Below are 72,089 nucleotides of genomic sequence, written 5' to 3' on the forward strand. Positions count from 1 at the left end.
AAATTAATGTATTTCCAGGGGGCTAGTAAAGGTAGTGCCTCTTATAGGAAAACAGCACCGCACATAGGTGTAACTGAACATGACTAACAAGTCAATCTCATATAAACATTCTCCCTAATGACTATCATTACAAGTTATACTGGTGGATAAATCACACAAAGAAGACCCCTACATTATGTTCTTTACTAAAGGGATGCTTTGTGTATAATTAAAGATATAAAGTGGACACTATATGAATTTATTTATTATGGGAAAAGCAATAAATGGAACTAAAAGCAATAAATTGGATTAAATTATGCACAAATCCTATTATATATGGAAATAAAAAGAGAGAATAGCCTTTTAGTGGGAGGTTGTTCTACAGTTATTAGTCCAATACAGATGACTGCTAAATGAAAGAGCTTGAACTTTAGTTTTCCTAAATTTGATCCTAAATATATACAGTACATTAATCTATACCACTAATATAGCCGTTAGTCATCAATTTAAAATAATACTTCTTCATTTTCTGAATCTTGAAGATAGCTTATTCATTTCTTTCAAGTAGACTAGCACAACATAACATTCTGAAAGAACTTAATCCAAGTTAACAGCGGGTTAGAGCCTTGCCAGCAGCACTTGGTACAAGGTTGGAATCAGCCCTGGTTCTAAGGTGTTAGAAAGTAGTGTTGGTAAAGTTAAGCATTCAAGATCTGGGAGAATGTATAAAAGAAAATAAGATTGTTTCTGTTTTGATTTGGCCCTGCCATTCGTTTGCAGCTGCTAAGAATAGAAAAAGAAACAGAAATCTGCCTCCACCCAGCATTTTTATTCCCGAAAAGGACTTCATCCGCCTTAGAAAAGATCCCTTGTTGCAGTATGAGCCCAGTGTGCTGGACCTCTGAGGTAGCAGAACTAACCATTTCGCCAACCTGGTGCCCACAAACGCAATAAATTAATGCAATATTTTAATGCTGCTTAGGTAATATCAGTACTCCTTACTACTTTAGTTTCAGCACCGATTTTATAATACACATAACTTTTCACTGCAGTCCTATTTAATCGTGTTACATAAAATAAAGCTGTTTTTTGTGCGGTGCGTCGTTCATTAATTTTTCCCAATGAACAGGTGTTCTGCATAGAATCCACACCGTGCCAGTTTGAAAGCCATTTAGTATTTGACAAAGTGCAGATGAGCAGAGCATATGCTGTACACATTCCTGTATCGGTGCCTCAGTGGCTGACACAGTCCACTGCTTCAGAGGGCGCTCACGTTCCCGAAACAGTCCAGACACCGGTCCGCCATAGCAGTGGTCGCTTCTGCGGCGTAGATTATAGTGCAATGAGGCGATTGTATAATAATCCCTGAGCTAGGCGTATCACGTGAATGCTCTTTTACACACAAAGAATAAAAGGAGACACGAGCTCCGGCTTGCAATGCGTTGGACTGTAAGTCCGGAAGCTATAAAAAGGAGGGAGGCCACCTAGACTCCGCTAGTCAACCGGCCCGTACTGTATACGGGAGTATTGTGAGCAAGACAGTGCCGGAAAATGCATACTTTATTCCAAGGAAATAAGCGGGAAACAATAGAGCCCGTCAAAGCGGACGTTACAGGTAAGAAATCTGGTGCCCTTTACTCGTGAACCTTAAACAAAAATAAAATTAAATTCACAATGTAAGCTTCCCGGCTGCGCTACAGTAGAAGAAACGCAACAAAATTAGTATAAAGTGAAAGTACTCTTTCCCCTTTCCTTTCATCCCAATTCATTATTATTATGTATATGATGAATGGGTTTCATGCATGAGTATGTATATATATATATATATATATATATATATATATATATATATATATATATATATATATATATATATATATATATATATATATGCAGTTATGATTTTGACAGTCCACGCCCCCTTAAAGCCGAGATTCATCAGTACGAGCGATGGGAATATATCTAAACTTGCATATATTGTAATGAATGTTTTAGTGGTCATTTGAATGTATGCCTCAGTTTTCTCAAAATATATTTGTAAAATTCAGATCTGTGTTTTATGTTTTTCCTCAATCTACTGTGTTTTGGTTAGCTCGTTTAAAGTGTCTACTGTACACGTATACAACAACCACGGAGTAACTGAACAGAAGCCACCTGAACTAATGAGTTGAAGCGCAAAGATGACATCCACTGAAATGGGTCTCATACAGATTTTCGAAAGGCATCAGGAAATTGTGATAAAAGACTGTTCCGTCACGTTTTAAATATTTTTATATTGTTATTTACAAAGTGCATGTTGACAAAGCACAGCTGTTAGACTCAAAATTCAGTCCAATCTGGGACGTGCTGTGAGAAGCTGGCATGTTTTTTGTGCACTCATGCCTGTCAAGATTCTACATTTAGAGGTGAATGTAAATTACACTTTGCTGCACTCTCAACAAATACCTTAAGCCTGTTGCTGCTTGGTTATTGTCAGAGAATCCAAAACAGAAACAAATCCTTTTAAAAAGTTTAGAAATGCTTTTATAATTTGGTAATTTGGCTTGCCAAATGAACACACTTCAGAATATGACAGTTACATCATGTAAATATTTTCTTTACTTATGGAAATGTAGAAATGCCGTAAAAACCTACTTTCAACATACGTAAAACATTTTTTTGCAGCACCTGTAAAGAAATAAGAATTTATTTTTAGGTCCTTTATTTTTTTGGATTTGTCTTAAAGTGTTTTGCATTGTATTACATATTTTTAATGTTTGTGTTGTGCCAGGATTTTTTTTTTGTCATTACTTTGTGTCCTTTTATGGCCTTGAACAAGTCACTTAGCATGTTTGCAGAACACTTGTCAGTTTGTGTTCATATAAAATGTATTGATACATTTTGTACCTTGTAAGCCATCAGTTAAAAGCATTTGAAGACATTTCTACTGAGTAATTTTTTCCTTCTTTTTACAAAATTGTAAATTTTATCTTACATTGTTGAAAATCATAAAATGAGAGTAAATGATTTATTAACCTTGATGCATGTTACATTTTTATTACTATTATTTCTGACAGCCTGAAAGCTTTTTTTGTAAATAATGTCAACAAAGGAAAACTACATTTTTAATGCAGAAATCATTTGGTTACATTTACAAAGGTAATTGTGAGCAGGAATGGAACATAAAATGCATGTATCAAAAATATTGATACATTGATATTGATCTGAATTCTCATTAAGTCATTCAAAAATGCAGAGTTTGATGTATGCCTAAAATAGTCTGTGTAATAGTTCTTATGTTCATTTTGGCATTTCCTGCAATTAACGACTGTCTAATCCTGGTATTGACACAAATCTGATCAAAAAACGTGCAGTATGATGTTATATGTTTGATGGTGTGGTCAACTGCATTAAATTGTGTATTTTAGGAGTAAGATTAAAATATAATTTCTCAAGAGTAATAGATAAGACCTTGTCAGCCACAAATACTTAAGATGTTCATTTACAAAAGGGCAAAACACAAAATTGTATTCTACCAGAAGAGAATCCAGTTTCTGTCATGTTCTCCCCATATATGCATAGGTTTTCTTCAAGTGCCCTGGTTTCTTCCCAAGTCCAAAGACATGCAAGCAAAGTGGATTGGCATCGCTAAATTGTCCGGTGTGTATGTGTTTACCCTGTGATGGAGTAGTGCCCTTATCCAGGGATTGATTCTGCCACGTGCCCTATGCTTGCTGGGATAGGCAACAGTCCCCCATGACCCTGCTCAGTATTAGGCGGGCTTAGAAAATAGTAGGGTATATTCTGTAGAAATAAAAATGACTTTGATTGTTTTGCACAAATGTTTGCAGTTTTGTTTACTTTTCTGTTGTTGATTCCATTTCATTAATTTTCCCATGGTTAAATGGTGCTTGTTGTACACATGGGCACTGGTGGCCTTATCTAGGTCTAACTACAACCTATGCAAAAATCATTCACATCAACCAAAGTACAAGAACACTCGTTTTTTAAATGTTGCACTTCTCTGATACCAAAATATTTCACCAGCAGTAAATTTTAGAATGTTGTGTACAGGTATGCTCCTCCACATTCATTCATACACGTACATTTGTAACACAAACAAAGTGACATACATTGGTATGCCTACACAATCCAAATAATATATAATGCCATTTTTAGTTTTTCTCCCTCAAATTAAAAATCTCCAGCCATAAATTACTTGTTTTTCAGTTTAATAAATTGCACCCACATTGCTAATCCTTCATCTTTAGGGTCCTACAGCTCATTTAATAATTCAGTCTCTGTATAGCTTGTTTGTTGGACTGAAGGGATTGCCTGTAATTACACCAAAGCATTCTTTTGAACCTTGAAGTGCCACATTGTGTAAAACAGTAATATATATCTATTCATTTATTTATAATTATTAATAGGCTTGAAATGAAAATAGTACTGTAAGGTACAGGCACTTTAATTTGACAGTTTGAAACTGAGGGATTTGGCAAGCACTCCCTTATCTTTTTGTAATGTACTACAAACATCTATTCCAAACAGACAAATTACTTTTCATATAAAGTTGTGACTGCCGCATATTTAAGGAAAAAACATGTTTATAGCAGTGTGACATCACATGGTAAAGCATCTCAGATCCAGTACCCTCAGTGTAAATCCTATGCCAGGTCGGAAGTTTGCACGTTCTTCTCGAATATCACTGAAGTCCTGCAGGTTTCGTTAATTTGCGATTCCAAACTGACTGAGACTCGGGGTACCATATGTGTGTGAGTGGTCCCTGAGATTGAATAATCCTGGATTGAATTAAGCAGGCTGAAGACTGTTATGTGATGTTTGTAACAACAAGTATCCATATGTCTATTCTGTTTTTGTGTATTTAGCTTTATTATCTTTTCTCAAGATTTTTTTTGATTGGTTGTAGTCTGCTACTAATACAGTAAATACTATTAAACCATGAAAATAAATGCAAAAAATCAATTATTTGTCATTTAATTATTAAAAAAGCATAATTTGTAGCAGGGCTCCACAGATTCTAGTGATGACACTAAACAGGAACTGGTATTATTTTCCTCACCTATATATTTTTCTGCTTTTTTTCTTTGCAGTCCTGGGTTTTTGCCAATTTTGTTACTTTGGTTAGCCTATCTAAAGTTTATCAGTTTACCAAAATTAAATTGCATGCATTTGCAATATTTGTGGAAGTGTTTTGGTCATATTCCTGACTTCTGTTTACATTTTAAAACTAATATTAATTCCTAATTGGAAAATTAAATTGATATTTGGCAAGTAAACTTTCAGAGGTGAAAGAAAAATGTCGTTCTCATGTAATTTCTTTTTGATAATATTATAGTATCTTTGCTAGAATGTTTTGTGTCCTTGTTTCTAATTGGATTATTCCTTTCTATTTTCACATAAAGTCTAAGTTTAAAACTTCATATGTTATATTCACTACACATGAAATGTTTGACTTTAACACCACTGCTGTGCCATCTTGTTGCTTAAAATCATATTATGGTCTTCTTTATAAAGTGGCCAATAATTGATTGCAGTAGAGCAGGGGATCTCAAACTCGGTCCTGGGGGTCCACTGTGGCTGCAGGTTTTTGTTCCAACCAGATTCCTAATCAGTGACAACACCTGATAGCACTCATCTCATTTCATTAGCTGGTTTTATTTATCTTTTATTCTACAGTCAGAAAAGCACAGCAGCATGATTTTTACAATTATAAGAAACTTTTCTTATAAATATTTCTGTTTTTGCTATGGATTAAAATGCTTAACTCTCTTTTTATTATATTCCGCCTTTTCTCTGTGCAGTTTGCTCCCTTCATTGAATCTTAATAATGGCAATTAAAAACAAGCAGAGCAGAAACCCAAGCAAACAACACTCAATCGTGAAAGGCGTAACTACTTTAGCGTCAACCCCACAAAGTAGTAAATAACGGATTAATTAAACAATTAGAACACCTAGAAAAGTAGAATGACAATCAAGATGAAAAAACGGTTAAAAAGAAAAAAATACATATAACTGCTCAGTACATTTTACTACTTTTTTTTTTTTTTTTTTACCAAACTTAGTTTTCTAATTTGTATATTTTTCCCAAAACAAGGAATCTGGGAAACAACAGTTGACTTAATTAGCACAGGAGTCTCAGGCTGGTTGGAACAAAAACCTGCACCCACAGTGGACCCCCAGGACCGAGTTTGAGAACCCCTGGTCTATGCCATATGCGCACATTTAAGGGACCGAGATTCACATTAGATGACAAAATACTATGTAAGGAATAATATGCATGAATGCTGAGCATCAAAACAGCACCAGATGAAACTATGCTGCATATGTTGGGCTGAGATTTGAAACTGGAATGGATTACGTCAGGCTTACAGAATACCCAACCATCAATTGCACAACAAAGTTATGCAAATCAAAATTTAAAATGATTTACATTTACAAAAAGTAGGAAAAAACACTTGTCTGTCCTACCTAACAATACCCAATCATTTAAAGTTAATCTTATGCTGCTGTTTAATTCAAAACTATTCTGAATTCAACATATTAAAACAGGTTTTTTAAAATGGTAAATATTGGGTTATGTCAAACGTGCTATGTATCAGAAAAAACAATATGCTTTATCATATAAATACAGTAATTCTTATAAACAAATTCATTAAAGAGCCTTGCAATCCACAGGCATTTTATTCTGGGCTGTTTAATACCCGGTTTCCAGCGCTGCCGGGATAGGCTCGGGTCTCCTGTGACCCTGAATTAGATTAAGTAAGTTTTGAAATGTTATTTAATGATATTATTGACTGATGGCCAGTCACACACCATTTATAAAAAGAGAGTTGATGCACAAAAAAAAAGTTTGTGTCATCATTTGGAAAAGTTGATATGATTGCATCAGCACGCCAACAATTAACCTGTAAGGCTTATGGCTCTGCCCTCGCCTTTGTCTTGCATGAATTCAGCAGGATAGCCAATCATTTAATGGGTTGTACCAATCTGCTTTGGAATTACAACATTAAGGCTAAATGACATTGAACCCCCAAGCAGAAACAATAAGTGAATGCTCAGTGCTGTAAAAAAAAAAAAAAAAAACTATTAAAACAGAAGTCTACCAACATTTTATTTATATGTTTCATTTTGATTAAATGAAATTGAAATTACAAATTAAATCGTATCAGAACTCATGTATGTCCCACCCAGAAAAAATACTTATGTAAACATTGAAGCTGCAAACTATATTAAAAAATTATGTTGTGCCTTTTAATATCCTTGCTTTGGTTTAACAACACAGTGAAGTAACAAAGAAACAAAGCTGTGTGAAATTCTGTATTGATTAGGACAACTAATACAGCAACTTTATTAAAGATAATGCCAAACAATATAATTGGCAAAATTAACTGTGGAACAGTTAATAAAAGAAAAAAGCATTATAATTACAGAAGATATACACTAAATAATTAAAAAGAGTTGCTTAGCCTTTCAAAGTACTTTTCAGTGAGGATTTTTAAATTATATTATATATAACTGATGTGAGCGCTGCTGCCTCACAGTTAGGAGACCCGGGCTCACTTCCTGGGTCCTCCCTGCGTGGAGTTAGCATGTTCTCCCCGTGTCTGCTTGGGTTTCCTTCTGGTACTCCGGTTTCCTCCCACAGTCCAAAAACATGCAGGTTAGGTGCATTGGCAATCCTAAATTGTCCCTAGTGTGTGCTTGGTGTGTGTGTGTGTGTGTGTGTGCGCCCTGCAGTGGGCTGGCACCCTGCCCAGGGTTTGTTTCCTGCCTTGCTCTCTGTGTTGGCTGGGATTGGCTCCAGCAGACCCCCGTGACCCTGTAGTTAGGATATAGCAGGTTGGATAATGGATGGATGGATGGATAACTGATGTGTTTACAGAGACAGAATATGTTAAAGGTATTTTTGATAGAAATGGTTTCGAGTTTTGAGTTCTTTAATTATTTGGAGCTTTCTTGGGATTCAACATGTTAAAATATGTTTTCTAAATGATAAATATTGGGCTAGAATTAAAATTTAGATAAAATATAACACCATAGACTAGAAAACTGCTCACATTTTAAAATATAGTAATAAAGCTCTGAATATGTATTAGTGTTGTTTTTAATTAAAATTAATGTATTCCTTTTCAGTTACTATGTCAAGCATACTATGCATCACAAGCACATAATGCTTTGAACACATTCATTAAAGGGTCTTGGTTTCCGTTTTTGAGTACATGTATAAATTGCTTTGTTTAAGATGATATCTGGGCCTCAGATATATAATTATAGTTATCGTTTAACTATTATTGGATATCCTGTCATAATTGTGTTTACTTACTTTCAGGTACTGTTCCATCTTGGCTTCAAGGTACACTTTTACGCAATGGGCCGGGTATGTTTTCTGTGGGAGAAACGAGCTACAACCACTGGTTTGATGGGCTAGCCTTGTTGCACAGCTTCACCTTCAAAGATGGTGAGATTTTGTGCTTTACGCACCTTGTACTTAATGAAAACTGTAGCATGGTGTTTTCAAACTATAAAAAATAATTTGTTAAGAAATGGTCAGATCATCTTCTATTTATCTTCAAACAATATGTAAGGTTTTTCAAAGTGTTGGTAAGAGTTAGAACTTCTTTATGAAAGCATGAGTTAACAATGTTTAGTAATAATAGAATGTAATATGACCTAATTTCCTTGTCTGAAACTATTATAGTGTGATTTTGCGCTCTTTATGTGCAGTGGTTTCTTGGTAAATATTGGGGAGAACTAATCCTTACAGGTAATGGATTAGTCTTTTTCCACAAATGGTTGACATTTTCATTTCTATGTAAAATGTCTCTGTTATGGTTATTTTATGCTTTTGTCCTAAAAGGTATAACAAGAACATTTTTTTTGGGCTGCATAGTAGTTTGCTCTGCTGGTTCTTGGTTCCAGCATTCTCGGCATGTCTACATAGGTTTTTCTCTGGATAGCCTAGTTGTGTAAATTTTACTGGCAAATGTAAATGGTCTCTGTATGAGTTTTATACAAATGAAATGCATGGTATGTTCAGCACAGTGGTGAGTAAGTAAATCTTTTATCCTACACATTAAGGCCATTGTCTTTGTACATTTTGCCTCTTCTTTCTGTGTTTCTTTTAGTAGTCCAATTTCTTCCCACACCCAGGTTAACCGAAAGAGTTTGTCTGTATGACATGGACATGTGTACTGTTCAGGGTTTAGTCATGTCAAAAGCTCAATGCTGCTGGGATAGCCTTTATTATCACACTTTACTTTGGGCCTTGGAGTAAAACAAGTCCTCTGAATGCACACTTAGAACCCCTCAATCATTCCTCAGATAGTGGTCCAGCAATTGTGGATTCAGAAAGAAGACAGTATCATCTCACTAGCAAGAAGATGATTGCTAGACGCATTTGTAGGCAGAAGAAAAGTGGAGATTTATAGGAATATTTGTGTATTTACTCAGACCTAAGGCAGGCTTTATTTATTTTCCTTTGTTTTCCTGCCATGTACTTATGTGGGAAAGGCCACCACATATGAAAATGAATCAAAGTTCAATTGAAAAAAAAATTAAACATTACTTAAAGTAATTCACCTACAGTTAATGTACACGTAAAAGTTAAGAACAACAAAATGATCTATCTTTATCATCCTTATTTTCTTATATCTCACTTGGAAGTTTTATTTTTTACAATTTGTAGTTTCAGTTAGTAGTGATGCTTACAATTTAAAAGGGATTATCAGTGTTGTCCAGATACCAATACTTGATGAAAGTTTCACATTAGTGCAGTATTAAGGAAATGGACTACACATATATTGCTTTCCTTTGAAAAGTCTTGTTAGCCTCATTACACATCAATTGATTGAAACATCATTAATTTAAATGCTTTAAATCCAATACATGGTCATAATGGAGATGCAGATAGAAGGTATCCTGGCAGCACCAAATGAACCCAAGATAGGGCATCAGTACATTACTTGATGCACTCATGCACCAAAGTACATGAAGAAACTCCATGTGTAAGTGAGTGGATCATGCAGGTTGCATACACATACACATACACACACAGAAGGATCTGAACTTGGGTCTTGGAGCTGTAGGACTATACTGTACCCTTTTAAAAGGTCACAGAGGACATGTTGCATTGGATGCTGCATTTTCTAACAAATAAATGATGACAACATACTGTAGCTGTAGAAACCTCCTGAATTGTTTAAGTCAATAGAAGTGTACAAAATTGTATATTAAAAGACATGTTGTCATTCTCCAGAAGTTTTCATTTTTGAGGTTTTCAAATTAAATTCTGAAGGTTTTGAAAGTTGTCAAAAGTAAATAAATAAATAAATAAAAACTGTCAAAAGAGGTTAATTGGATTTTCGGGCCTACATTCTTCATAAAGTTGTTTCAAGAATAAAGCATCCCATTGCTTAAAATATATCTCTTAGTGGACAATAGCACAACAGAGATGCCTGTGGCTTAAATGTTTTAAAATTCGGGCATGTATATATAGTGTCAACCACAAGGTTGAAAATTTGACACTGCTGGATGGCACAACTATTGTAAAATGATGACCTTCTTTGTTGTGTGTCATTACCTACAGGAAGTAAAAGAATACCTTAACAGCTTCAACTGAGTAAATGCAATAAGAGTCCAGCTGCAGAAGAGACAGCCTGAAGCCTCAGACAGATTCAGTGACCTGAGACATTTTGAGGCCCTTAAGATGACGTCCCTGGCAGTGGCATCTCATTTGACTCCGCCCACTTTCCAGGAGTCTCTTTCCTGTTTTGCCGGGGTACTGATGCATATATAACATGCACCGCTTAGTTCCTGTTTTCAACCCAGTGGACTTGGTAGTTTTGCGGCCTGTGTATTTAGCATTTATTAAACTATCGTGGTTGCTCAGTTCTGCATCCAAAACAAAACCACAGACTGTATATGTCTTTTGTTATTAGTCATTATATATAGTATATATACTGTGTATATAGAGATAGAGATAGAGATAGAGGTGTGTGTGTGTGTGCTTTCAGAAGTCAGCTTTTTGTGTGAAAAGATAAAATGAATCCATTTTCTAGGTAAAGCAACACATAGCATTAAAAGTGTCCACTGAATCCAATCAGTGAATTATTAAATTGCACATTATTACATTTAATGAAAGAATGTTATACAAGAGGTAAAAATAAACACAGTGTTTCTAGCATGATTACAAAAGGGTCCCGGGCCTCATAGTGTCTGAAGTGTTTGGATCTGTCAGAGTCCTAGAACTGTCCTGACTGCAGCTGGATACTTCTCAGTAAATTAGGCAGGCCACTGGTCTAGAGAATATGATAACCAGGAAGAAGCAAGTGATTGATCATAAAAGCAGAGAGAGACAGACATTTAAAACCAAAACCATTTGACAAAGGCACATCCTAGAAGGCAAAGTGAAGCTTTTTGAGTAGCTGATCTACAATGGTAATCCTGTTAGACATAAAAATCATAAGACAGTGATGTAATCAGAGATGAAAAAATGTTGTTTTACAAACGTCTTTGGGAAGCTAATCCAAAAAAAATTGGAGAGACACTTTACTTATTTAAAGAGGGTTTCTCTGGCTGTTTTAAAACTGATGCTGTGCTTTATAAGTATAAAATCCACATATAGTATAAAAAGTATTTTTGCCTGACATTTTTTGCAAAATTTTGAAACCCATTTAATCAAAGTCAGGGTCATGGTGAGTTGGAGTTTTTCCCAGCAGGAATTGGTGCTAGGCAGGAACCATTTCAGAACTGGTCACAAGTCCATTGCAAGGCTCAATGATATAAACACCTGGTCCAATTCTGAATCAACAATCAACCCAATTTGTGTATATTTAGGTTTTTGGTGAAAAACAGGAATACCCCGAAAAAAAAAAACTTACGCTGGCAAAGGTAGAAGCTGACAAAATGCAAACTCCATAGACAACAACTTAATATGAGATTTGAAACCAGGATGCTAAGACATCAGCACAAGCAACTGTGTCAACATTTACTAAACATCCATTCATTTACTCTACCTACTTAATTCAGTTTTAGGGAGGCAAGACAAAGCCTGGCAACATATGATGCAAGACAGAAAGGCCATTACATTACACACACACACACACACTCACTCACTCACAGAGGCCAATTTAGAGTTACCAATTAACATTTTGAGATGTAGTAAAAAACCTGTGCAGACATGAGGAAAAACATTCCACCTCTATACCGATAGTGACCAGTGATTTGTACCAGTGAGCTATAGGTGTGACTGTGGCTAGCATTAACCACTTAGTCAGTGTGCTGCCCATTTTTTAAACACATTTCATAAAAGTGTACAATAATTCTACTTTATGAATAATGTAATGAAGTAATCACACATAACTAGTAGGATCCCAGTATCTTTTTAGTCATAGAATGAAAACTGTTAGCAAAAATAAACTACTATAAGAAAAGTCTTGTGAACAGTATACAATATATACTATATGGTCATTTATTACTGTAGTCTTTGACTTTTTTTGTTGGCGGACTATTAATAAAAGGAATAGAGTATTTATTGAGAATGAAGTATTCCAAACCAATAGCAGCTGATGTATAAGAATCACATTCTGTTTTACAGGTGAAGTTTATTACAGAAGCAAATTCCTCAGGAGTGAAACTTTTACAAAAAACATGCAGGCCAATAGAATAGTGGTATCTGAATTTGGAACCATGGCCTATCCAGATCCTTGCAAAAATATATTCTCAAAGTAAGAATATTTTTATCTCTCTCACTTTTTAGGTTTCATTTTATTCCCTACTTAGATAACTTTGATTTTTTCCCTTTTGCATCGATAGTTAAGCAGTTAATTCATTTTTTGTTTCTTTGCATGTTGACTAGGCTTATTTGGGATCTTAGATTTTTATGTTTAATTTGATTAAACTTTTAGAAGTACTTCATGCCTTAATGGATACTTTGATGAGAGGACTAGGGGCATGCAGGGTGACACAGGCAGTGCCTACTGAAGATGCATACTGTGATTCCAGTGCAAAAGAAAGACTCTGCCTGGAAGTAGTAAGCCCTGTAACTATATTAGATTCCCAGGCAATTCAAAACGCAAACCCTCATTTCCTTATTGCAAGGCAACAGCACTAACACTGCAACACTGTGCCGCCCATATAAAATATCTCATAATGAAATAAAGATCTATGTAATTTGCCAGATATTAATGGGGAAATGTTACTTCACTGTTAATTGTGACTGAAAGTAAAGGTAAAGTTTTGCTGGGTAGTTACATTGGATCTGTTCCCACCAAAATATCACCGCCATCCTCAGAATTTCAACTACCCCCTTGAAGACATTGTTCGCACTGGACCTGCAAAGTTTATTACAACTCAGTTGAACATAAAGCATTCAAGAAGCTGTTAAGAACACTGGATGCAAAATGTCTTGCTGCAAATACAATACATACTACAGTATGTTGGTGTTTATTATAAAATGAACGCAGCACCTGCACACATTATACAGATTGTTATAGATGAGAAAAGTATGAGTATGCAAATAAATAATTTGGAACCATCACAAATAATGTAAATCCTAAAAAAACATACAGTGTATATAATATACAGTACATATGCACATATTGTGATGGATGGCCGGAATCCTTACCCGGCCGGGACGCCTCTGTAGCAGAAGGACCAGAGGAGAGGCTGTGTTCTGGGCATTACCTTCCCTGGGACACTAGAGGGCAGCCGCCCTGGCTTGCTGTACAGCCATGGGTTTGGGGCTTGGAAGCTTCACCCTGCTGGGGCCCATGGCCACCGCCAAAGGGGCGCTTGTTTTGGTTGGAGCCCTGTGTGTAATGGAAGTGCTGCCGGAAGCTAGTCAACGAGCACCTGGAGCACTTCCGTGTGGCTTATAAAATGGATCAGTAGCCACTACTCCAGAGGCCAGAATCGGGTGGAAGAGGACGAAGCTTGTGGAGGAGGAGTAGCGGTGTGTAAAGGAGCAAGGGAGAAAAGCACTTGGGGTTCTGTAGTGAAGAGCTGTGCTGGAAGGGTGGGAAACAGGGGGAAACTGTTCCTACATCAAAAAGAAAATAAAAGTGTGTTGTGCCTGCACTTGTGTCCGTGCTTGTATGTGTCAGGTAGGGTGGCTGGTACGCCCCCTGGTGGGCCACAATATATTATGATCTGTGATTAACATGGTAATGAATCAAGAGCTTTGTCTTTCCATATATAAAACAGTTAAACAGAGAGATAGAGAGCAGTGTTTACAGACTAGCAGACACAGGTACCAGCAAGGCAGACATGTTGTTAAACACAGTATATACAATGGAAACTAAAATATAAGTAGAGGAGGATATAAAATAAAAATGGTTTGTTAAAATATTGTATTTGAGCAGTTTCTTTGAGGCATAGTTATTCATGAAATTGGTAAATTTTGAAAAGAAAAGCTTTGCTACTATTATTAATGTGATATACAATGTTTTGGAGTCTGTATAGAAAATGTGCATATACAGATCTAAAATCTTTAGGTGTTTTGAGAACAAATCTGAGTATATTGAATATCACACTTTGGGTCATACCAATCACAATATCAATTTAAGGCCATACTGTCCAGCTCTGCTTGAACCTTTAATTTCTTCAGGCTTCTTCATTCTTTGAATGTAAACATTTTTTGGTTTCCGAGTAATCTATATCAGTACTCCAGTTTTTTTTTTTTTAATTTTATTGATTTTATTGTAATCATTCCATACAAATAGATACATTTTTTACAAAAAATAGGATTGAAAACAAATCAACCCCCACCCTTGAGAAAGAGAGTAAAACTTAAAGCTAGTAAAAATAAATAAATTGATGAGTTTAATAAGCAAATAAAGATAAATGGAGAAGAAAAATAAATGGGAAGAGAATCTGCTTCCTCAGTGCTTTAAGAGCTTATTCTAAAATATTGTTGATTAGATCCTGCCAGGTTTTGAAAAAGTTCTGCACAGATCCTCTAAGTGAGAATTAGATTTTTTCCAGTTTCAAATAATATAAAACATCAGTTACCCACTGACAAAAGAGGAGAGTTAGGATACTTCCAGTTTAGCAAAATAAGTCTGCATGCCAATAGTGTAGTAAAGGCAATCACATAATCACCGTAATTTAATCCCAAATTTTTTCCAGATATTAAAAACTGCTACGTTTGCGAGGGTTGAAAAAGGTGCTTCTCATGTAGAGGTTCCACAGATCAAAGATTCTCCATCTTAATATGCTTCCTACATTGGTTCCATATTCTGAGTGAGTGAAGCACAATTGGGTTATTAGTATATTGGCGATAACTTGCATTTATAGGGGCAAAAAGCAGGGACTATAAAGAAGTACTGCAGGATTTTATTTCTATTGTCCACCAAGCATGTGTATTTTCATCTATTTGTGTCCAGGTTTTTATACCTTGTATGTTTGCTGCCCAGTAATAAAACTGAAAGTTAGGTAGAGCCATGCCACCTTCTGCCTTAGGTCTTTGTAGGGTTGCTCTTTGGATATGTGGATGTTTTAAGTTCCAAATAAATGAGGTTATGGTTGAATCTAATTGCTTAAAAAGTGATTTATTGATGTATATTGGAATGTTTTGAAATAAAAAGAAGCTTAGGAACAGGATATTCATCTTAACAATGTTAATTCTTCCAGCTAGAGTGAGGTGAAGGGTTGACCATCTATGCAAGTCTTGCTTCATTTTTTCCATACAGACGGTGAAATTTTGTTGATAAAGAGCTTTGTTTACTTGTGATATTTACCCCTAGGTATTTAAACTGATCTGCAATGATAAAATGGAAGGAGTCCAATCTAATATTGTATGCTTGAGAATTCACTGGAAAGAGCGCACTTTTAGTCAAATTAAGTCTGAGACCAGAAATCTTTTGAAATTCTGTAAGTGCTGTTAGGACTGCAGGCACAGTATTTTGTGGATCTGATATATACAGTACCATATCATCTGCATATAGAAAAAATTTTCTGATCAAGTCCAGGTAATCCCCTTTATCTGATAAGCATTTTGACAGTGAACTGCCAGTGGTTCAATGGCGATTGAAAAAAGCAGTGGTGACAAGGGGGCATCCTTGTCTGTTACCATGTTCTAGTTTAAAGTAGTCTGAATTAATGTTGTTAATACAAACTGAAGCTTCTGGATTGGTATGCAGTAGTTTGATCCATGCACAAATGTTCGGGCCAAACCCAAATTTCTCTAATGTAGTGAAAAGATAGTTCCATTCAATCATATCAAATGCTTTTCCTGCATCCAACAATAATAATATCTCTGGGGTGTTTGAATTTGCAGGTGAATATATTACATTAAACAGGCGTCGAAGATTGAAAGTTAAGTGTCGGCCTTTAATAAATCTAGTTTGATCTTGTGATATTCCTGAAGGCAGCACTTTCTCCATCCTTCTAGCTTGGACTTTGGAGAGTATCTTAACATCATTATTCAGAAGTGAAATTGGTCTGTATGATGCACATTGTAATAAGTCCTTATTTTGTTTAGGAAAGACGGTGATTAATGCTTGTCGAAAAGTTTGAGGTAGAATTTGATTGCCTCTACCTTCTGTAAATGTTGTTAATAAGAGGGGAGCTAGCTGAGTGGAGAATTTCTTATAAAATTTGACAGGGTAGCCATCAGGGCCTGCTGCTTTCCCACTCTGAAGTGACTTTATAGCATCTAGTAATTCTGATAGCATCAGAGGTTTATCCACTTCCTCTGCACTAAGAGTATATATTTTTGGTATCTGTAATGCATCCAGAAATGTATTAGATTGTGTGTTGTCTTCTTTAAACTCAGTAGAATATAAGGATTTATAGTAGCCCCTAAATGTGTGCATTATATTTTTATGGTCAATGATTTTATCTCCATTCGTGTTGGTAATTGCTGGGATTGCATTGCGAACTTTTTGCCTGTGGATTTGTTGAGCTAAGAGCTTATTAGCTTTCTCTCCATGTTCATAGTAATGATGTCTTGATTTAAAAATGAGTTGTTCAGTTTCTTTGGTTGTTAAGAGATTAAGCTCTGAATGCAGAGCCTGCCTTTTCCTATCAAGAGCCTCACTTGGACAACTGGCATGTTCTTGATCTATTATAGTAATTTCACTGGTTAGCTCTGATACCTTCTTGGTTTCTAATTTATTTCTTTGGGAAAGATATGAAATAATCTGTTTTCTTACAAAGGTCTTTAGAGTTTCCCAGAGTATTCCTGCTGAGGCCTCTGAGAATGTCTAGAAAGAAACTGATTTGTTTTGATATAAATTCTGTACAGTTCTCGTCTGCTAATAGAAGTGGGTTAAGACACCATCTGTGAGATGAGTATGTAGGGCATAATGATTTTAGCTCCAAGATCAGAGGGGCATGGTCGGAAATAACAATATGAATGTCTTCTTAAATGGGTGCCAGTCAGGGTTCATTAGCTTTAGATTCTGTATGAAGCAATAGGTACAGTAACACTTCATTTCAAGAATCAACATTCTGGGCACCCAACATGCACAGATTTTTAATCACGTCTAACTGTTCTTGAAGAATAATAATACCTGCTATCTCACTAACAATAACTTCTCTATTCTCCACTGTATTTGCTTTCCAGTGAAAAAAAGTTTGTTCTGTTGTCTGTATTTTAGGGCTTCCCAAGTCTTGGGTAATCTTTGAAATGTGTCCTGTCACAATTAATTTTGTGAGATACGTTTTTTAATAAATAAAAACAGTCTACTCAGACTCTGACCAGGTGCAGGTGCTCATGGAAGCATGCAAGAGCAGCTTCAGAGTGATGATAGGGAAGTTATAACGCCATGTAATTGTGTGCAGATGTCAATTTCCCTGTTAGTGTTTAAGGTTCCACAATTGCACCACCTGTGCTCAAATCATCTACAAAAGGAGCCTGGACCTGGATAGGGAAAAGAATATAGAAGAAAGACAGACAAAGAAAGATTGGAGGTTAAAGTAAAGGAAACAAAAGTGAAAGTAAAGGCAGAACTCCAAAGGAACCAATACTAATGGGAGAGGAAGCACATGGTCAGGAAAGTGAAGGGAGTGCGGGGCCCGTGCTCAAAGGAATGGATCGCACTCATCCTCCTCCCATTCTCATCTTCTATATAGTAATGATAAGAGGGGCAAGTGAAATAAAAAACCTTGTTTGTGGATTTTAATAATGACCTTTCAAGAAGAGTGAATAGCCCTTGTTGACCAGGAATAGTTCCAAGTGTCCAATGTGTAAACTATTGTTCGTTCAGTGCAAAAACTTGTTCTTTTCACTTGTGTGAAAATAAAATCAAGAACTTTTTTTAAACTTCATTACTGCATAAAAATGACGTGAACTGTTCATGCAGTTTTTAGATTCAAACATGAAACGCAGGACTACATTTTGAACAAATCGCTGGAAACACAAAATACATGAGCAATCAAAGAGACGGTAGAAATTTGAGTAAAAGGAGTCAATAGTACCAACCAAGCAAGATTAAATGATAACAAGTCAGTTATATAATTAATTACCATCCTGGATTTGCAGATGCACTATAAAAAGATGCAATTGAGGGAACTTTCCTGGGGACCTGCCAGTATTGAGAAAAAACAAAAGTATAACAGAATGTTAAACCTACTGCAAGGGTTGCTGTCTGGAGCTGTAAATTATTTAAAAGAATAGTTGCATCCTTCCAGTGTCACTTAGTGAGCACTCCCAGTGACAATTACAGTGTATGTGTTCTCAATCCAAACAAAGATACAGAAAGAGAAACAAAAGACAGCTGGCCACCCCATTTCCTGTTGCCCAGAACAACCTGGCCCACTTTCTCATGCTGATATTTTACAGTTAAGCAAACACACTGAAAGAATGTACATGTTATAAACTTGAAAATGTTAAAGAACATCTTTGTCACTAACTGTTATGTTATTACATGTGTTTATGTGTTTTATTTTTTTGTTTATAAGTTGTTTTTAGTTGTATTTTTATATATTTTCTGTCATGTTTATAATTATGTACTGTTTCTTTAAATTTACTTACGTTCCATATTCCATGTGGGTGGAACCTCAAGGGGCGGGGCCACCTTGAAATCACAAAATGTCCGAGCCCTCCCTCCAGCTATTTAGGTCAAAGCAAGAGGAAAGCTCAGACATGGTCCATTGAAGGTCTATAGGAGTTATTATGAGTATTGTGTTTCGTGTTTGGAATTTCTGGATTTTTTTTTTTTTTTTTGCTGCATTACTGATTTACTGTTAAAGATCATGTATTGGGACTTATGTGTTGTGGATTGTCTTTTTAAGTAACTATTTTTGCTTCTTTTTGAGCCTTTGTGGCATTTTTTTGCTTTTGTAATAAATATTTTTTTTATTTATAATCATTCATTCTTAATTTGGTTTCTTCAGCCAAAAGGTTTACAGTTTCATTTCTTTGAGTGGCACTTTTGATATTTGGGATATTTATGTTTATTTTTGAAGAGTCTATCCCTTTAGTCTTGTGTAGACCGAAGCGTGCCTGTGGGGTTAGGAGTCAAGCTCACTGAGTGAGGCCTAATCAAGGCAGGCATAGGAGGCCTGGTCTGTGAAGGCTATTGGAGTTCTCACATCCTTTTTTTGCTATGGATTTGACACCAACCCATGGCACTAATAAGAGGAATAAAACATTTCCCCCTCACAGCTTAAAGTTCCTTTCTCTGGGACTCAAAGCTAAGCAAGCAGAACATTCTATCCTGTTTCACTTTCCAGCTTTCTCAGCATGCACTGCACTCCTGTTCAGCTTGACAAGACTTTGGGGTAAACTCCTATCATGTGACAAGACTTTGGGGTAAACCCCTATCATGTGACATCTGTCATCTGAAACATTTAATGTTTCTCATGCACAGGAATCAACAAAATAACAGGTTTAAATCCTTTCGCAGACTAACTTTCAAGGCAAGCCCCAGTTCTATTTCAGGCATTAGGGGCAGCACTACTACACAATATGGACAACAGGCTAGAGTTAGGTCTACCAGCCCCTAGTTTCATAGCATCCCTGAGCCATAAGCCACACCAAGAAGACCATGTTTCCTGGGAAACCCTGCAGCTGCTTCATTACTCAAAAGGCCAGCTCAGTTCTTGTTCTCTCAGCAGGGAACATCTACAACCCTGTGTCAACCTTGAAGTCAATTAGCTGTTTCTGAGCCCACGATGGCCTCTCTCCTTCCCTATGAGAATAATTTGGTATTCCTAGGGGAAGCTAAGTGAGCCACCCTTTAATGTCCAGGGTGCCTCTGTCTTTAGATTTTCAGAGGCAAATCATACACATAAACAGTATACTTGCCCCTGTGTAAGCCCTGGCATAACATCCATCCATCCATCCATCCATCCTCTTCCGCTTATCCGAGGTCGGGTCGCGGGGGCAGCAGCTTAAGCAAAGAGGCCCAGACTTCCCTCTCCCGGCTACTTCTTCCAGCTCTTCCGGGAGAATCCCAAGGCGTTCCCAGGCCAGCCGGGAGACATAGTCCCTCCAGCGTGTCCTGGGTCTTCCCTGGGGCCTCCTCCCGGTTGGACGTGCCCGGAACACCTCACCAGGGAGGCGTCCAGGAGGCATCCTGATTAGATGCCCGAGCCACCTCATCTGACTCCTCTCGATGCGGAGGAGCAGCGGCTCTACTCTGAGCCCCTCCCGGATGACTGAGCTTCTCACCCTATCTTTAAGGGAAAGCCCAGACACCCTGCGGAGGAAATTCATTTCAGCCGCTTGTATTCGCAATCTCGTTCTTTCGGTCACTAACCTATAGCTCATGACCATAGGTTATCAGATGCCCGAGCCACCTCATCTGACTCCTCTCGATGCGGCATAACAACATTAGATAATCCCTCCCAGTCATTTTTTTCTCTCTTCTTCCTGTTCTGTGCCACACTTTTGTGACTGCAATCTCCATAGCCTTAGCCATCATTTCAGTGGTAAACCAACAAAAACTTGAATTGAATGAAGCTGAGAAAGGGCTTGGTAATAGACAGTGAGAAAGATGAAAGATGTTCTGGGAGACATATTTGCACCTCAGATGGGAAACATTTCAGTATGATTAAATGGAAGTTTTGAAAACAGCATTTTTACTGTCTGCATTATAAATATTAACCAGGCTTAAATAAAGAGATATTTGGTGAATGCTTTGCATTGTTTGAAAGGTTGAATAGTAACCAATATGTAAACAATTGTAAATCCTTTCATAAGTAATCTGTTCATGGAAACTGTATTCCAATAAAATAATCATAATAGAGGAGAAAATAAAATGTGTCCCCTATTTTTGTTCCAAAATAAGGCATTATACTTATTTTAACTACTTGATAACCAATTTCCTATTCTAACTTAAATATAACATGTTCTAGTGTGCTAAAGCAGCTATCCATCTTAACATATATATTTACTTGTGGCTATGATTTTATTTTTAGGGTATTTTCTTATATTTCACACACCATTCCCGACTTCACTGATAATTGCCTAATTAATTTCACAAAGTATGGAAAAGATTTTTACGCTACTACAGAGACTAACTACTTCCAGAAAATTGACCCCAACACTCTTGAAACATTGCAGAAGGCAAGTACTGTGAGCTTCTCTACAGTTTGTTCAAGCAAAATGTTCAACTTCAAGTGCAGTTGTTTTCTTTGAAACAAGTGTTTTAATATGGGTTGTTCTGTTGTTTGCCATCTTCCAGAAGAACTTACTGAGCTCAGTCTTTACTGTCTTCAAGGTGGCTATTGTTAAATTCATATTCTTCATTCATGTAACCTTTTTAGTAGGGGGATGAAGCTTTCAAATAATTTGTCGCCCATATTATAACTGAAACAGTTTTGCTGATCTCACTTGTGAAACATTCCCATTATTATATAAGAAAAGGTAATATTTGTATATTATTTAGCTATTTATACCTATATTAGAAATATGCTTATCATCAGTAAGGATTCTGACAACTCAGTTATACTTCATTTACTTACAGCAGTACATTTGTAAACTATACATTTCCGTACTGTTTACTAAGATAGTTGTTACATACAGAATTATTTAAACATTATTCGAAAAGTTGTAAAAATCCAATAAAAATAATATTTGCAAAGGATTTAATTGATTTTCTGTGAAAATCATGACTATGATTTCCTGCATTTCCTGAAATTAAGCAATGTAAACTTCACTTTACATATCTTTGCTTTTGTTCCTGCCTTTGTATTTATTTGATATATTCTCATTGGTTTTTTTTTCAGCTGGATTACCGAAAGTATGTTGCTGTAAATGTGGCAACATCGCATCCACATTATGATGACGAGGGGAATGCCTATAACATGGGCACCTGCATTGTTGATTTTAGAAAACCCAAATACACCATCTTCAGGATTCCTTCAACTACACCAGGTATAAAATACCACTTACAATTTTAAAATTAATAATTATCAGACTTGTGACAAGGTAGCATAATGGTTAGCACTGCAAAAGCCTAACCTCTCAGTTTTAAATCCTACACTTAATAACTGTTGAATTAGCATTTTTTACTCCCTGACAGTATGGGTTTTATCAGGATATTCTGGTTTCCTCAACCCAAAGAGGTACATGTTAGGGTCTGTAAAAACTGTAAATTTTTCCCATGTTGGCATAATTGATTGTACTATCCTATAATATTGGTTCCTGCCTTATGCCTAGTGCTCCAGAGGATAGTTTGCAGCCCTAATGACTGAACATGAGAATATTATTATTTTTTCATTATTTTTAATCTGCTTCCATGTAACCAAAGCTGTTACTACTTTTGTTTTTATTCCCTAGAAAGTGAGATGAGAAAGACTTCATGTTTGAAGAGCCTGGATATTGTGTGCTCAATTCCCTGCCGCTCTGCACTCAGCCCAAGCTATTATCATAGCTTTGGCATGACAGAAAATTACATAATTTTTATTGAGCAGCCATTCAAACTGGACATCTTGAGGCTAGCCACAGCCTACTATCGAGGAGTAAACTGGGCCAGTTGCCTCAAGTTTGATGCTGATGATATTGTAAGATTTCAAATTAAACTTCTCATTATTCACCTATCCATCCATTTTTTGATTCAACTTTCTAAATTTAGGGGAAACTCATCATAGAATGTTTCTAACTTCATGCTAAACTAGAAATAATTACAGAACTCAGTCCATCTTAAACTTTTCCTAAGCACTTCACAGAGATAGTATTAATTGATAAAATATTTTATATCTACAATATTTTTCTTTCATATATTATTAATGAGCATGGTGGCATACTGATGAGTGCTTCTCTCTCACAGATCCTGGTCAGTGTATGAATGGAGCTGCCATGTTGTTCCCATTTCTCTATGAGTACTTTTTTTGGATCTCCTGGGTTTCCATTCACATCCAAAAAACCTTTATACTGGGTTTATTGTTGACTCCATGTCAATTTTTATTTTTTACATTTTAGATTTAAGCTCATAAAAAACATTGTTTAAACTTTTCCATTTGTTGTAAAAAAAAAAAAACAGCAAGAAGAAAGATAAACGTTTGGGACCCCAACTGGGTTAAATGATTGTTACTGTATGTTTGGTAAAGATCACACTAATGTACTGCTGCTATACAGATGGAATGACAGGGATGCCTTTTTATGGTGTATCAATGAGTGGAGGCAGATTTTGAATTTGAAATCTTGTCACTATGTGAAAAGAAGGCCAACATATACCTCTTCTTGCATTAGATCCTGCCTCTTACAGTGAAATCATGATCAAGTCATGAAATACACAAAAAGTTTGCATTAATGCAAAAGAACTGACATACAGTATTAGAGGAATACCATATTAATCAAATAGGTCTTACTAACTAAAGAAACAGTACATTACATAGAGCTTTTTGTGGACATGATCACTATTACATTGGTTTACTGCACACTATGAATGTAAATGCCATTTTAATAATTATTCAGCTGTTAATATTAAATTAATAATGTAATACCCTAGGCCTGCTTGTTTAACTATGCACAGCAGATAAGTTACATGTAATGTAATCAATATCCCAGGCAAGCTTTTTTAGCTACTCTACACGGTTAAGATACATGTTAAATTGGTCACTAGCAGCAACTTGAAGTGTACAAGTAAAACTTGCTACCAAAGCCCCTGTTCGTTGGGGCCAGTGAACTGGATGGCACAATATTTTATACATTGTATTATCATGAACACACACACCTACTCTACCTGGTGTTCTCCAGATGTACATTGGAGCAGTTAGCCAGCATCATAGCCACAAGCAAGAGTCTGAAAAATAACTCTAAATGCCCACTAGATGGGAGAAAACTGGCAAACCCCAGGTAGTAATGAGAGGACAAAGGATGAATCTTATAAATGAAAAGATTTATTGTCACTAAAATGCTCTTGGTAATAGTGAAGGTCTGAAGAACACAAAAGGAAAAAGGAGTTACCTGAAATATGCAATCCTAAAGTAAACAATATCCCAATAGAAAAATCCAAAGAAAAGTCGAATAAATAGAGCAAAGTTCGAAATCCAGAAAATTACAAAAGCACATAGAAAATCTTTATTGCTCTATTGCTCTAACAATTTCACAATACCCACTGCTTTTAATGAACTGAAAGAGACTGCTTGCTTTCTCAGTCTTTATAGGGCTAAGGGCAGCCCCTTGATGGTGACAGTCAGGTGGCCTAACCTCTTGGGGAACCACCCACAAGACACATGGAACATAACAAAACAGGCTTAGACACATAATAATTAAATAATACGCAAAACTAATACGAAACAGAATAATGCAAATAATTAACACCAGTAACACTGTTAACATTAACAAAAGAACCAAAAATGTACAAAAAGGATATAAAAAAAGGAATTTGAACACCAGCCAGGAATCCTGGTTGAAATATAAAACAGCTGTCTTCTGTATGTGTGGCTATAGAAAGTTTGATGAGTGTAATATGCCACCAGTTTCCTCTGTCAGTCAGTCTTCATCTCAATGTGGGACAATAAAATTCTTGGTTGTTAGTACAGTCCAGAAGTCAGTTGTGAGTGCAAGTTTGTTTGCATGTGGCTAACTTGATTTTCAGCCTTTGGTTAAATGTTTTTCTGTGTGGCTGATGACAGTGTCTCTGGAAAATTTGTGGCCTAGCTAAAGATAGTTTCTTAGCTGCTGAACGCATAAGACTGGCAACGTCTTTTGTTCTGCTATTGTACACACTTGCTGTATGTGATTTTCTCTGACCACTAGTCATCACTTTTCCTTTCCTTGTGCTACTGTCCAATCCCACAAGCACCATGCTTGTTTTGAATGCTGTAGTGCATTGTATTGTAGATATCTTGCTTTTTCAATTATTATTAGTAGTAGTAGTATAGTATTATGCAGTTTGCTTTAGATTTAATCACTGTATTGCTCAAACTTCCTTTAATTTGAGCTATATTTAACACATTTTGCTACATTTGAGCTACATGTAGCACATCTGACATGTACCTTAAACTGCCTTCATGTATATATTTAAAGGGTCAGCATGTTTCTGAGTAAATCTGTACTAGCCAGTGCAGTATAATTTAGGAAGGCAATTAAATTTCCTAACACAAATTTTATTCAGCTTAAATCCTTAAAGTGCATGTACCGTATATAACATGAGTTTATCAGTAACATCCCTATCTCCATTGCGTAATATTGACATGAAGTTGAAAAATCTCTTTGATCATCTGCATTATTTTGCATTTTCAGAATAACATTTTCACATTTACAGTTCATATCTTTAGTGCTTCCTCCGTGGTTTGTTTTTGACCTATCTGGCCTTTACTAGACTTAGCAACATAAGAAAATGGGCAGATTGCTTGACTGAATGTCCCTTGCAATTTACTGGCATCCAGAGTTCCTGTCCTTCCTGAATTTGATTAAGTGGGATTGAAAAAAAATCATTTACACTGTGTAAAAATCTCAGTTTATCCTACAAGTTGATGACTCTCATGTTGAGTTTTCAAATATTTTGGTTATTGCTTATTATATGTGTTATTTTTGGTGGAAGCATTATTACCACTGCTACCGTACAGCTCCAAGAGACTTGGTTTGTATTGTGGCCCTTTAGAGTTAGCATGTTCACTTATGGCTGTGTTGTTTTTTCCCCATTTGCTCTAGGTTTTCCCCTACCATTGATATATCTGAGTATGGTTGTGTGAATGCGCCAGTTACCTTGGCTTATGTCTAATGCTGCCAGAATAGACCATCCTAAAGTAAAATAAGTTGGGTATGCATTATGAATGAGCGGATATGCACAGAATATTTTTTATTATTATAATAAAAAAGCATCCTCTGTTATTAAAACTTATTAGTTTTACAGTATGTGGTAGTTTTCCTATAAATATGGAGCAGATGTCTAATGTTATGTACTATGCATTTGTGTTAGCCTTGGATAAGTTCCAGCTCCTTGCTCCAGTGGGTTCAGAAAATGAACGGATGAATGAATATACATACAGTACTGTATCTCTACGAAACAGTTGATTTTTGTTCGCTCGTTTCCTGCAAAACATTTTCTTTTCTCAAATCAATACATGTAATGACAAAGTACTCAATAAAAAGAGAGTAAAAGGTGAAAGATAAAAGCAAACAAACAAACAAAAAAAACAATATTTACTTCTACTTATTTCTTTTACAGACATTAATTCACTTGATTGACAGGAAGACAGGGAGGCCCGTGCATACTAAGTTCTATACTGAACCACTAGTATTATATCATCACATCAACGCTTATGAAGAAGATGATCACGTTATTTTTGATGTAATCACGTACAAGGATAACAGTCTGTATGATATGTTCTACCTGATAAATATACAACAGGATTCATATGACTTTGAGCAGAAGAACAAGCTATCTTCAAAACCCTTCTGTCAGAGGTTTGTCATCCCGCTGTTGTCAGAAAAGGCAAGTGTACATTTAATAATTTCCTCATTGCTTTTATTTTATATTTGACCTTTAAGCCATTATTTTATTCTCTGTTTTCCTCAATCTAAGACTCATTTTCCCTTTATTAATATACATTTTAGTTTATTAGAAAATACTTGGACAACTGTCAGTTTGTTCCTGGCCTAGTTGCTTCTTTTATTTTTCTAAATGAATCCAAACAAATCTTATAATGGGAGCAGATGGTTTCTTCAGATGCTTTATTTTGATAATATATTTGGCTTTTGAGTTAAATGGACTTACATAAAGCTGTCATTCTTCAGGGCACAGAGATTGGCATTAATCTGGTCCGACTGAAATCGACTACTGCAACTGCAATTAAAAAGAAAGAAGATACTGTGTTTTGCCTCCCAGAAATAATTTGTGAAGGTACAGTAGAAAACTGTTTATTATGAAATAATAAAGAAAGCAAACAATGCCAACTGTGCAAGAAAAGATAACAGCAGGTTGTTTTGTTTACATCATCATATTTAGAAAATATATCATGAATAATTATACTTTATACAGTGTAGAAATCATAAAATATGCCCAGCAAATGCTACAGTATCTGGTACTCAGTTGGTTGGTAAGGTTTATTAACTTGAATTTTGTAAAGTTATCATTACTTTTCAGTACTGAACTATTCAGCACCCCTACATGTTCCAGTGCACTCTTGACAAAGGGCAGATTGTTCCTATTACTGGGCACTTCTGGTTACCTCCGTACTGCTCTTTATCAGTTTGCTGTATCCTGTTGACAAAGTGGGCTTAACAGAAGGGAAACCATGGAATAGTTGGCACTGTAGAAAGAAAGAATTTATTTTTTAGCAATTACTAAATTCCTGTTCAATGTTTAATAAAAGACAACTTATTATTTTCCTTTGTTAATTGCTTTTTCTTTGAATATGGCTATAATAAAACTCTGCTCCCCAAAATAAATAAATAAACAAATAATAGATATGACATGGATTCTTCACTTGATCTTCGACAATTTCCTCGGTAGTTTGTCTTTGATTCCCCAAGAAGTTCTTTTCATGTAGCTTTTTCAGCTTGTTTCAACTTAACATTGAATTTCTCATCTTGAATCAATTTCTTAATATGAGGTCTTAACAAAAAATCTTTCTTTGATCTTGGCATCAGTAAATTCAGGAGATTTCTTTCTTACTTATGTGAATCCAAGTCTGTTTTGATCCATTGCTTCAGCAAAATTATTCATAACACCAAGCGTAATGTGTAAAGTTATAAAATGTTTAGAAAAAGCACAAAAAAAAATTCAATCCTGAATTTAACTTAAAAAAACTATACACCTTAATAGATATGTATGTAAAAAATAAACAGCCTAAAAAAGACCTAACTCAAAAACTATGGATGATAGAAAAATTATCAGTATACATATTTCTGAAGTCATCAGTAAAAGTTCCCCTGAGTTATTCTGTGACAAAATCTTTGTTTTTCAGTGCAATTGCTGCAGTGATCCTTTAAGTCTTCATAAGCCAAATATGACTGTTTATGGATGTTTCTTTGCATTTTAACAGGAGTGGAGCTACCCAGAATTAACTATGATTACAATGGGAAAAAATACAGATACTTCTATTCCACAAGAGTAGAGTGGAGGCCGGTTCCAACAAAGGCAAGAATATTTTCTGTTATTGGTTTTAAGACATAAGAACTTAAACTGAATTTGATCAAATTAGATATAGAGTAGTTGCTTTCTAGCTGCAGTTTATTAATCTGTAATAAGTATTTTCATTATGGCAAAGTATCCTGTTATTTTACATCCAGTGATGTCTATTATGTCCCAGTTCTGAAGTTTCGTATTTATCTAAAGTGCCTTAGAAAATGTTTGCTGTGCAGCGTTAATCTTATTTAGACTCTATAATGTGTTATAAAGAGTGTTCCCGTCTTTCTTCTGAGCATTCCTAATAGCAGGATGTCTTTATGCCTCCTCATTTTATTAGCTCTAAATGCTGCTTTGATTCTGTTGATCATGACATTTTACTTCAGTGCCTGATAGATCAGGTATGTTTCTGATAGATTTTTGGAGTGGTTTTCATTTTATTATGTAACTGTGATATTTTTCCCTAAGAAAACAAAAATCACGCTTTTGCCTTTTGTCTTCTGGAGGTTCTTAGGGGTCACAGTTCTTGAACTGATCCAATTTTTTATCTGTTTGTTACCATTTGGGCAAAATCTTATGTCATCATAGTGTTGGTTCACGGCTATGCTGATGACACACTGATTTATATTAAGTCTTCCCCCATTGCTCATAGAAGACTGTCTCGAGACACTTAATGCATAGATGACATTCAGAGGTAGATAAGTGACACCAGCTGTTGGACAGCAATGATTCTGAAGTAATTTCACATGGATACTCATTGCCAGATAAAAAATATGACAATTATCTATGTTACTATTAATTGAAATTCAATTCCTTTGTCTTGTATAGAAGCTGGTTTACACTGTCATATTGTATCTATTGTTAAGTCTCTTTTTGCTGGTTTGCATGATACTGACTGCCTATGAAAAAGAGAGGATTTATTTTCAGGACCCTTTGTTTTCTATACATGTATTAAAGCTACTGCCATTGTATGTCTCTAAAGCCTACTCAAAACACACAAATGTGTAGCTTCTCTCAGGTCCACGTAATCTGCCACCTTGGTCGTTACAGTGAAGAACCTATGTACTATGGGAGGCTGTGCTTTATGCTCTGAATGTCTACATATGGAAAAGAAGGTTCCACAGTCTGTTAGAGCACCCATAAAATTGGTTAGATTTAAAAGAAATTTAACAACTCATCTTTATTGCTGTTCATTTGCCAATTCATGGAGAGTTTTTACACCCAAGCTGTCAGACTCCTTAACACCATGCTGCCTCCTGGGATCTTCCACACGTCTCAACCACCTCTAAAAACAGAACTTTTATACATGCAAGCCACTTTCCTGCAAAGATGAGCGTGCACGGAGAACAGAACTGAAAATCTCATACTGACCTTTAAGTATTTTGACATTCTTGATATCCTTCTGCTGTGAAACATTCTGACCTGTCATTGTTTACACATTTCCTAAACAACACTGATAATTTCTGTATTATCTATATCTATTATTTATTTATTATATTACATATCTTTGGACTATATTTATGTATCTTGATTGCAAATACCATACATTACATCAATGTTCATATTGCTAACTACACGTCAATATTACCGCTACTTCTTTGTCTTGTCTTTGCACAATGTCTTGTCTTGTTTGTGTTTTAATTTAAATTTAAATTTTAATTCTATTTTTAATTTATTTTTGCGCATCATGTTGTTACACTGTGGACCCTGAGCTTCGCAATTTCGTCTATATGTATACTTGTATATGGTTAAGATGACAATAAAGTTCACTTTGACTTTATCTTTTGACTTTAAAATTAAGTATTTTTGTTTGGCTCACTGATCACTTTGGTTCTTTGTGTTTTATTATTTTAGATCGCAAAAGTGGATGTAATGACAAAACAGATTGTTGAATGGTCTGAAGACGACTGCTGGCCAGCAGAGCCAGTTTTTGTACCTGCACCAGACACAAAAGAAGAAGATGATGGTATGTTGTTCAGTTGATGAAGGTGGAGAAAGCATACCTCATATTTATATGTATATTATAGAGTAATAATTTTCTTTATGTCTAGTTTTAAGTCATGAATGTACTAAATACAGTACACTCTTAAATCTGCCTCGGTCTTTCTATAAAGTTTTACAAAAAGGGCTTAAAGGGCAAATGACCTATTTCTGTATTTACAATCTTTCCTTTTATGACAAGTCAATTTTGTCAGATAGGTTCTGAAACTGAAAACACTGAACAGAAGATCAGATTTATATATTGTCACACAGCATAAAATGCATTACTTTTCAAGGGTGTACTTACATCATCACAATATATTATTATTTAATATTTGTTTTTTGTAATCTACTGTATAACAATGGCACTATATAGGCACCTGACCCGACACAGATAGACCCGGAGGCATGTATAAAAATAAACAAACTTTTGTGTATATTCAGCTGTGGGACACGTCTTCCCCGTGCCACACAGTCCCAAAGCACAATTGCAACACACCACACTCTGTCCTTTACCACCACTCCTCCTCCTCAAGCTTAGTCCTCCTCCTCCTCCTGACTCTGGCGCCTGAGTGGTGGTGGCTGGCCCTTTTTATCATCCACGCGGAAGTGTTCCAGGTGCTTAACCACCTGGTCCTAATTGCACCTCCGGGTGGGGCTGAAAACTCCTCCAGCGGCCTAGCCCTAGCGGCCATCCGAGTTCCCAACCAGGCTGTGGAAGACTCCATCTCCCATGGAGCCATGCGACCGGTTGGGGAATTACCATTGGCCAGGGAGGCTGCCACCATGCGCCCTGGGTGGAGGTATTAAGTTGCCAATGGTTGCTCCCCCGGAACAGATGCAGTAGGGGCGTCATCACACTGCCCCTCCCTCAGATGAGCCTTGTGGTGCGTTTCCCCGAGGGTGATTCGACTCGTAAGATCCTCATTGTTGGGAACCCGAGTGGCTGGACCAGGACAAGGGGTCGCCCATGTAACACCTGGCTGCGGCAGATAGAGGGTCATTTCCGGAGGGTGGGACTGGACCGTGTGTCTGCCTGGGAGGTTACAAACCGGGATCCCGAGTTGTTTAGTAATGTAGCAGTGTACCAGTGCATGCTCCCCAACTTGACTTGACTTGACTTGTACTCTGTGCTCTGAATGCATTAAGCCAGAATATAGTTCTATGTTCACAGTTGAATCATTTCAATGTTTTACATATGAGCAGTAAATTATATTTTCACGTATTTATTTATGTTAGTGTTTAACGACTGTTCAAATGGAAAATTTGTGATTTTTTTTTCAGGTGTTATTTTGTCCTCAATTGTTTCTTCAAACCCAAGTAAACCTCCATTCATGCTAATCCTTAACGCAAAGACTTTCCAAGAAATCGCTAGAGCTTCCATTAATGCTGATGTCCATCTGGATTTACATGGCATTTTTATTCCCAGGAATTCTTCAGGCTGATGACGCCCTCTTGTGGGTCATTTCAGAAATTCTGTGCAGAAATGCTGTACTTCACTCAGGTATAACCATGAAAATGAATATCGAGAGAACAAGGATTGATTATTTATTTATTTGGATTCCTTGATTTTCTGTTGGTCTAAATCTGGAAATTTATCAAAGTTTTTCAGTAGTTGTTAAGATAGGCATGATCTTCACCAGAGTTCACAAAATGAAATGATGCGGGTTGACTGGATGGCAGACTCCCTCATCTCGTACTCTCTCACGTCGGCTGAGGTTTAAGATGCCAGGCAGTTGCGGTAAAGAGGCCTGGTTACCTTAAGGAAACGACATACAGACATGGGAAAGTGTGGATTTTTAGACAGCAGGATTTCTAATTTTTTCCTGCTGCTATTCTTTACAGAGTTTTTTATTTGCTTTGTAAGCTTTTGTTTCAAGAAATTAGTCATTCTTATGTAAATTAGGTAAAATATTTAAATTTGTCTTTTATAATATAGAGTGCAAGATGATTCGCTCTTTAAAAATCCAAATTTATCATAAATACTTTATTATTATAATATATAAAATTAGCAATTCCGAAACCCACATTTTTTTCTATTTCTTAAAGCAATTACAGAAATGTATTTTGAAGAATATTAATTTATTTAAATTAGCAAAACAGAGAAAATATATAATATGCATATATAATGTTTATATGTTTGCAGTCATTTAGGAATGAATGCTTTTCAACTTGAGATCAGGACACATCTTAAATAAGGATCATGCTTAATGATCATATTCTAATTTTAAGTACTATATAATATGCCTATGTGATCTGAAGATAAAAAGCTGCTTATATTCTACAAGATAATACACAAATTAAAAAAACGTAAGTCGCAAAGAATACATATTCAATGAATATAGTCCAAACTACATGTTGGATTTTAGTGAGAAGATTCAAAATCTGCATCTGCTCACTAATTGCTCCACCTTGAAGAATATTCTCACATACTAATTACTATTTCTTAGTATCGCTGGCTTCCTTTTCCACTAATATGATGTATATTGCACCCTTGCTGCTGAAATTAAAACTGTGAAGACTTTGTATAAGCCTTGTATTATGTACAATGTTTGTTTCTTTAGTGAATAAGTTAGTAAATACAGTATATAACATACAAATACATAAAAATATCCTGAGGGAGTTGAGGTCTTGCTGTTGTCAAATGAAGAGACCCTGAAAAGCTGTGATGGGATGAATGGTCTCCTCATAGGTTTAATGATTGTCCACATGCAATGTCAGTGTTTTAGCGCCTAAGTTGATTTCAATGTCTACATACAGATGAAACAAGCTCAAGGCATTGTCAAATTATTCCAGCGATTTTCAGTTTCAGATTTCATTTGCGTAATCTTTGCATGTCAAAGGCAGTCATGACACGCAGTTGTGTAGCCTGATACACCCAGCGGCTCAATCCAACCAATCTGCAACTTATCCTTGATCAGAAAAGTCGGATTTTGTCTTAAGTCATTGGGGTGGGCTCTGTGTGTGAAAGCTGAGAAACAATGAGCACTCAGCTAGAAGTACAAACCATCTAATGCAGCGATGAGAATTAAGGAATGGGAGTGTTATGTACCTCACATACAGAAGACAAGCTTGTTGCCTGATGCGTCATGTTTTGCATGCCATGACAGAATAGAAAAAATAAAAAAATCCGGAGATTGCTGCTGAACTTGCCATACCTGTAATGCATTCATACAGCATCAGCTCTGTCAGGCAGATCATCATTAGCTGTCAGAAAAAAGGGAGAGCTTGTTATACTTTGGAAATGTGAAACTATGCCATAAAGTTGTCACAAAATCATGTAATTTGTCACACTCAGAGATTTTGTAGTCATGTACAGTTGTCAACTCCTCTCCAACTTGAAGCCATGTAGCGTTATTTAACAATAGCTTTCACAAACAAACTGAAAGTCGCATCAAAAGTCACTCCAGTGAAAGAATTCATACCTCTTTCTCTTCAGTCTCAGAAACATTTTGAGAGACAGAGCTGTATTTTTCATATACTGTACGTCCAATGCCGTGGGCTGGCAACCTGCCCGGGGTTTGTTCCTGCCTTGTGCCCTGTGTTGGCTGGGATTGGCTCCAGCAGACCCCTGTGACCCTGTAGTTAGGATATAGCGGGTTGGAAAATGACTGACTGACTTTGTTGTTGTTAATATATAAAAACCTAAAAGCATCATTTGCTACCATAAACAGTAAAGACATATTGATCAACCTACCTCTCAAGTTTTCGCTTTTCTTTACATGTTTAAATTGACATAATACCTCAACAGATATAACTATTATGGTTTTTTTTTTTTTTTAAATATTTATATGTAAATACAAAGTAAGCTTATTAACATGTTTTCAGGTGTGTAAAATAATCTGGATTTTTATAGCATTTTAATATTTAAATAGATTTTACCTGCAAACTTTAACTATATTATAGAGCAATCATTACAAAACTTATAAAATATATTGAATAGAAATATTACAAATTAAATAATAATGTAACATAACATTCTTGGCAGCATCAGATTAAAAAAGTAACCAACTCTGGACCATCACAAAGTCACCTACACACTCACACATGTTAGGGATGTGGGAGGAAACAGGAGAAAAACCAATGAAGGCACTGGGGAATCAGCACATTTCATACAATTATACACCAAGCTTTTGCAGGATTTGAGTCTGCAGACAGTATAACTATAAGTATAACTAATAACGCACCAATTATAAATGAATCAAAGCTGTTGGTGGGTTTGTGGATATTGGTGGATAGGCTGTAAACTGTAGGCCTTTGTGAACTCATTTAAATGTTTATCACTCCTTTGTCACTGTAATTGAGTTTGTAAAAGCACTGCATTATGCATTAATCAAAAGATTATAAAGATTTGGCATAAACATTTGATTATTACATGAATGTGGCATATGACATAAATAAAAAACTGTTAATTTAAAGTACATACCGTTCAACTTCCACTGTTTATGAAGACACAGGCAGCACAGCCTTGTGGGACAAAGCATTCCACGTAAATTATAAACCTGCATTACTCCAGTTTTAGAAATTTGGAAGTACCGGTAATTGTACTTTTCTCATGTGATTTGTAAATTACAGTTTTAAAAATTGTCAGCTAAATAAAATAATATTGACATGGATGGTACGTTTTTATCTATAAAATGTAAGAACACTATAGCTAAAAGATGGGCAGTCTGCTTATTTGCTATAGCGCCTTTTAATAACAATTATGTGTGATATGTGCCTTACAAAATAAAGACTACTATGTTAAATTTCTTTGCCACAAGTCTGTTTTTTTAATAATAATCTGTCCTTACATACATATTTTGATATTTTGTCATTACTTTTTGTCTCCCTGCATACTTTTTAGAAAAGTATTCATACAGTTACCTTGGCATTGTGCATAGGATTGTGAGTTTTCTGTGTGGAGCTTTGTGTTCCCAATACTATTATCAATGGCAAACTGATCTGTGAGGAAAGGATAGGTAAAGAACAATCCAAAAGCTACTGTATATACAGGAGCTCTCATGAAGCAAAATAAATTAAAGTGAAACTTACCAGGAACAGGGATTCTGGAACCTGCCCGTGGAACTAGGCCTCTTATTCTCTTTTGTGAACCTGGTGGCCTGGAAAACCAGCTGCAGACCCACAACTTGCTAGAAGGATTACATTTCATTGCTGGCCTGTGAGCACCTGGGAATTCCCTAGGAGACGAAGACTTTCACTGGGAATATGGTGGCTTGGTTTGTTCACTTTTAGCGTGTGGACTATGTGACAAACATCTGAAAAAGGGATGAAAACAGAAAATCAAGCATTTAAATCTAACCCAAGGTAGGATAGAATTCCTCATCGAACATTCTAGGAAGTGACAGAACCACACTGACAGTAAGAGAACACGTGTGAAGTGTGTTCTTTCTAAAGTTGCTAGAGGGTCATAGGCAATGTCTTATGTGCAAATGTAGAAATGAGAGATGCCAAGGATGTACAATACACTCCTAAAGGAAAAAGAAAATCCAAGAAAAGACTTTGCATGACCTCCTGATTAAAAGATGGCAGGATGTAATCTCTAGATTCTACTTTAATATGTTAATATGGGAATTGCGTTAGAGATGCAGCACTTTAGGCTCCTGAAGCATCACTGAGCTCCTGGACAGTCTGAGGTGCAACCTGGTGGTGTCAGATGGACCAAAACATAATGTCCCAGAGGTGTTCTATTGGATTTAGGTCAGGAGAGTGTGGGGGCCAGTCAATGGTATCAATTCCTTCATCCTCCAGGAACTGCCTGCATACTCTTGCAACATGATGTTGGGTATTGTCATGCACCCAGGAGGAGGAGGAACCCAGGACCTTCTGCATCAGCATAGGGTCTGACAATGGGTTCAAGGATTTAATCCCGATACCCAATGGCAGTCAAGGTGCCGTTGTCTAGCCTGTAGAGGTCTGTGCGTCCCTCCATGGATATGCCTCCCCAGACCATCACTGACCCACCACCAAACCTGTTATGCTGAACAATGTTACAGGCAGCATAACATTCTCCATGGCTTCTCCAGACCCTTTCATGTCTGTCATATGTGCTCAGGGTGAACCTGCTCTCATCTGTGAAAAGCACAGGGCACCGGTGGTGGACCTGCCAATTCTGGTATTCTATGGAAAATGTCAAATGAGCTCCATGGTGCCAGACAGTGAGCACAGGGCCCACTAGAGGACGTCTGGCCCTTAGGCCACCCTCAAGAAGTCTGTTTCCGATTATTTGGTCAGAGACATTCACACCAGTGGCCTGCTGGAGGTCATTTTGTATGGCTCTTTCAAGTGCTCATCCTGTTCCTCCTTGCACAAAGCAGCAGATACCGGTTCTGCTGATGGGTTAAGGACCTTCTACGGTCCTGTCCAGCTCTCCTAGAGTAACTGCCTGTCTCCTGGAATCTCCTCCATGCGCTTGAGACTGTGCTGGGAGACACAGCAAACCTTCTGGCAATGGTACATATTGATGTGCCATCCTAGAGAAGTTGGACTACCTGTGCAACCTCTGTAGGGTCCAGGTATCGCCTCATGCTACTAGTAGTGACACTGACTGTAGCCAAATGCAAAACTAGTGAAGAAACAGTAAGATGAGGAGGGAAAAATGTCAGTGGCCTCCAGCTGTTAAACCATTCCTGTTTTTGGGGTCGCCTTTGTTAATTTCATTAACACCAAAGCAGCTGAAACTGATTAACAACCCCCTCTGCTACTTAACTGACCAGATCAATAGCCCAGATGTTTCACTGACTTGACACTATACTCTGATTAAAAAATGTTCCTTTCATTTTTTGCAGTAGTATATTTGTGAAGTTTCAGGCATGGATGGTTTTGCTGAGGTGTTTCCTCAAAACTTGTACAGATCAGAGAGCTGATGCCTTTGTGGAAGTCTTCATTTGACTGTTCCTTTTTGCTTAAAGAAAGATACATGTTTTTAAAGTGCCTAAGGCACATAGGATGACCTGCTACAACAACCATATAACTTCACCCCTTTCATCAGTTATAGTCAAGCACTCAGATAGGCTGGTGATTGTATACAATAACTTCAGCATTCCTGTTAGATTAGAACAACTTATATATTCTGAAGCACATATGTCAGGTTACTTGTTATAAACTATATACTGTAGCAGACACACTATAATCAACATCCAAGCTGATCACCATTAGTTTGGGAATCAGAATTACAGTAGTTTGTATAACTGTTTTGCAGATCTGTAAAAATAAAATACAATGTGTTCTTGTTGACGATTTACACATAAGGCACCCAAGATTACGGGGGTTAGTTGGTTTACTCCTGGTTTATCAATACCTGTGTGACCAGACACAATTTAAATTCCATCTTTAAGTTCCCATAAAAGATCTAATCACGAATTGTGATGAGTGAGACATAAGGGAAGAAGTGAATGGCCTGGAAAGTGATGACATGACAACAAACTTATTTTTGACTTCAGCAAGACTAAAGAAAAGATTGTTGGCTCCAGAAACACTTTATTTACTCAGGACATTATTTCCCAAAAATGAAACTTGGCTTGACCACAAAAGCAAACAACATCAACCTTTTCATGTCTTCAGAAGTTTGCCATGTTTTAATTTTCTCTAACTGTGCAACAGAAAGTTCATGTATCAGGTATCAAGGCTTGGGATGGAAACTTCAAATTTTGAACACAAAGCTTTAGAGGGCAGTGAAGACAGCGTTTGTTGGCATGGCGAACTTTTACCATTCAAAAACATTTACATAGCCTAAAGTAACCAAACTGCGGTAGAACAAAATCACAGCTGGTCCAAAGCCCAGCACATTCCCAACACCCCACCAATGCCAAAATGTTAAAGAAGCAGGATTTACAAAGACGAAATTCTATAACATCATTTCCCCATAGATGACCCAGGAGTGAAAATTTAGAACACCAACAAACTACTTTATTACACTTGAAGTCAGAAGTTTACATACACTTAGTGTGAATTAGAGTGCAGAATGCAGCTGCTAGAATCCTAACTGGGAAAAGAAAATCCGAACACATTTCTCCAGTTTTGATGTCACTACACTGGTTGCCTGTGTCATTCAGGATTGACTTTAAAATACTGCTTATGGTTTATAAAGCCTTAAATAATCTCGCTCCATCTTATATATCGGAATGCCTGACACGTTATATTCCAAATCGTAACCTTAGATCCTCAAATGAGTGTCTCCTTATAATTCCAAAAGCTAAACTTAAAAGAAGTGGTGAGGCGGCCTTCTGCTGTTATGCACCTAAAATCTGGAATAGCCTGCCAATAGGAATTCGCCAGGTTGATACAGTGGAGCAATTTAAAACACTGCTGAAAACACATTACTTTAGCATGGCCTTCTCATAACTACACTTTAACTTAATACTGATACTCTGTATGTTCAATTCTTCATAATAACTATTCACAGTGGCTCCAAAATCCATACTGACCCCAACTTTCTCTTCTGTTTCTTTTTCCTGCGCCACCACCACCTACTCAAAGCATCATGATGCACCAACATTGATGGACTGAAAGCCAGAAGTCTACGTGACCATCATCATCAGGTCTTTCCATGAAAACCCTAAATACAAAGAGGACTGTTTGACTTATGTTAGGTAGATTGCCCAGAGGGGACTGGGCGGTCTCGTGGTCTGGAACCCCTACAGATTTTATTTTTTTCTCCAGCCTTTGGAGTTTTTTTTTTTTGTTTTTTCTGTCCACCCTGGCCATCGGACCTTAGTTATTCTATGTTAATTAATGTTGACTTATGTTTATTTTTTATTGTGTCTTCTATTTTTCTATTCATTTTGTAAAGCACTTTGAGCTACATTTTTTTGTATGAATATGTGCTATATAAATAAATGTTGATTGATTGATTGATTGAATTGTTTAAGACTTACTTTATAACCCCTCCACAGATTTTATACTAACGAACTGGAATTACGATATAGTCAATAAAAAGTGAAATATTCCATCTGTGAACATTGTTGGAGAAAATGACTTGTGCCCTGAATAAAGCAGTGATATGCCAAATTTATAGTTTACAAGTTAGTATAAAATCTGCGAAGGAATTATAAAGTGAGTTTTAAAGAATTCACCCTAAGTATATGAAAACCTCTAACTGCATATGGTAACTCCGAAAGAGGAAGGAACAAATGAAAAAACTGTTTGATTGAGAAAAAATATCTAGGAGAAACAACGCATCATCAACAACCGTGTTATGATCCAACATTCCTGACTGTTCTCTGTGCTAGACTACGGCACTTCTACTTTCTATTGACTCTTAGAAAAAAAGGAAGTGCTTATGCCACAGGCATTGCATTAGTTTAAAAGTTATTATTTTATAACTGTGCATGTTCTGTCATTCTTTTAGAAATCTTGACATCAGTTTTAAATTCAAATCATATTTATAGATAGCTTTTTGTTATAAGATACTGTACAGTTCTATGAGTAACAAGCCTTGGTTTTCTAACTCCAGTTCTGACCCTGGTTCTTAAAGAAGCTCTGAGCTCCAATGCTGAGTCCTTTAGTGCTGGAAAGGTCTGTAACCAAACACCATCCATCCATCCATTATCCAACCCACTATATCCTAACACAGGGTCACGGGGGTCTGCTGGAGCCAATCCCAGCCAACACAGGGTGCAAGGCAGGAAACAAACCCTGGGCAGGGCACCAGCCCACCGCAGGGTACACACACCCACACACCAAGCACACTTAGGGACAATTTAGGATCACCAATACACCTAATCTGCATGTCTTTGGACTGTGGGAGGAAACCAGAGCACCCGGAGAAAACCAACGCAGACACGAGGAGAACATGCAAACTCCACGCAGGGTTGACCCTGAAAGCTACCACTGTGCCTCCATGCCGCCCTGTAACCAAAGACCCTATTTTATTTTTTTCACTTTTTTTTCCTATCTCCTTCTATTAGAGAAAGTCACAGTGGTGTCAGTAACAGCAGCACACACAAGCCATTCTGCTCTCATCTCCGTTAATAATCTCCTGCTCCTCCTGAGGAATTCCCAGTAAAAATTGATAGATACAGTACTGTATAACTTCTTCCCACAAGCCCTGATTCTAGCACAGGTCTTCTCCTAGTAAGCCATCTTTGAAATTCTTTCCACAGCAGGTGTCTAGGGACCATCTCACATCAATTTGCTCTTCTATACCATGTGCACTTCAAAACAGGTCATCCACCTGAAGGTAAACATGTTTGAGCCTGGCCAGTACTTGGAGTGGAGACCATCTTGGAAAAGCTTCGGTTGCTTCAGGAAGAAGTATTGGTGAGGCCAGCAGGGGACATTAACCTGTGGTCTGAACATGGATCCCAATGCAGTGATGGGGACACTGTGTGTGCTGTAAAAATGGTGAGAGCAAGCCTGTCACTATGATCTCAGCAATTCATATGAAATACGTTTCCCTAAAATTGGCATCTCCACCCAGACTCACAAGAAAGATTTTGTGTTGCAGACATGATTTTGGTTGTAAGCATTCAATGACTAGCTAAAAATCCTATAAAAATTCCCTATTTGGATTCAGATGAGATGGAACATTTTTCCAAAGACAGTCCTTCAGGCATCCACATTATTCCTTACATCTGCAGTCACACTACCCACACTTTTGAACATTAGACTCACTCTCCACCAAAAGACTGAATTCCCCTAATAATTGTTTAGCTTTGTCACATGCATACTCTTGGGAGACAACTTGAGGGCTCATCCAGTTGTAATTCCACCTTGAGCCAAGGGTTGGCACTGTTATCTAATGCGTCACCCCCTTTTATTCCAAACGATCTGATGACTGCTAATCCCTGTAAAGGCACTTCTGGGTTGTTGCCTCATGGCCCCGCCCCTTCTGGTCTGGCCTCCTCTTAAGGGGATGAGCCACCATCTTTGCCTCAGTCAACAATCTGACTCCAGTCTCAAAAGACCTACATCTTTTCCTTGATTTTGCCATCAAATATATGGGGAGGTGACCCAACTCTTTTCTAACTGTACTTTGTTTTTATGACAGCATATATTTGCAAACAATTCATTTTTCTGCTGTTTTTCTTGCACTGAGACCTTATCATTATCCCACTGCACAAACTTTACAATTTGAAAAGGCACAGCACTCACAGGCCGATTTGGAATATCCCACCACCTCTCTTAGGAGGATACAGTAGGATAAGAGAGAGACGTGTCCCCATATCTTCAAAAAGGTGAGTCTAGCTTTATCCACAGTATCTGAAAATGTTTAAACATCTTTGTCAAGTCCAAGTGAATCCGGTTCTGTCAACGAACAGACACTGCATCACACTAACACTGTCTTCTGCGTTGTGGTGAGCACACTGAGAGCTGCACATCTCTTCTTTATTTTGAACCCTAATGGGTTGCGTGATTAACCGGTCCAACAGATGCATACTTAAAAACTCCACCCTGTGATAGGAGACAGTTTTGAAATCTTATTTTCTCTTGCCAAAGGTAATCGAAGCAGTGGGCCAAAGTTCCAAAAAACATACCTCTAAAAATATCTTGGGAACAAAAGCTAACAAATCAAACCAAAGACATAAACCTTAGAGGAGTTAAAGTTTTTTTTGGTAGCACAACACACAATAAGCAGTGACTGAAGGATACAATTTAATACTAATAAATTTGTCTTTATTTGATCTGCATCTTTATCCGGATGTGCTTCCTGTTGAGTCAATGTTCTCTTTTGTTAGCTATGGATAGAATAGGCTGTAGCACAATGCAAGATAATGGTGGAGAGATTTCACCCTAAGATTGTGGTATGGCGGCAGTATCAAGTACTAAAAAGATTTGTTCAGTATGGGGTGAAACAAAATCTGAGATAGTTGAAAACACAGATTTAAGAAAGGCAATTTTTATATCAATTATTACATATAACTGCAAATCACACAGAGAAACTCAGGGATGATGGAGAACACATCCATATACATATTGTTACTCACATGCACACAGGGGACAGCGTAAGGGCTCTGGTGATTGTAACTCCCTGTCACTCCTTGGGTTGGCACTGTGTTCTAATATCTGTTTTCTTCCTCCCTCTGCAGACCGAATGTTTGACAGCTATAACATCTCTGACATCACTTCCCATATCTGTCTGCCTGGACCCGCCTTTTCCTGCTGGAAAGACATATAACCAGAAGGTCAGCCATTTTGATTTCAGTTCATTGTGGAACTCCAGTCTGTAAAGATGCTCCTTTGCAATTGCTGCTTGCTTCTTGTTTGCTTTTCAATTAAACGGGCTCACTGGTTGGTGCCCCAGCTCTTTAACGTTGCATGTCTACTCTCTTACAAAATCCATACCCACAGCAAACAATACTGAAACTGTGAAAGAAGCTTTAAGTAAAATATACTGAAAATATTATTCCTGTAAATTAGCAGGCTGCCCTGTGGGTGTTCACAGCGTCCTATGATGAGTAGAATTACTTGTTTACTGCATGGTTTGTATAAGCCAAAGAATGCAGAATTAAGAACTTTACCAGAATAAGAAGAAAATGAAGGAGAAATCAGAGCAGAGTGGAGAAAATGGCTATTAAGTGCAGTAGCCGTAAACAACATAGAATCGGCTTGTTTGATCACTTACACTTTAATTTTTGCACTGTCCACATTCAGCAAAACATGTTACTCAGCTTAAGAATGCAGAAAGATGGCTTGTTTCATACATGAAGGATAAAAATAGGGATTTCATCCACTGATCTATCACTTAAAATAGTGCTCTCTTCACCAGGCACAATTCTGGAATGATAGAGGAAAGTATTTTTACAAGCTCTCACCTCAATGTTGGAGAAAAGTATTTCATTTAACTAACAGAAAGTGAGAAAGAAATTTTATTTGAAAGCTGGGCTTGCTTTTAATTAAAGCTTCTTCTTTTTCCAAATGCCTAGCGACTTCCAGCTGAATGTGAAGTGAAAGCACAAAATAAAAAATTGAAGATGAATGAAACTGTATCATGTTTTTGTGTCAAGTACATCACGTGAAAAATATACTGTATTCATCTCAGTTGCCTAAATCACTCGTAATTCCTAACCATCTATTTCAAAACAGGAATTTACTTGATGTAAACACTTCTGAAAGTACAGTTTTAACATTATTATGCACAGAGAATGAGTTAACGAGGCACTGTCAATATACAGTATCTGGTTTCTTTTTACTTGATCAGTGAATAAAGTACCTTTGTTTATGTTCATGAATATTCTAACATTCTGCTTAACTGATATAGCTAGTGTCACACGTTTGCGACACAGGACCTGAGGTGAGCAGTACCACTCTGGGATGAGAGATGGCACTATGGTACCAGTCTTGTCTCTTTTTTCTCCTATAGTATTGAGAAGACACCCATTGAGGGCAGCTTAGCCAGAGAAGCCCTGCCACTTCCAGTCCGATAGTATAAAAGTTGACCTTCCCGAAATGTTGCATCGCATTTTGGTCCAGATCAGTCAAGAGCATGGAGCTGTCCCAAAGCCTGATGCTCATTACTTTGAGGTGCCATAGCACAGCACACTTGAGGCGATTGGCTAAATCTTTCTGGGTGGCTTGGTTGGCACCCCCACTAATTTTGGGGCTTGTTCCAAGTCTGTCACTTGGACCACGCTATTTGGAAAACTAATCAAATTAGGACAGCAATCTTCCTCCAGTCACTTACAGTATGCTACAGTTTGTGCAGATTTTATTTGTAGCCAGTATATTAATCAGCTGGCAGCAGCTGCCTTCAGCCAATCAGCATAGCAAAAATCTAAATGTGTGCTAGAAAACAAAGCAAACACGGTGTCTGCCTTATACTGTTTTGTCCCCAGCTCCTTGTTTTCTGCCTATGCTTGCATGTATTTCCTCATGGGAGTTTGTTTTCCACTGACACTTACCACACTAACTAACTCACTCCTACAACAGATCATCAACACCTTGTTACATTAATTCCCTACAATAAATCCCGTTTGTACTGTATGTGGGTGATATTTCATCCAGATACAGTTAATGACGGTACAATGCAATGGTTGTTGTGATTTCATCCTTGGTTTAAAAATGTATGTTGTGTTTAAGATATCAGCATCTGTAATTATCTTCTTCCTGCAGAGTCTTTTTTTGTATTGTTAGTATTTTTTACATTTTTATTTTTGTAACACATTCCATGGGGCTGTTGTGTTTAATGAAAATTGAGTTTTTGGGTTGCTATCATCAAGATTTTTGTCCTGTTTGCCGAGCTTGTGTTCCCCAGAGATCACATCATCAACATGACAGTACTTAAGGCTATTTTGCAAATGTTACGTTGTCCAAATTTGTGCATATACTGTGTCAGAAAATCTTGTCAGTGCATTAATGAATTACTGCCAGAAAGAAGCTTACCTTTTCACTTGACTTTAACATTTTTGATTATCCATGACCTTTGATGACTGTAATAATAATAATAATAATAATAAATAATGTTATTTATATAGCATCTATTAAATGCTCAAAGTGCTTCCCAGAGCCTCAGAAATAACAGCATGGTATATAAACTGCTCAAAAAAATTAAAGGAACACTTTGAAAACACATCAGATCTCAATGGGAAAAAGAAATCCTCCTGGATATCTATACTGATATAGACTGGGTAATGTGTTAGGAACGAAAGGATGCCATATCGTTTGATGGAAATGAAAATGATCAACCTACAGAACCCTGAATTCAAAGACGCCCAAAAATCAGAGTGAAAAAATTATGTGGCAGGCTAGTCCATTTTGCCAAAATTTAATTGCAGCAACTCAAAATTGTACGCAGCACTTTGTATGGCCCCTGTGTTCTTGTATACATGCCTGACAACATCAGTGCATGCTTCTAATGAGATGACAGATGGTGTTGTGGGGGATCTCCTCCCAGATCTGGACCAGGGCATCACTGAGCTCCTGGACAGTCTGAGGTGCAACCTGGTGGCATTGGATGGACCAAAACATAATGTCCCAGAGGTGTTCTATTGGATTTAGGTCAGGAAAGTGTGGTGGCCAGTCAATGGTATCAATTCCTTCATCCTCCAGGAACTGCCTGCATACTCTCACCACATGAGGCCAGGAATTGTCGTGCACCAGGAGCCACTGTACCAGCATAGGGTCTGACAATGGGTCCAAGGATTTCATCCTGATACCCAATGGCAGCCAAGGTGCCTTTGTCAAGCCTGTAGCGGTCTGTGTGACCCTCCATGGATATGCCTCCCCAGACAATCATTAACCCACCACCAAACTGCTCATGCTGAATGATGTTACAGGCAGCATAATGTTCTCCATGGCTTCTCCAGACCCTTTCACTTCTGTCACGTGCTCAGGGTGAACCTGCTCTCATCTGTAAAAGCACAGGGCACCAGTGGTGCATCTGCCAATTCTGGTATTCTATGGCGAATGCCAATCGAGCTGCATGCTGCTGGGCAGTGAGCTCAGGGCCCATTAGAGGACATGGGGCCCTTGGGTCACCCTCATGAAGTCTTTCTGGTTGTTTGGTCAGAGACATTCACACCAGTGGCCTGCTGGAGGTCATTTTGTAGGGCTCTGGCAGTGCTCATCCTGTTCCTCCTTGCCCAAAGGAGCAGATACTGGTCCTGCTGATGGGTTATGGACCTTCTATGGCCCTCTCCAGCTCTCCTAGAGTAACTGCTTGTCTCCTAGAATCTCCTCCATGCCCTTGAGACTGTGCAGGGAGACACAGCAAACCTTCTGGCAATGACACGTATTGATGTGCCATCCTGGAGAAGTTGGACTACCTGTGCAACCTCTGTAGGGTCCAGGTATCGCCTCATGCTACCAGTAGTGACACTGACTGTAGCCAAATGCAAAACTAGTGAAGAAACAGTCAGAAAAGATGAGGAGGGAAAAATGTCAGTGGCCTCCACCTGTTAAACCATTCCTGTTTTGGGGGTCATCTCATTGTTTCCCCTCTAGTGCATCTGTTGTTAATTTCATTAACACCACAGCAGCTGAAACTGATTAACAACCCCCTCTGCTACTTAACTGACCAGATTAATATCCCATAAGTTTCATTGACTTTATGCTATACTCTGATTAAAAAGTGTTCCTTTAATTCTTTTGAGCAGTATATATTGGATACAAATATTTTCTGCATGGAATACTATAACGGATAAATAAAAGATATACACATCATTAAATAGGATAAAAGACAATAAAGTAGAGTAAAATACTAATTTCGATAATAGAAGAAAAGCCTGAACAAATAACATCATTTGTGATATAACATACACAGATACACATAAATTATCCTGAGCATCTGTACAGCGAGGACAACTGAAAGAAGGGGCAGAATGTCAGGTTAAGTTAAATGCTTTCCTGAACAGATGAGCTTTAAGTTGTTTTTTAAAAGAATGAATCAAGTCAACTGATCCAATTAATTTCAGTATACAGCTGAAGGCCCTGTCTCCCACAGAGTGCAGGTTAGTGTCAGGCACAACAAGATTGCCAGAATCTGAGGGCCATACTGAATGAACAGGAACACACTAATGGAGAAGATTACTGATGTAGTTCCGTGCAAGGCCAATTAAAGTTTTGTGGGTTAATAATAGAATTTTATATTCAATCCTATAAGAAACAGGGAGCCAGTGGAGGCAGATATAGGAGGGGTGTTATGTGCTCGTTGGTTCGCTCTTGCAGTAGAGTTTTGAAACAACTGGAGCTGTGATATAAGATTAAAAGCGGCACCTGCCAGTAGGGAGTTACAATAATCAATACAGGATATGATAAAAACATGGACAAGTTTCGCAGCATTAGAAACGGACAGGAACGAGTGAACACAGGATATGTTATTGAGGTGAAAATAAGAAAGTCTCTTAATGTGGTTTATGTTTGTGCAATAAAAAAGGAAAGAATTAAAAATTACACCAATTTTAATCTCCCAATTTTGACCTTTGACTTCATTAGACTTACGTTTCATTTCACAGTTCAATTCACATATCATTCTGCACCTCCCTTTCAGTGTCATTACAATGGCTGAGTGTGTGTGTGTGAGTGTGTCCTTTAATGCACTGACATCCAGGGTTGTTTCTTGCCTGTTTTTGCTGTGAAGGGCTCAGACTATTGGAGACTGTAATGAGCATAAATTATTCATCAAGTTACATTCACCTGGCAGTTTTTTTTTTCCTCTTTATTTTCATTCACACTATTTGAGATTTCAACTTCAAACTCAGAATTTGATTAGAAAGTGGTGGGCTATAAAATAGTCAGAAGAGAGCTGTTTTTGAAATCACTTATTCATGTTTACATACTGTCAATTTATCTTATAAACCTACAGCTCTTAATAAGATATCTGCTGGCTGGCATTTTTCTTTTGTCTAGCTCTATGTTTGGAAATATTTTGAACCAGTTAATACCTTAGTCAATCAAGGCAACAAATAGTCATACGTTTTGTAACCTCATACCGTCCCAATGAGTGTCTTTCTCACAAACTACTACAAAAACATAGAAAATGTACAGTAATAACTCATATGACTCCAATAGTCTCATAATAACACAGCATTTTACATTATTCCCTAGATATAATTTAGTTTCTGACATTTTTCTTCCAATTATTTTATTTTATATCCCACTTAATTCAGACCAGGGTAACCAGGGGCCTTGATCATAGTTAGAATAGGGTGGAAGGCAGGAACAAACCCTGAACAGGGCACCAGTCCATTACCGAGCAAACACACACACCCACTAGGGCAAATTTAGTGACGCCAATTCATCCAATCCGAGTGTCTTTAGACAGTGGGAGGAAACCAGAGTACCTGGAGGCAACCCACACAGATACAGAAAGAACATGCAAGCTTAATACACGGAAGACCCGGGACACGAAACCTGGTCTCCTTACTGCAAAGCAGCAATGCTATTATAATCAAAGTAAATATTAATCCTCCTTTTCTGCCAGTATTATAATGAAAACATTATATTTACAACAATTTATGAAGCCAAACATAACTTTAATATAATGTACAATAAAATTAAGTTACCTAAATCTATAACATACTACTTAAAAATGTGCGGTTTCAATTCATAAATGTTTAACTCCCCATGCTAAATACTAACCAAAAAGTAAAGTCATTTTACACTTAAATAAAGAATAATGTTTTTGTAACAATACTCTCTTCTTTTACAAAATAATCACATTCCTAATGCACTGATTTTCGGAAGGTTCTCAGTTCGAATCCCATAAACCCCAGAAGTGACTCTACTCTGTTGGGCCCATGACCAAGGCCCTTAACCTGCAATTGATGTTCATCTGTATCCAGCAGATAGGTCCTTGCACTGATGGATTCTCAACAGGCACACAATATTCCTCTCCCACCAGAGCCGGATGAGGCTCCTGTAGGTGCTCCTGTCTTTGCCCATCCCAGGCACATGCTAGTGAAAATAGCTGCCTCGGTTGACCCTGAGTGTTTCCTATTCTGGTTTGAACACAAGGCAACAATGATGCACTGGGACAAAAGAGGCTGGGTAGCTATATTGGGTCACTTTGTGACTGGGGAGGCCTTACAGGTCATGCAAAATCTTCCTCCCAAAAGGCTTGATGATTATGACTTCCTGAAGCAAGAGATTCTTCTCTGTATGGCTATGAACCTCTTGGCCAAGGGATGTCAGTTTCGGCTGTGGCAAATTGATCCGGATCGCCCTATACCGGGACAGGTCCAGGTCTTAGTAGACCTGATTCAAAGCTGGTTTCGTGGAGCGCATTTTAGAAAAGCTGGCTATTGACACAGTCTTGTCAGGGAAAAAACAAAGATCTTTGTGATGAAATGTTCCGGAGCGATGTCCACTCACTGCTGGACTTCACCTGCAGGGTAGAGGGCACCCAAGCCGTGCCTTTTGGTCAATGGCTGATGCAGGGAATAGTCTAATCCAGCCACTGACTTTGTCCCGTCACTGTTTGTTTGCCGAGTTCCGTGTGTATTAAACTAATATTATTTAAATAAAGACCCTGACTCTTTCTGTTTTAATTGGAATAAAGTTGTTTTTCTTGAATCCTTTGGACTCTGCGTCTTTTCTCGGGTGGAAGACATTGACGTCACAGTGTATGCATGTACAGTATACAGTACATGTGAGAATGCTATATGTTTGCATTCATGGCCAATAAAACTGATTCTGATTATTACAACCAAGGTGTGTTCATGAGTAGGCCTTGTGATGGCCTGGCTTCACATCTGTGGTTGATTCCAGCCTGCTGTCCAATGCTATTGGGGTAAGTACAAAGTATTAGACCCTGTAAACTTTTAATCATGTATCTTTATGACTGTATTGCTGAATCAGAGTACTGGATAGGCAAAAATTTACTGGGAAACCATTTACATAAATCAATATAATTTGAAATATTGAAATGATTTCCTTACTAATTGATGAATGTTGTATTGCAAATTGATTATAGATTGGGTCTGATTGTCTGGAAAACACTAAAATCAAATGCTTGTCTGCCATTCATATACACACTCAGGTAGATAAGCAAATGAAGTATGAATCATAGATTTCAGAAAGAAAAATACACTGCACTTTCAATGTTGATTGCTTTTCTTGCATAATTGAAAATTTGCTACTCTATTTTGAGCTGATTAGCAGTGTAAATAATGCAGGGTTAATGTGGAAGGTACTGTGAATCTTATCCAGAGTTTTTGCAGAATTGTTGTAAAGTCAGATGTGACACATGGAATTTTGATGAGCAAATAGTGAAAAATAGACTGAGTTTATTCCAATGTTCGTCTCAGTGTTGCTCTCATTTGTCTTTCATCACAAGTGCATAATGCTTACTAATTAGATTTTTAACTTTACTTCCTTCAGTTTATATATTTATTCCACTGAATAAAAAAAATACAAAAAACACTTAACTGGATCACTGTATTTTTGGTATTTGGTACACTGCATTTATCCCCAAGGGGAAATTGTCTTTTCACATGACCTTTGGAGTTATAGATCAGCTTCAAAAAAACAAGGTCAGTCTGAAAGTCCAAAGGAATATTTTATCTCCAAATCATTGCACTGATAACACTTACACAGTGCAGGGTGACCTGCTGTTCAAATGAATGTTTTTATTGTAATACTTTGTACTTCTTGAGATTACAACTGCACAATGAGGCTGTTGAAATGTTTGCCATTTTAATGAAGATAAAACAAAATGACTAAAAAAAACTATAATAGTTAGCACATTGCTTCAGTGGGTAGAATTACCTTATTAGTTATCTACATCCACATAAAAGTGTGCAGAGAAAGAAGTTCGTGTCTCATTTACCTCTGTAAATGACATGTCAATCTACTTACATGCAACCCATGAAATGCTTATTTCTCCATGAACATTATTCTTCATATTTTAGCATATCTTTATGAATCCTGTATTATCATTCATTTGGTGGAATTTGCTTGGTAATAATTCAATAATATGCATTTTGAAATGCCAGTTAGCAGCATTATATTGTATATATTGGCTAGAGTGCTAATCGTGCCACCAACCCCTAAGGTTTCCCTGCATGTTGGAGGACCTGCTAGCATAGGTAGTACATTATTTTTTCCAAGGGGACATATCAATATAAATAAATAAATATCAGAACTAAATAAATAGATAGATAGGTATATATTTAGAGTGTAAAGATATATAAAACTAATAAAGAAACCTGTCCTTATAGACTTAAGGCTGTCATGGCTGCCAAAGGTGAATCTACTAAATACTGACTTGAAGGTGGTGAATACTTATGCAATCAATGATTTGTGTTTTACATTTGTAATTGATTTAGAGCACTTTGCAGAGATCTGTTTTCACATAAAAAAGAAAAATAGTCTTTTTCTGATGCTCAATATCAAAATAGGTAATATAAATCTACTGCAATTAAATATCATTAGCAATAAAATGTAAAAACTTTCAAACAAGGTGAATACCTTTTATAGGCACAGCATATTTGGAAGATCAGCCATCTTGGGAATGACAGAATGATCACAGCTCTTGGTATCCACTAGCCTGTCACTAGTAACCGCTCATTGTTTGAGTAGTTATACAGTATCCCATATTCTTTGAGCATGCTTTCTTGTCCACAGAAAAGCATGTGCACATAATCGAAACATGTCAAGAGTTTAGTGATGCTAAAGGAATTATATCTTCTTTTAACTGTAGAGCAGTCTTCTGACTAATTTGTATTCATATGGCAGGTTGTAAAAATGATTCGCTTGTAGCACTGTACTAATTACTTGTACTTGGCATTGTAACTTTTTCACCAAAATCTATTACTGGGCCCTCTGCAGATTTCTAATTTCAACTTTAAGTCATTTACTGGCTGGCATGGCCACGGTTACCAATAATCTGAGGACAGGTGTAGAAATGAAAAGCCTTAGTTGTATCTGTCAATTGGGATATCATCAATGGGATGTTCCCAATAGTAATATCATCAGCAAGATTCTCTGCTCTTTCAACAGATCTGGAGACTGCCGCTACTATATGTTTTGAAATCTGTGCAATATGCACTCTCATAAACAACTGAATTATGTGAAATCAAGACTATGGTTAAATTAGCAAAACACTTTCTTATTGAAATGATGTTTTTTGTGTGAAGATGCTGTACAAACTGAGTACCTGTTAATGCAGTGTAGTGTAGACTTTCGGATGAGCATCTTACCTCAAGATGTAGGTGACTGAGGACACCATCAACTACGCTACACCCATTGCATCATTAGCAGTCTTTGAACCTGAAAAATAACATCACAGCTTAACAAAACTGGAAATGTGTGGGAGGTTAATCTCTCATTCATGCCATGTTTGGAAAATATCATTTACAGCAGATTCGCCCCAAATTTGTTCTATTGATCAGATGAATAACATTAAGTACTTGAAGCCTAATGGATCTAAGGAGCAGTTTTAACCCCAGAGTCCACTTCTAAGGTTGAAAGTTGTTGAAGGTTATCCACAATACACAAGCCTCTGAAATTACATCCAAAAAGAGAGATGAGGTATTATATCTTACATGTTGCTGGTCTACTGTCATATGCTGAACCTCCATCCATCCATCGATCCTCTACCGCTTATCCGAGGTCGGGTCGCGGGGCAGCAGCTTAAGCAGAGAGGCCCAGACTTCCCTCTCCCCGGCCACTTCTTCCAGCTCTTCTGGGAGAATCCCAAGGCGTTCCCAGGCCAGCCGGGAGACATAGTCCCTCCAGCGTGTCCTGGGTCTTCCCCGGGGCCTCCTCCCGGTTGGATGTGCCCGGAACACCTCACCAGGGAGGCGTCCAGGAGGCATTCTGATCAGATGCCCGAGCCACCTCATCTGACTCCTCTCGATGCGGAGGAGCAGCGGCTCTACTCTGAGCCCCTCCCGGATGACTGAGCTTCTCACCCTATCTTTAAGGGAAAGCCCAGACACCCTGCGGAGGAAACTCATTTCAGCCGCTTGTATTCGCGATCTCGTTCTTTCGGTCACTACCCATAGCTCATGACCATAGATGAGGGTAGGAGCGTAGATCGACTGGTAAATTGAGAGCTTTGCCTTACGGCTCAGCTCCTTTTTCACCACGACAGACCGATGCAGAGCCCGCATCACTGCGGATGCCGCACCGATCCGCCTGTCGATCTCACGCTCCATTCTGATATGCTGAACCTGTAGCACAGAAATTTTGTTGCACATTGTAAGTTTTCAGCAGTGTTTTGTGAGTACTGCACAAACTTCCACTGAGGTTTGTCTGTTTGTAATACAGACTCAATAGACTTGTTTGGCAATTTGGATGGCAGTGTTCATTAGTTTAGCACAATAACTCCTCTTGGAAAGTGAGATGAAACTGAATGTGCCTAGTAGCATCACTGTAGCTCTTGACTTAAAGGAGTGGTAGAATGTTTTCAGATTTCAAATGGGAAACAACGTGATCACTGAAGGAAGAAAAATAGAGATGTTTATGACTGTAAATTGGAAAATAAAACTACACTCTACTAATTGATTTCATAGTGCCAAAAAGTAAAATAAATTAACTTAGAACTGTTAAATGTTTTACGTAAGGGAATTCTGAGCTGTAGTGCAATATAGTGGCTGAATGTTATGTCATTTACAGCAGAAAGCAGCAAGTTCAGGAGTCTGTCTCATAATTTATAATGGTTCTGTAGGTACCTGTGGAACATTATCAGTTTGGAGAGAACTTAGGGGAAAAGTTGAACATTTTTGGATTGGATAATGTGAAGCTTATGAATAAAAGTTGATATGGGACAAGGTAGTGGATATCTGTAAGAATTATGAGAGCGTATCACTTTGAGTTTCAGCCTGTTAACATCAGCAGGTTGGTTACCAGGCAAAGACTGGAAGAAAGGTGATTTGGTTGTTTCAGGACAGACCATACATATAATTCAAGATTTTAGTCATAACTACTGCAAAAACAGTTGTCTAATGGTTGCATAAACATGTGGGGCTGTGAGTGAGCGCCAACAATCTTGAAACTTTATGGGAGTTGTTGCTAGAGCGAATGTAGAACAACTTTATTAAGCTGGGATCCCAGAATTTCCAGAGGTAACACATGAGAATGTTTTCACTTCCAATCATATAAATAGTATTGTGGTAACCATAATGTTTAGTTTGCATATGGTTAATAACTTATAGACTTAGTGTCCCTTGTCACAGAAGTGATATCTTTTTCACTAAACTCTCACATTACAGTAGATTATTTTGCAATGCATACTCATCAGCCCCAAAGATACTAATGTACCTTTTCTAAGTAATAAGAATGCCATTAACTACTTTGATAAAAGACATAAAGAACAGTTTATGACTTTTTGCGATAGACATTGAGTATGTAAAACTTTATAACATTCTGTTCAAAGTCAATGGTATAAAAATCAAAATATAAACTGATACAGACACTGCCGTGTTTGAAGTGTATGAGAGATTCTACCATTGTGAGTTTAAAATGTTTCCTTTGGGTTCTACAGCTGTTGCTTTACGAACCTATGAATTTGACAATTTGTTTAGTAAATTACCTGTAAAACGGCATGCAATAGGTTTCTTTGACATACCTAGTGCTAAAAGGGACATTATGTTTGCCATTTATCGTGTTGTCATTTTGTTTTCTTGTAGGCACCACCATTTCAGAGCTCAGTTGCTCTAATGTGAGGTCAAGTTGGTGGCGGAGCAGTTCCTAGAATTCACACATCATCACATCATTCGGACAATGCTTTAAAAGCTGTCACAGAGTGTCTTATGCTGCCCAAGATTGTGGATTGTTTATAAAATGCTAATGGTTGTATAAATACTAATAATCTACCCAGTTTATTCAAATTCTTGTGCACTGATTTTGACAGGGCTAAAATTAATTGCTGTATGTCATTACACTGTTGGATGATAGACTATTAGAATGGGCTCCTAGATATGACAACAACTACCCCAAAACGTTTCAGAAGACTGGGTTCAGACCCAGACATTATTGCTGCCAATGTGGAATCTCAAAGGTTCTCACATGTTTGTATGGATTTTTCACTCTGTAATCTGGTGTCCTTCTGATTGTTATCTTTAAAGAGATGCACCTTATGTTATTTTGCAGTTCTAAACTTGTTATGTATGGTACCTCATCTAAAATTAGTTATTGTCTTGCACCCAATGCAGCTGGTATAGGTTGAAATCTCCTACAACTATAACTGGATTGAAGACCTTTGAAATAGAATGGATTAGTAGAAGACATCATTAGTGTGCACTAATGATTTGATGATTGACGAGGATTTGTATGTCAAGTTGCCATACCAAAGAAATTAATATTATAATGAATATTTACCTTGTAGACATCATTCATTTCACAATCTTAGTTATTTAGTCTGACCCGTTTCTTAGACTGTCAGAGAATTATTTCAGCATCAGACCTTCATTCACTATGTGCGTAATTATTATTAATTTTGCAGACCTACATGAAAATGTGAGCAGATTTAATTTGGGAAAAAATAACATGAATTATTACAAAAATGGCCATCATCTGTTTGATTAAGTTTTATAAAAATAGACAACTAACTTGGAGTCTGTTATAAATACAAGTAAATGCATTGTTAACTGTAATAAAGTGTAGCTAGCTATTTTAAATAGACAGATTTTTGTTTTTGCAATATGCTACATTTTCCCATTAAAGGCAAATTCATGTAATGCTTTTTAATACATGCTCAATACAGAACTGCAGGAAACTGCAATCTATCCCTACAGGAATGGGCAAAAAATGGGAAACCATTACATCACTTCAGAATAACCCACACAAAAACAGGGCAACAATGCTGCCTTTTGAGACAGCATCTGAACAGTCTACTCACATGAAGAAATGGGAATTTGTTTGACTTGTGTTCTGCACCATATCACTTCAAAAATATTAACAGTTTAATAAATTTGATTAAGAATGGATTACTTTAATAGAATAACCAAAATGAAACCACCACTTAAAATCTTGATTATCATGAAAGATCATATTGTATGCTGCATGGTCATAATAATGAAACTAGTTTTTTCGTTTTATTCAAAATCAATCTGATTTGGAAATTTTATTTCATATGGGTTATAAACAGAGGGCAGGATGACACTGCATGATTCCAAAGACAGGACATTTTGACACAGCTGCTTTGAATGTGCAGTGGTCATCTGGCTTAAAGATAAACATCGGCATCATTAGTGAAGGAAAGGAATAAACACATCAAAATTTGTAGCACCATACTACAAGATGAAATACTTTTCTGGATAGGAGGTTAGTTTTACATTGAGCATATGATGGAAATACTGCAAAATTTATGAACAAGATAAAGGTCATGGTTGTTACGAACATTTTAGTAAAAAATGGAATTACTGAAGGAAGCTTATTACTTATTTTGCACAACAGCGACATCTGGTGGAGTTGTGCCTCACTGGCCCTTCAATGCAGAAACTCCACTGGTGCTGTCATTGACTTGTACTCAGCAGCTCTGTTAATAACTTGAATTAGTATTTTATCTTTAATTCAATATTAGGAACAGTTTTCATGACATGGTAAGAGTGCATGTTCACTTTGATAAATAAAACAATTATTCATCATACATCTCATTTTTACAAGACCTGTTTTCTTTCTAAGGCACAAAATATCAGTCCAGTGGAAATTTATAAAATTGCTAAAATTGTCCAGGATATTGTTTTACTTATACTTAGACTGTGTAAGCAAACATATCCCTACATATTATTATTCATTCCACACGTTACAGGTAGATCTTTAGGACATGAACATAGGGTAACTTATTACTGTACATACTGAGTAGCAGCCATTGCTAGGAAATGAGAAACTAGATTACCGTAATTCAAAATAAAGCATGCAAGACAGTTTGACACAGTTAACAGTTAGGAGAATAGAGATTAAACACCAAATCCTAAGTACAAAAGATGCAGAAACAAAAGTAGAAATAAGCAGGTGAATTAAAATAAAACTAATTCCTATATTGTCAGCCTGGAAACAATAAGTGTGAAGCTGAATGTAGAGCTGGCACATATGTGTCAGTAGCATATAAAGGTGCAAAACACTTAGAAATGGGATCATCAACTGACAGCCAAGAGTAGGGAATGGACCCAATAAATCAGAGGCAAAAGTTTCTGATGCCCAAGACCCCGATGCCGCTGAGAACATTTATGATGGTTCCATGCAAGTGACATACACAGATTGAGTACCTGTAAAGTCTGAAGCGAATTGGATGAATGACGTATGGATATCTTGGAAAGGTTTACAATTTAATTTGTTTTAAAATAGAAGGACAATATACCAGAGACAGCAACGGTCTTTTAGCAGCTAAACAAAAAGTAGTACTTGATCTATAGGAATACAGAAAGGAAATGAGTCTGCGATTAAGAAAGAGAGAGAGGCTGTGTGGATAGTGGACTGATCAAATATCTATAAGTATATCATGGTTGTGAATTTAGGCAATTCGTAATTAGATGTTAATGGCATTATTAAAAATAATTAAAAACAAAAAAAGATGCCTTTGAATTGCTCAGTGCTATTGTAACTACAAATTTGAGAACATCGGATGCCAAGCACTTAAAACAATTCTATATTTTTATAACAAAAAAACTGATCACAAAAGAACTTATAAATTCAGTAGCAATGTGAGTGATATGAAGAGCAATTGGGAACAATTGAAATTATATACAAGAACATACCTCATTCTTTCTAGAATAAACATGCATATGCAAAAAAATTGTAATGGCTCTAACACATTGAATCACCCAGATATGAGTCAACCATAATACGAACTGGTATCAAAAATGGCAAGCGTGCAATGTCACAAACAGAATTCCATCTAATGTGGCAATGTTAAGCAGTCTCTTAAAGAATAGCGTGCCACTTAAAAGAGCCATGTAAAGTGCAAAAGGATCCATTCTGGCCCTTGGTGCTAGCGCTATAATACTGTATATTGTTCATCTAGCAACCAAAACTGAAGTTGTACCTCCTGCCAGTGGAGAATGAGGGAGTGCAGTTTTGAATATCACTTCTGCTGTTGAGTTTGCCCTTATCAGAATGGCTGATTGGGCAGTACTACTGGCCATACACACCCTTGTATTTTAAAAGGATTTACCTGCATATTGATGCTATGGAATGATTTCTGTTTGCATAGTCAACCTTTAATGAACTTGACAGTGCCGTTATTCGCACTGTAGTCTATTGTGCCTATTACGTTTTGGGAAGTCTAAAGAATGTCTAATACAATAAATGTATGGTTAAATGGATTTTTACATTGTTTCACTTCAGAGCAAAAAAACAGCCCCCTTGACTGCAATGTATATACTGTGTGAACTCCCTGACACACAGAGGTCTTTACAAGGTTCTTTGCATTGGCAAAACTTTATAGACAAGTGCCAGATGCAAAGAAAACAAAGCTGATCCATTTGGTCTGACAATTGCAATAGCAAGTTAACTTGCCAATGTATTCAGTAGCTTCAACTAATTACATTTAAAGTTGTTGTTTGCAAATCTGTAGTTGTCAGAAATTGCCAAGTAATCTCTGTTGTCCTTTAACAACATTTTTTACTGGTGAGGTAAAACCCCAACAAGCAAATCAAGCTCCATCATCCAACAGATTTTCAGGGAATGGACATGCCATGGATGATCTTGCAGGGTTGTGGAAAGCAACCTGACTTTGTATGCATTGAGTCAAATCACAGATATCCATCCATCCATTATCCAACCTGCTTTATCCTAACTACAGGGTCACAGGGGTCTACTAGAGCCAATCCCCACCAATACAAAGCGCAAGGCAGGAAACAAACCCCGGGCAGGGCACCAGCCCACCGCACAAATCACAGACACCTGTATGTAAATCATAAGTACAAGACCACAGTTGCGCATTTTTTTAAAATGTGTTTACATTTTACTGTCAGGTTCTTAATAGTGAAATATCTTGTTTTTTTAATATCCATCCATCCATTTTCTAACCCGCTGAATCCGAATAGGGTCACGGAGGTCTGCTGGAGCCAATCCCAGCCAACACAGGGCACAAGGCAGGAACCAATCCTGGGCAGGGTGCCAACCCATCGCAGGTTTTTTTAATATCTTACTATGAAAAGAAAATAATTGACTATTATAATAAAAATAAAGAGGTCAAATGCAAATAATTGTTCTAGTTTGCAACTAATTCTATTTAACATATATTACTCTTTATTTTTATACTACATATCTATATATATCTATATCTATATATATATATATCTATATCTATATATCTATATATATATCTATATCTATATATCTATATATCTATATATATATATATCTATATCTATATATCTATATATATATATATATATATATATATATATATATATATATATATACACACACACAGTGGGTAAAGAAAGTATTCAGACCCCCTTCAATTTTTCACTCTTTGTTATATTGCAGCCATTTGCTAAAATCATTTAAGTTAATTTTTTCCCTCATTAATGTACACACAGCACCCCATATTGACAGACAAAAAAAGAATTTTTGAAATTGTTGCAGATTTATTAAAAAAGAAAAACTGAAATATCACATGGTCCTAAGTATTCAGACCCTTTGCTCAGTATTTAGTAGAAGCACCCTTTTGAGCTAATACAGCCATGAGTCTTCATGGGAAAGATGCAACAAGTTTTTCACACCTGGATTTGGGGATCCTCTGCCATTCCTCCTTGCAGATCCTCTCCAGTTCTGTAAGGCTGGACGGTAAACGTTGGTGGACAGCCATTTTTAGGTCTCTCCAGAGATGCTCAATTGGGTTTAAGTCAGGGCTCTGGCTGGGCCATTCAAGAACAGTCACAGAGTTGTTGCGAAGCCACTCCTTCGTTATTTTAGTTGTGTGCTTAGGGTCATTGTCTTGTTGGAAGGTAAACCTTCGGCCCAGTCTGAGGTCCTTAGCACTCTGGAGAAGGTTTTTGTCCAGGATATCCCTGTACTTGGCCGCATTCATCTTTCCCTCGATTGCAACCAGTCGTCCTGTCCCTGCAGCTGAAAAACACCCCACAGCATGATGCTGCCACCACCATGCTTCACTGTGGGGACTGTATTGGACAAGTGATGAGCAGTGTCTGGTTGTCTCCACACATACCGCTTAGAATTAAGGCCAAAAAGTTCTATCTTGGTCTCATCAGACCAGAGAATCTTATTTCTCACCATCTCAGAGTCCTTCAGGTGTCTTTTAGCAAACTCCAAGATAGAACTTGCCATTCTACAGGAATCTTGAAATTAATAACTTAACTTTAGTCCAAAATTTAGAAGGAGAAGGTTGGCACCATATTCTTGAGGCATGGATTCATTTTCCATCCATTTGCATCAGCCAATGTGGGTTGAGGTTTGACATTTATCCTTTGTGCACCCCCAATTGACCAAATTACTGTAACCCCAGGCAGCCAGGCTGAATATTATTTTATTTTTCCTGTTTCTTGAATGGTTATATTCTGCTATGGCTTGTAACAAATGATGCTCTACAAACAACATGTGTTGAGAGCCTGATACAGAGGCAGATCTGTCAGTATACCATAAGTGGCAACATTGTTCATGCATGTGAAGAGAGCACATAAGAGTTTCATTGTACTTTCTACACATGACAATGCATTTTCTATAAAAGTCTTACATTTTTGAAAGTGCCAAGACCACCTACATGTTGATATTAGGTTAACAGACCCAACCAACATTCAGCCTTGAGAACTTTCTTTGGTGTGTCATGTGCACAAAAAAAGAAAAATAAAACAATGCAAAAGGCGGAGTATGTGATAGAGCCAAAAGATTTATCAAATTTTATAGCACATGCTGAGTTGCTCTGGCTATGGATATGGTAGTAAATGAACTGAAGATAACATTTTTCAGTGAGTAGACATAATTAGTCATTTTAACTCTTTCTTCCTGGTAGATTGGTACTCAAGTCCATAATATGACGAGGTTCTTCTGAATTGTGATTGGTAGCATTTGTCACTTTTAAATATTTTTTATCACACTGTGAAAGGCTAAGTGTAATAGTGATTATTGTCTAGTTTTCTACAGATTAGACAGCAAGACACATCTGCACTTCAGCATTCAATAAGCATCCCCGTGACCCTGTATTCGGATTCAGCGGGTTGGAGAATGGATGGATGAATTAATATATGCCATGATTATGAACAGATAGGAAAACAAGAGAAAGAAATTTGACAAATGAGATTGGACCATTCAGTCCATCGGGTTTATTTGTTTAGCTAACGGCTAATCTGTCCCAATATATCATCCAGAAACTTCTTAAAGGTTGTCAAGGTTTCTACTTCAACTTTATGTTTTAATAGTTTTCTTCCAGATTTCCACAACTCTGAGTAAAGAAGTGTTTCTTGGGTTTGGTCCTAAATAAAAAAAAAATTTGACTTGAAAAATACTGAACTTATCCTATAAGTACATTTGGTGCAAGAGTTTTCAGGGTTTGGCATTCTGCATAACTGTTATTCAGATACAGAAAAAATATATAAAATTAAAGTATCATGTTGAAAGACAAATATCAGTCAATACATATTTTATAACAGTTCCTTAATTCATCATTTCAGTCTAATTAAGCCCTGAGTCAGCAGCATTCATCCCTATACCAAACATGTAAACAAAATAAATTTCCTAAGTATTCGAAAAATAGTAAAAACTTTAACAGAATGAGGGAGCACATTTCTAAAAATTTTTGCCATGAATGGAGTGAAACTTGGCAGTGGTACTGCTGTGAATGTATACTTATAAAAAACGTCTCAGTGGGCAGCCTTTACAAACATACACTGCTGAGTCAGAAAGCTCAACCAATTGCAGATGTCCAGTCAGAGTCAAAGGGACATGAGGAGTCTTTCATTTTAGCTAGTTTATTCTGAATACACCCTGTCAATACTAAATCAGAACTGCATGGCAAAGGAGTTATTTTTTTTTTATATAAATACACAGTTACATTAGGTATTTTTTTCCTGAAATGAACTTTTATAAAACATTATGCATATCAATGAAATAGTAGAAATTAATAGCATTACATATCCAATAAGTGACAGCAATAGATCAATAGAGTGTACCTAGCTGTAATTACTCAGAAAATGTCTCTTTATATATTTAGAATATTAACACATGAATCTGGAACGTAACAAATGGCTTTCCACATTAACATAACTAAATGTAACGAGAATCAAGTTCAAATGAGATAATAAAATTAACAAAGGTCATACGTTGTACACATAAATCATTAGTTGCTTTTAAACAGTGGCCAGTGTGTCACCATCTTAGCATCAACACACAAACAGCCTACGTAACGGGTCTTCAAACAACAAAATTATTCTTAAATATACATTGCAATATAATACCATCTCAAAACATGGCATCTTCTAATATCTTGAAGTGAAATCACTTATTGCATACTAGCTGTCTCCCGCGGCTCCGCCCAAGTATTAGTGAAACAGGACAAACTTTAAAAATTAATAAACAAACAGGTATCACTAGCTAAGCAGAGGCAAGGTACGCCCCAAAAACGTGGCCAGAGGTAGACTGATTCAACCGGAGGCTGACGCGTGAGTGAGGAGGGCCCCGCCCAGAGCCCCTCTCCTGACATCACACTTCCACCTCCTTTAGGCCCACAGCCTCTGTCTCGGATTAGTACAAATAAATCGCTCCTGCAACTGAACTATGATACTTAGCGAAATGAGAGAAGTCGCAAAATCAACCGGAATGTTCAAGTAAATTATAGAAAAAAAACCTGATCTAAATCTGTTAAGTAGTTCTCTTGTTCACGATCTAAGCGGAGGCAAGGTACGCTCCAAGGCTGGCGCATGAATGAGGAGGGCCCTGCTCAGTTCCCCAGTTCTGATGTCACGTTTCCCCCTCCCCTAGGCCCACAGCCTCTGTCTCAGATTAGCATGAATAAATTACTCCTGCAAGTAAACTATGATACTTATTGTGATGTCAGAAGTTGCAAATTCAACCGGAATGTTCAAGCAAATTATACAAAAAAACCTGATCTAAATCCATTAAGTAGTTCTCTCATGAAAAGCGGACTGGCATACGGACAGACAGACGTTGGATTTTATATATATAGAGAGAGATTTATGCAGTCTTTAAAAGAAATGAACTACAGTATAAATGCATCAGTTTGTATGTATTACAAGGCAGCATCTTTGCTGCCTCATAAGCAGAACAAATTAGACAGCAACAACTACTGGGAGAAGTGAAGTAATGCAGCGCATCCTTTTTTTAAAGAATTGGAAAGCTAGCCTTCTTTTCACAATAATTTATTAACATTTTACCAGTCACTAAATTGTAACAATAGGATTTGTGTACTGGAAACTGTTTTAGAGCCAGCAATATGGTTGTGACCCGGGCTAAAGCGCCTTAACAATTTAGTGTTGACAGCATTGAGCATGTGTCTACATTCCTCAAAAAGCAGAATTAGTTTAAGGCATAAAAATAAGGTTTTGTTTATTTTTAGGAAGCTATGATCTGAACATGGAAGAACTGGTTGTAAAACCCTCTGCAGTTCACATACCAGGAGAAGTTGGGAGCGGAGGATGCCATCATCTATATGCTACACCAATCCCTCTCCCACTTGGACAGAGGCAGTGGTGCAGTAAGAATTATGTTTCTGGACTTCTCTAGCGCCTCACTAACAGACTGAGGGGATCATTCCTCCCTTACACTATGAGACTCTTCAGTTCCACCCGGGGGGGATAAACGTTAACATTATTCAATGATATTGTCTGTTATACCTGCCTTGCACTCTTCACCCTGCCTGTTTTAACTTGTACTGCATTTTTATCACTATTTAATTAATGTTGTTTTTATCAGTATGCTGCTGCTGGAGTATGTGAATTTCCCCTTGGGATTACTAAACTATCTGTCTATCTATCTATATATATAAAATTCTTTTCGCGTTAGAAACGGAAATTACGTATGAACACAGAACATAGTATAATACACGAACTAATCACTTCGTTTGTGGACACCATTTTTATATCGTCTTTACGAATTGTTATTATTTGTGTGAGAGTTATTTTACTGATATTGAAAAGAAATAAATACAAACACGCCGATCTATCCCATAGAAGTGCGCCCCACGTCGCCCTCTACCAGCCCTCCTATCTGGATTCCAGCACTGAGCCTTCTGCCGCCATGTGCGTTCTGACAGAGAAGTTTTATTTATTCTTCCATGTCACTGTTGCAGAAACTGACACATTGTAACTTTTTATTAATTGCCAGCACTTGATAGTAGAAGAGATGAGGAAACAGCTTTGCATATTTCTACTTTTTAACTGCGCTGAGCTGTAAACAATGTGAAGACAAGACCGTCTTCAGCGGCGATGGGTAGTGAGAACAAAGTGGACGCTGAAAGGCGTGGAATGTCAGGCTCTTCCACCGGGTCGAGAGCTTTGCAGTTTCGGGCAGCGTCCTCTCTTCTCGCACTGTTTGTGACACTTCGAGTGCTCCGTCAGCTCCTGGGAGAGTGGAAATCTTTGCGAATGAGTGTAATCGGTGCCGTTGAAGCAAGACTCTCTTTGTAAATTGTGCTGCACGACTACTTACTGTCCCTTAAGGTAAGTTTGGTTCACTAAAACCCGGCAACATTCAAGGTTGCTTTTGTGATGAATTCTTTTAACAACACGTAGGGTTTACATCCAAGAAGATGTACCGACTTCTTCATGTAAAGTATTGGACTTGGGAATTGTTTGGACCTTCTGCCCGTTAAGCACGGAACGGCAGCATCCACATTTCTCAGAATAATTTTGCTCTTAAATCACAGGCACATAGTGCAATGTTGTCAGGCAGAAATTTGGAGGATCACATACAAAATGTTTTTTCTATTCCACACCGGTCATGTAGCACCTTTCACAAGGGATCTCCTACCGAGAGATGATCCAAATACATTTAAGCCGCTGTTAGTACTACTTACCTGTTGTGTTATAGCGCCTTTAAAATGTACTTTACACTAAAGCACTCCAGTAGTGCTCAATGTATCTTTACTTCTTACATGTTAATGTTTTACTGTTTAATAATTTACAGTATATACTACATTTTATTTTTTTCCCTTGCACTCAGTGAGCGAAGTCACTGGGTAATCAGCTAGTCTATCTATAAGAAGATGTAGCTTAAGAACTGAACTTCCACATACAGGATGGTCTTAATCATAGTAACTGTTTTTAATTTTAAGTATTGATTAGACTTTTGTTTCTTGATTAATTTTGCTGTGGATGCATCATAACTAGCAGGACTTTACAGGATGGCAAAAACAACAGAAAGTGAGCCAGCATACAGTATACATGAAATGCAATATTTACACTTTATGCTGAATTATATCATTTAGCAACTAGGAAACTTCCTAATTCATATTTACTTTATTCTTGAATATGTTAAGACTGAACACTAAATACTGTTCATTTAATAATTTTAATCATTAAAAAATCTTCACCTTTCATAATTATTGAAGTAACTTCTAAGTCATTTAAAACACATGAAAATGATTACACCCTGATGCAATTTTATTATTACATTAATTTGACATCAAATTAATATGTAGACATAAGCATAATAGAATCATTTTATCTCATAAATATCTGTTCAAACTATTTTATGTTTTGTATTTAGCCACTGTTATACAAGAGAAGAAAGTCCCCTGTTTTGCAGACTTGACAGTTTCATTTTCATCTGCTTTGCCAAGAAAGAGGAAGCATTGTTAAGTGTGACCACATCATAAGACTGCTGGTTACAAAGATTCAAATGTAATTGCATCACTATTTATTATATCTTCTTTCTCATTGTTTATAGAAATTTATTAACACATTAGACCTGACAATAATGTAGAATATATTGTGACAATTGACCTGGCAAGGTGGAGTCATGGGTGTGTTTCAGGGGCATGATTCAGAGAGTCAACAAGAGACGGAACAAGGATGATCGATATTTTACTAGAAGAGCACAAAACTCATAATGTCAGTAAGCAGAGGCCATTTTCTAAGACAGAATAGCATACTAATGATAATTTGGGTACCCCACAAGTACACTCATTTATTTGAAAGGTCAGGGGATTGTTTCCCCCACGCCACCAGGTGAACAGCACTGGGCTCTCATGGGTTGTAGGTGGTATCCAGTGCTCTCTTACAGGGAAAAGGGGATGTCAAAGTAAAAAAGATATCAAACTCTTTTAATCGTGTGGGTTCTCTCACTTACATTTAGGCAAGTTCTCTACAATTAAGTGAAGAGAGGTATGAATTTCAATTTATTTATGCTTTGTAGTTCAGACATGGCAATAGACACTTTTTAAACAAATAACCCAAAGTTATTTTCTCCAATAAATATATTTTTAATTAAACAAGGATTATAGAAAATGGATATAAGGTAAACATGTGTATATATACAAGTGCAGGGCAAAGAATGATCAAAAACATAACATTAAACTTAGCTAACTTAGTTTCTATGAAGAAGGTACAAATTTATGAATTACATTTCTCTAATGTAATTCCTCTTCAAATAATTTTCCAAAATAACATTCAGGGCCAAAATTTTAAATATTTTTGTAAGATTTCTGGTCTATTAGCTGGTTGAATTGTCTAATTTCTAAGTTTCTCAGAAGGGCTTATTTAATCGCAACAACTTGTCCGACTTGGGGGCAGAGGGGAGCACTGACTCTCTTTCTCAGTTCCCAACAGAGCATTCCCGGGAAATCTCGCCAGGTGCCGAAGCCCAGAGGAAGATGCTTCCAGTCCAGAGGATGACATTACAGTACTTCCAGTCCCCGCCCCAAGGGTGACATCACTTACGGTCGACTCTCCATAAAATCTGCTCCCTTTCCTCTGGTCATCAGTTCTGTCTTGGACTCAGTAGTGTAAACTACCCTGCGTTATTTTTGCATAAACTAACCTTTGCAGCCTGGACTACAATATATAGGTGGCTGCCCCAAACCTTCTTACAATGTCTGGCGTCTCTTATTGTAACATTGTATACTTTGAATGCAAGCTGGTTCTTGTTCTTGCACTGCTCATCTGTAAGGGAGTGTGTGAGAGTGCAAGTGCATGCATCACACAGTTTAACGTTACCTCCATCAGCTGTGCATTTAATGGAAGGAATATACTGTACCTATTCTCACAGGTTTTTTCTTTGTATTAAATTTACCTGACAATAGTTATTATTTTCTTTGTAACTCTAACAACCAGAAATACACATGATAAAAGATTCTCTGGCTTTATCATGTGTATGAGATTATAATCTGTATTAGCCTCAGAATCAAATTGACCAAGCAGTAATGTAAATATTCTTTTGTTTAGTTCCTTTCATCCCGAGGGGTTGAAATGAGGCTTTGTCCTGATGTCTTCACGGTCCACAGAGAGGTTTTCAATGAAGCACATGGAGGAGAAGGAAGAATACAAAAAATGTGCTCTGTGTTTCTTTCCAGGGCTCTCTCAGTTTAATAACACCCTGTAGTGTTCAGCTCTACCATAGCTATATCCTTACATGTTTCACATGCGGAACCTGCCTTACTAGCACAAAATATATTATACTGAGATCTAGTAATCAGATAACCCTATTCTTTTGCAAAATGAATGTCCATTATTGAGGCAGGTCTCAATGCAGTGCCCAAACCCAACTCTCTTGCACTGTTAATGTCCTGCACTAAATTAGCCTTGATTACAGAAGCGCTGGCAGCATTTGTTTCAGGCCACACCAAGGGCATTAGGATGTCTTCTGAGGAGAAGAGAATTGAACACTGGCTGAGCTGATACAGAGCGAAAAGGAAGGTAGTGCTGACACTGGGTTATAAATAAGGAGCTGAAATAATGGTCATTACTCTCACTGACCGAGGAAATAAACTGTACAAAACCAAGGTGGTCCCAGTATCTGAAATTACCAGAAAGAGTGTCATTTCACTGTGATTAATACTACCTTACCAGATAGAAAGATGCAAATCCTGTCTATCAGGAGGCTCCATTTTACAAAGAAGAGTATAATTTGGTTTGCTGAAAATAATTTGTTGGTCTTATTAAACACTCTTAAACTCCAGTCTATCTTATAATTAAGTCTGACCACTTTCCCACTTTTTATGTACTGTACCAAAGCCCTCCTTTCTTACCATCATTCCTGTTTCTCTCTCACAACCATCTTTTTCCATCCAGTGAATGTTCAGCTGTAGTACTGTTCTCCACAACTCTGACGCTGACATAACTCTGATATGACACTGCCCGTGTCACTTCTGGAGTCAATGGTCGCTCTTCTTTGGAAACATGGACACAAGGATATAGCTTCCTCTGGTAGTGCCCTAGTGTTTCTGCACTCATTAGTCCTACACCTCCACTTAAAGGACTGTGTCTAAAACTCAATTTATCATCTGCCCATTTCTTTAAAGAGGGAAGATAACCCCTCTGCATTGTGTCATGAACAGTATGTTTCCTCGAAATGATGTTTGACGAAAAAGTAGTGGATTCCTGTGTGACCTCACTAACCTATCCCTTAAATGAGCAATCAGGACCTCTCTTTTTCAACTCAGGAACTTGTGCTGCTACCCTTTGGGTAGAAGGCCTTGTGGACTCTTGTCAGCCATCTGTAGCCATCTTTCTGTCTCAGTGAGTAGAGGGGAGTCAGACATTGGCTTTTAGGACCATCACTGTCTAGACCTTCTGGTATACCTTTCATTGAATAGCTAATTCATTTTGAGGTTAGAAGAAAAGGAAATGAAAAAAACTTTTTTAGTTTTTTCAAAGTGAGTTTTATGATTCTGGGTTAAATTAAACATTGCTTGCAAGATAAGATACTGATCTAAATAAGTAAGGTTGACACCCATGCATTTTTAAGTCAAAGTCTTTAGAGGCTTGTACGTGCTAATTAGTTAAGTAGCCTCAAAAGGTCATGTCTGACTTCTTAGACATTTTTGAGTTTTCAGCCATACATGATTGTGAAATAACCAGACGGCGATGCCCTTAGACCTTCATATCTACAAATATACTGCATTTTGCTGACTGAAACAGGCCTCTGATCTTATTTGTGGCAGGTACTGGGGACAGTAGGTACTCCCTATGAATACAGATTTCTCTTTTAATGCATGTAATTAGCTTTCATCGATTAAATCCATGTTTTTTGAAAATGTGACCCATGAGTACTTCTGACCTGTTGCCCTTGTGAGGTCCCTAATTTAGCAGACTGCTCCAGGTGGATTTTTACAACCCAAGTTAATGTCCAGATGTTACATTGGTTAATTTATTTGAATACCCAGAGTGAAGTTTGCGGTTTCACTAGCTAGACCACTGGTCAGGTTAAGTGGAAACAATTGTTCGATGCAGATGGTTTCTGTAGTTGAGTCAAGGCAGACTTGATTTTTACCTAAACAACAGGGGCAATACAACATGACAGTTATTACTTAGATGCTATATTTATTCAATCATATGTCTATTCCACTTATTCCAAAGAAAGTTTTCTGGAAAATTAATCTGTAGCAGCATTGATTTGATACAAAACAAGTATCAGCCCTAAATGAGAGACAAAACCATCGCAGGAGACATTCACTCATAGGACACTGATTCTGACTCACCAGTCCAACTTAATTTTCATTTCTTTCGATTGTGGGAGGAAATTTTGAACACCCAGATCAAACAGAAAGAGGGAGAATGTGAAGACTCTGCAGGGCAAAGAATCTGAAAGTTATACATAGGATTATAAATGGTGAAAAACAACAATACTAATCACTGTGCCAGCTTTTAAAATCAGGAAATGCCCCATCAGTGTTAATATTGCAGGGTAAAACTGTAAGCAATTCGAAGAGTTTATTATCATGAATTGTGTATTAACTTCCACACATTTTATATCATCAGATGAAGCCAGTAAATGTATAAACTGGGGGAAACTGAAAATTGGGGGCTTCCATTTTAAAACCACGCATTGCGGCGAATCACTCTCAATACACAAGCTCAGTTCAACTTAGAAATTCATTTGGGATAAAAAAAAAAATCTAAAGACTCCAAAGTACCCCTAATTTATATTAAAAAAAACAGCATTGAAGAAAGTAAAAAGCTAGTGATACAGACCTTGATTAATATATTTTGGAGAAGTACCGAGAAATATCCTTAGCTAATCAGTTACAAATGTTGTAACGTTATAAAATTATTTTCTGATCATGTGCAGTCTGCCCTCTCACCCGACTTGGTGAAAAATCAAAGGTCTGTAGGAGGAACTTAATAAAGTTCTACCATTCAAACAAAGAGGAGATAACGTCTTGGGAATGGGAAGTTAAGGCACTGATACCCCCTCTTTTTTTTATAAAAGGGGCTGTGGCGGCGGCCTGTATAAATAACGTAGCGCTGTGTCAGCAAGCTCTACTTTTTCGTCCATTGTTTAAAGAAAGTACGTCGTATCCGCAAAAATGCAAGATATTTACTGCAGAAATCGGAAAGAGACATCTGAGCCTGTGAAAACCCAATTAAAAGGTAAGAATTTCAGATTCACCATGAACACTCACTTGATAAAAGTTGGAACGAAAACTTTATGCAAAAAAGTGCAGCATCTGTTGTTAAATTAGCGCCATTTAAGTATTTATCGATCAGCCCAATTCAGTCTCCAAGAGAGGCCAGTTTGAGGGTCCGTTGCCATGGTGAGGGGGGGTTCCCGGGTACTCTCCGCCGGCTCTCACGGTTTCCAGTGCCTTTACGTTGAAAAGCTGCAGACGAGTGCGGCGCCTTGATACGTTTCTTGATTTATTGAAGGTAAAAAGCAGGCGAATGAGAATTTACTTGTTTCATTTTACTGTGATTACACAAAATTAGTGTATGCCAGCGTCGCTTCCAGTCGTCTCAATTCTGTTGCTTTTCGAGTTAAAAAGAAAATATCCTGAGCTAACGCACGCTTTCTGTAAGGTTGCGCTGTCTAATTTGTTTAAATGTTGCAATTCTTCGCGGTGACTTCGGCTGACGGGCCGTCTCTATACGGGGGTTTGTGAGGCTGCTTTACAGCTAACTGCTGCGGTGAGAGACATGTCGGAGGGCTGCAGCAGGTGTAGAAGAACATTTTAAACTTTAATGTGTTCAGTATACATTCAACTCACTAGCGCGAAGTCCGCATCTGCTAAAACATGGGTAACATCTGGGTGGGCAAGCGAGGGGAAACAAAATTCATTTTTCATAGTATTGGGTTTTTAACTTCCCACAAGTGAAGGAAAGCTGAAACTGACGTTTGTAATAGATTTGCATTCGGGGAATGAGGGGGGAAAAAAGAAGCGTGCGTCCTAAATGGTTAGCCTTAATCGGTTTCAATAGCTAACCTTCAAGTACTGCGGTGGGCTGGTGCCCTGCCCGGGTTTTGTTTCCTGCCTTGCGCCCTGTGTTGGCAGGGATTGGCTCCAGCAGACCCCCGTGACCCTGTAGTTAGGATATAGCGGGTTGGATAATGGATGGATGGATGAACCTTCAAGTACTGTAGAAAAATCAGCAGCAGGTTATTATCCGTAATTAAATAGGTAGTCGGATAGTTTCCACGTCCGTTACCAACTACAGCAGGTTGTGGGATGTAAAGACATTATCTATAACTGCGAATAGTCACTCGTTTTGCATAATGGAAAAATAATGGGTAAAATATAGCTCATGAAGTCAAATAATGGCACACAATAATGTCCAAGAAAAGAGACTAATCTGTTGTCTAGCATAAAAGGTGTGCTTATTTTATGAAATTTTGTATAGATCTGTTTATCGATTTAGAAATTGTCATAGTTGCTACGATACACATTTCTACTTTTCTCATTATTCCATTATTTTGTTACAAACTTTTATTGTGTGGGAACCCACACCTAAATAAGTGTGCTGCCTGACTTATTTTTTTAGTAGGGATTTTTGTGGCGGCAGCACGGCATGGTGGCGCAGTGGGTAGTACTGCTGCTTCACAGTTAAGGAATCCGGGTTCGCTTTCTGGGTCCTCCCTGCATGTAGTTTGCATGTTCTCCCTGTGTCTGTATGGGTTTCCTCCCACAGTCCAAAGACATGCAGTTTTAGGTGTGTTAGTGATTCTAAATTGTCCCTAGTGTGTGCTTGGGGTGTGTGCCCTGCGGGTTTGTTTCCTGCCTTGCTCCCTTTGTTGGCTGGGATTGGCTTCGGCAGACCCCCGTGACCCTGTAGTTAGGTTATAGCGGGTTGGATAATGTATGGATGGATTTTTGTGGCAGAAATGGAGGCTACACTGTAGTGATGGGAAGTTCGGATCATTTTACTGACTCGGACCTTTGAGTCTCGTTCAGCAAAATGAACGAATCATTTTTCGAGTCAT

At 37.4% G+C, this 72,089-nt stretch overlaps 2 protein-coding genes and 1 long non-coding RNA gene across 3 annotated transcripts in view; 2 read left to right on the forward strand and 1 right to left on the reverse strand.

Annotated features, from left to right (window-relative positions):
* Nucleotides 1-1,282: 1,282 nt before the first annotated feature.
* bco1l (beta-carotene oxygenase 1, like) lies at nt 1,283-32,424 on the forward strand. The gene is made up of 11 exons (XM_039763348.1): nt 1,283-1,594; nt 8,312-8,440; nt 12,578-12,707; nt 21,349-21,496; nt 22,159-22,306; nt 22,712-22,935; nt 26,550-26,816; nt 27,119-27,224; nt 28,369-28,463; nt 30,306-30,417; nt 31,716-32,424. The coding sequence occupies exons 1-11, from the start codon at nt 1,531-1,533 to the stop codon at nt 31,874-31,876; spliced, it is 1,584 nt and encodes a 527-aa protein (XP_039619282.1). The 5' UTR covers nt 1,283-1,530; the 3' UTR covers nt 31,877-32,424.
* Nucleotides 32,425-68,894: 36,470 nt separating this feature from the next.
* Nucleotides 68,895-69,906, reverse strand: LOC120534956. Its single transcript, XR_005634820.1, has 3 exons — nt 69,866-69,906; nt 69,373-69,459; nt 68,895-69,164 (listed from the first exon to the last, which is right to left on the reverse strand). It is a non-coding gene; the product is annotated as an uncharacterized LOC120534956 (long non-coding RNA).
* Nucleotides 69,907-70,109: 203 nt separating this feature from the next.
* Nucleotides 70,110-72,089, forward strand: part of LOC120535468 (beta,beta-carotene 15,15'-dioxygenase-like) — a 46,615-nt gene continuing 44,635 nt past the window's right edge. The window contains exon 1 of the mRNA XM_039763349.1: nt 70,110-70,264. Coding sequence (XP_039619283.1) covers nt 70,201-70,264 — 64 coding nt within the window. The 5' untranslated portion in view covers nt 70,110-70,200. The remainder of the gene's footprint in view (nt 70,265-72,089) is intronic.

Source organism: Polypterus senegalus, chromosome 9 (assembly GCF_016835505.1).
Source record: "Polypterus senegalus isolate Bchr_013 chromosome 9, ASM1683550v1, whole genome shotgun sequence".
In the NCBI taxonomy this organism is placed as follows: domain Eukaryota; kingdom Metazoa; phylum Chordata; class Cladistia; order Polypteriformes; family Polypteridae; genus Polypterus; species Polypterus senegalus.

Bases quoted from the DNA above. Each gene is read 5' to 3' on its own strand.
- bco1l (XM_039763348.1), top strand. From the start codon at position 1,531: ATGCATACTTTATTCCAAGGAAATAAGCGGGAAACAATAGAGCCCGTC. The intron at 27,225-28,368 runs GTACAGTAGAAA...GCATTTTAACAG, and splicing joins CCCAGAAATAATTTGTGAAG to GAGTGGAGCTACCCAGAATT. The intron at 28,464-30,305 runs GCAAGAATATTT...TTATTATTTTAG, and splicing joins GGAGGCCGGTTCCAACAAAG to ATCGCAAAAGTGGATGTAAT.